Here is a 63,234-nt window from a genome sequence, read left to right on the forward strand (position 1 = left end):
CGCAAAGAATACACTCTTCTCGAGATGCATAAATTTATTGTTGTCCTCGTTTTCAAACAGATTTCATTGCTATGAAATTATACATTTAAACCAATTTAATTTCCTAAAAGGCAAAAATTAACCCCAAAACAAAAGTACTTGAAATTAAAATGTCTCATGAGGTTTAAACAACACAATTATCATTGTGAATATGTAATTTTATAGCAATGAAATCTGTTTGAAAACGAGGACAACAATAAATTTATGCATCTCGAGAAGAGTGTATTGAACTATTTTAAGTTTTGCGGAAAACTTTTCTTAAAAGATGTGTCAAAAGTTACGACTGTTTTTTTAAGCAAAATCCAGATGAAAAATTGATGAAAAACCACTATTTTGAAGATTTCGAGACAAAGAAGCATTTACAAAAAATTTCCGCAAAAATTTTTATTGTTTGGTAAAAGATACACCATCTACTGCGAAAAAATTCTCAAAATGTTTTTTCTTCGCCGAAACTAAGCTCTTCAAAGTTGAAATACTCTTCCTCGCAAAAGTCTTCATTTTCTTCTTCATCAAATTTTTTCATTGCAATTTTTGAATTTTCAGATTCAGAAATAGTTTTTCTAACAGAAAATGTATAACATGCCATAGTTTTGTTGGTTACATCAGTCAGAAAACACATTTTAAACACGGCAATTATGAAAAACTCACTTAAGGTAATATTGGAAGTATAAAATGTTTGAACTGAGCATGGCAGGGAGTTAGGAAGGTAGCCAAAAAATGCAGAGTGGCAGTAGATTTCACGATTTCACAAGAACACAATCTTTCTTTATTTAAAAAATACGGTTTTTTTCAAGTGCAAGCATAAAAATTGACTTTATGTCATAAAGAGCCTTGATAAAAATTCTAAATAAATAAATTGTTACAAGATTTACCTTAGAAGGTTATACTGAGACTTCAAATGTCTTCTAGCTGCTCCATACTTTGTAATCGTTGCGGATTGATGCATATTTTCAAACATTGGCTATTTAGGAAGCTGCCAAGGCATATCGACCACAGTTGGTCACAAAAAGTGAAGAGCTGCAATCTCTGTTGCAAAGTTTACACACGCATAGAAGAAATTAAAAAATCTTACTAATTATTTTATTCCTATACCTTATGATTAAGAGATTGCTTCACTAATTAGGTATTTTTAAAGTAGCAATTTTAAATAAATACTTTTTCGTTTTATTTTTGACTCTCGAGCTAAGATCTATTCACCTACTTGCTAAATACAATCATTACATACTTTTAAAGGTTTTATTCTTACATAAGTGTTCCGGTTTCATATTAGGACAGTGTCTACCTATTGTTATATTTTCTTTTCCTTATTCTGACCAATCTTGCTCCACATCAGTTTCAACTCAATGTGAAAAAGCTTGTAAATTAAAATTGACGAGTAAGCAAACGAAATCACTATTATTTAAAAACTAAACCTTTAAGAAATAAACAAACAAAAAAATTGAAAAATTAAGACAAAAAGAAAAAATCTAAAATACAAAATAATTCAAAATAAAACTAAAATAAATTGACCAATCAGAGCAGCGCATCAAAATCAACAAACCAATCAGAAGGAAGCGATTCCAGTGATTTGTCGTCCGAGAATCAGAGCATGGATGTCGTGTGTTCCTAAAACAGTAAATATTAGCGATCAGCTCAGAGCATCGAAGTCTAAAACTAAGCCTGGAACGTAGCTTTCTAAAACAATTTCTTTTCATCTGTATCTCAGGATTTGCATTGAAGTGTAGCTCAAAATGATAATCAAAGCTTAGAAGCTTTTGTAACGTCCAGCTCCACAAAATGATATACACGTTTTAAGAGAACGTCCATAATCTTTGAAGCCTTTGAATGTTCTTAACTTTTTGAGTTTCAAGCCTAAAAACGTTCTTAACATGCTCTTATTTTCATCATTTTGTGAGTAGTTTTGTGTAATTTCCTAAAAAAACGTTCATAAACTTATCATCAATATTTTTGTCATCGAACCCTTATGCTCTTACATAGTTTGTTCTTATAAAAATGTATAAAATATTTAACACAAAGTAAACAAGTACATGAATGAAAGGTACCTTCGTAAGTGTTAACAGCCTCCAAATTCATACAATGTCTGATGACGTGATACTCGTCAGAAACACCGTTTCCTATTGGACAATGGAAATAAAAAAGGTATGGAAAATTCACGAGTGTCGATATGAAGAAATATGCATACAAGGTCATTGCTAAGTTGCCTCACAGTGGAAAACTGCTAGGTTTGTTCCTAACACAAACTCGCATCCACCCCTTTTTGTCCACTCACTATGATCCGGATTGTGATTCTTTACACCTGAACTTTGAAAGCTGAACATGCTATTTTGACTTATTATTGCTCAAGAAAGTCAAAAAACCCTTTTTGTTGTCAACTCGTGCCAATCGAGCACCCATCTTTGCTTACGTACCCCAAAGATGATTAAAATCAAAAGATAGGGTCGATAGATAGGGATGATTAGCTTGGATAAGATTAGCAATAGGCTCTTCCAGAAAATGCCCGTACATGGGGGGGGGGGGTGGAGGATATAGTGTCCGGGGGTAGTGAAAAATCTGCAAAATTTGCAACGTACCTCCAAGCATATCACGTGACAAACGGGCAGCATCTAAAGCTTTACCGCATGAATTACGTTTGATCATTGATACCATTTCAGGAGCAAGTCTAGAAAACATGATGACATTGTATAACGATCGCGGGAATTAGGGGAAAACATAAGCAAAGAAAGAGAAAAGGAAATGTAAAGTCAAGACATGGAGAACGAGAAATATTGCGTTCAAGTCGAAAAGTGGACAGGTTGCTATCTTTCTCGATTTAAAATCAGTTTATTTCGGTACAGCCAAACCAGTTAGCCCCTCACTTTTCTACAGAGAATATTTTATTTTTGGAAACAGAAACATAGTACTTACTTTCCTTCGTCCTTCAAACGTCCAACTTGGATACATGATTGTAATCCGATAGCAATCTATGGAAATAAGCAAAAAAAGTGTGACCAAAAGGTAAAGAAATGTTCTATGTGTGGATACCTGTAAAAACTTGTTCCTAGTTGGAAAAATACACTTAAATGTCACTCCTATTGGTGAGAGACAGCTTAAGATATTAAAAGTTAGAAACAAATCAACAATTCAAAATCCCTTTTCAGAGTTCTTTCGATATCAAATTGGCATGTTTTACTAGGAGTTAGTAGTTCATCTAATGTTTCCAGCTCATCCAAATAGAGACTTATACGCATGCGTAATTTATCGTTCTTTTAAACCACTCGCAGGGGTGGTACAATCACTTTCGGTCGGGGTTGTGGACGGCGAAATTTAGGGTTTACCGTTCTTTTTGTCGCTTTTTAATAGTTATTTGTCGTTCTTTTTAAATAGTCTGGAAACGTTAGATGAGCAGTCTCCTTGTTAATTTTAATTCTGCTTATTAAAAATTTCTCACATTTCAGGGCCGAGTAAAGAATGTCAATGAGAATGAAAAGATTTCTGATAGAACTTTGCTTATTTTTTAACACAGAGGGTCGGGGGAGCGGTTGAATATTCTAACCTCGGTTGAAATGTCGGCCATTTTCTTTTGAATCAACTGGTTAGCAGCGAGTGGCTTATCAAATTGATGTCTATTGGAGAAAGAAAGGTATGAATATTTAAAGATGATAACTTGACCCAGTTCGTTAAAAAGTACTTGGTTATAAGACAGTCAAGTGTGAATTCAGAAACAAAATCCCTCCCATTCTGGTACAGCCCTTTGAAATAGGCCTAAAACGCCCAAAATGACCAAAACAGCAAAAACTTCACAGTCATGTAATTTTTTATCTAGGAAAGATACGAAAAATCTGAATATAAATTTGAAATCGGCGAGGTTGTTCAAATACTCTAAATAATTTCATGCCATGATTCAATTAAAAAAATCTTTTATCCTTTACATTATTCTCCTTGGAAATATCTTTGCAACGGTGCATAACTTTCTAACATGGCGTGAAAAGAAGCTGAGAAAATTTCAAAAAAATAAAGTGTCCACATACTTTTGATATTACCGTAGTACGCTACGTTATACGTGAGTATCACAAGACTAGCTGCTAGAAAGTTGGAAAACCAATTATACCCCCAAGGTATCAAGGTACTAAAGGTAATGTGTAACATGGATGGATAAAATAAACAAAAATATCATGAAAACATACCTGTTCAGAGTGTAGTCACGGGCAGTATGTAAACAGAATTCAGCAGCACCAAGTGTTCCCCACGCAATTCCGTATCGTGCGCTGGTTAAACAACCAAATGGACCCTGGAATGATTTATTTGAATACAATTTAAATACAATAGAATACAGTACATAAAAGTCAGTCCATCGAGATTACATGAGATTACAAGGTTTGGACCTTATGAGCACCATGCTGTCCCATTTGACGGCAGAGATGGGCAATATTTTTTCTTAGTCGACGTGTATACGTGCATTTAAAGTAAAAAAATCACGGAGTTATGGATTGATGGTATTTAATGGGTTAAATCGTATCGAGCCTGGTTAACTGGGAAACTGAGTTTTCAAGAAAGAATGGAGTCAGAATGGAGTTAGGCTTCTGCTAATCCTCTAGCGAAAAAAATTTCTTATAGATAGGAATTATATCTATAGAGGTATGCGATTCAGACTAGAATGGAGTCCGAATGTCTGTTTCCTGCTGTTTCTAATTGTTTCCGTACCTTCAATCCAGTGACGTGAGGTAAAAGATTTTCTTCCGGTACAATAACGTCGTCCATGAAAATTGAACCGGTAACCGAAGCACGTAATGAGAATTTCCCTTCAATCTTCGGTGCCGTTAATCCAGCCATCCCCTAAAAAGGTGAGATAAAAAAGTCACACTTCATTCACCCTTTCTAGGTCGTTTTTTTTTTAATTCACAGCATTTAAAATGCACGTGTATGACAGAATGCAGCGCAAAATCTTACTTTTTGTGCTTGTTAAACTACTTCGTTTAGCCACTAGTTTTAGTGATTTCAACGTTTAGGAAAACGGTTTAAGTTAGTGTAGATAAAAAGTAGGCAAGAACTGGGCAGAAAGTTGGCAACTTTGCTAAAAAAATCGAATGAAGTCATTGCATTGACGTCATAAGAGGGCACTTCAGATATCCAACTTTCTGCCCACTTCAATTCAAAATAAGAATAGACAGGTTAAAAGGTGGACCGTCTAAACCCTAGACCTTATAGAAAGAAAAACGAAAATAATAGGCGAACCTTTTCGAGGATGAAACCGCGAATTTTTCCATCATCACAGTTGGCCCATATAACGAAGACGTCGGCTACTGGTGAATTGGTGATCCTGAGTAGGTAAAAATGAAATGAAAACACACACAATAGACTCCCGGTGAATCAAACCCCCTTATTCGAAAATTTCAATTATTTGAATCTAGATGGCTGTCGTCTTTGATTTGACTAATTCAACTCCTTTGGGTGATCGCAAATTTGGGTGATCGCAAATTGGCATGATCCCTTACTTAAACCATAACCCATAAAGATAAAGGTTTATTGGGCTTTTCCAAAAAAAACCGTGCACCCCCTGTTGAGGAGGTCCAACCTTATGTAACCTACCCCCTTGGAATTCCAGGCAATTTTAGGATCATACCCCTCTGGAATTCCGAATTTTTACAAATTTTTAATCATTACCCCCTTGGAATTGAAGTGCCTTTCGAACATTGATAAAATATTCCTAGGGTAAACATATTGTTTCTGTCTTAACCCAATATACTTTTAATCTTAGGAGACAAGGTTCCAGTTGGAAGCAAATTGAAGTGCTGAATTTCCTAGACGTGTTTCTTTTATAGCTTTTTAGTTTTTCCTGTTTTCTTAGTTTTTTCTGTTTTCGAGTTGAATCTTGTCTTATGAAGAAGTGATTCAGAAAACAAAAAAATCCGAAATAGTTTCACTCACCATTGTTTGCTACCGTTGACAGTGAATGTTTTTTTATCAGGATTGTATCTAGCACGTGTGGCCATACCAGCCGGGTCACTTCCAAAGTTTGGTTCAGTTAATCCGAAGCAACCAATCAATTCACCACTTGCTGCGTGATGAGAATAGAATGAATTGATAAGAGTTTGAAGAGATTTTTATGATGTTTAGAAAAGAGACATGCCGTCGCATATGCTGACAAAGCATAATTAATTATAGCTCTCAAATATGTGCTCGCACTGCGCGGCAGGGGGAGAAAGTTGTTCATTCTTCTGATGAAAAAATGCTGTGTAAGCAAAGAGTAGCCGATACTCAAAATTTGTATCCTTCAAGGTTTAATTTGATTGCGGGGTTTGTAAGATAAAACATTGAAGTCTCCATAAGTCGAACACGTACGGCGAACACAAATTTGTTTGAGTTACGGAAATTTCGACTTACGGAGATTCATACAAAATCATTCGGTTTTAGTTGTGAAATTTCTGGACAAAAATATTTCGCTACGAGTTAAGGTTTAAGGCATGAGGTCAGAGCTATAGTGGCATTGAAATATGAAATAAGTTTATACCAAGTCTTGGTAGATATTTTTCTTTTTGTTCGTTGGTTCCGTAGGTGTAAATAGGATGCATGACCAGGGAAGATTGGACGGACATGGCCGAACGATAACCACTGTCCACACTAAAAAATAAAGTGAGAAAAGATAGTGTTTAAGATCAAACCAGAGATCAATTAAGTGTCTTCAACAAATGCTGTTTTTAAAGGGAGGCAAGCCACGATGTCCCAGATGAAAATTTAAAGCCCGCAAGAGATTGTGGAAAAACTAAAATTCTAGGAAGGGTAGAAAGTTCAATTTATCAATCATAATATAGTTCCACAGCTACAAAATTAACTGAACTTTTTTCTTCAATTTAACAAGGGCAGACAAAAAAAAGCCGATAAGATAGTAGTTATTAAGTATCTAATGCTAAATACATGTTTTCTACGATAAGATAAAATGCGTACCGTTCGATTTCTCTGGCGATTAAACCGTAAGTGACTGACGAAACACCTGCGCATCCATAACCTGTGATGTAAAGACAGTTTAGTAGAATTTGTGTCGATTGAAAGCTTGATGATAACATTGAGCATTCTCAGAATTAAGAGCTAAGGAGTGTGCAAATTAGCTTGTACCGTCCAAAACACACACGGGCAAAAAGTCTTACCCTATGTCGGTCTGTTACGATTGATGATGAGTTTTGTGTTTCACCAGTACAAGCTTCACGGCACGTAACGAAAAACAGGTGTACAAAGAATCGCAAAGACTTGGGTACAGGCTAAGTGGAATTGAGCTTAAAATATATTTCAGAGGCGTGTCACGAACAACAGGTAGAAGAAACATCTGGGAAGAAGCTTCCTATATTTGTTGGAGGAAATGACCATTGCTTAGCTGTAAAAAGCGAAGACAATTGGCTTAACTTCGCTAATAAGAGACACTTACCGTCAATTGTGGCGCCAAGTAGACCCAGGTCTCCCATCTCACGCATAATGTCACGATCGAATGCTGAAATAATCAAAGGATGAATACTTATTTAGTAATGATTATTTTATTTTACATCTTTAGTACATTTTGTGAGCCCCGTTTTCAGGTGTATACGATCAATTCTCGCTAATTCAAACTAGTGCGGCAAATCCAACTTTCCTTCTTTAGATTTTATCATCAAATTGATCAAATTTTGAAATAACATTGATATCTTGTACATCGAAAAGAGAGTGTCTAGTGACCTCAATTATTCCAAACCTTATTTCTTATCGCGGAAATAATCTGACCCAAGTTATATAGCAGAAAGCATGTTTATCTGTGTAGTCAATAGGCTCGTTTAAGTCATTCTTCATAAGGAAAAAAAGGAGAACAAAAGAAGCCAGTTGTTTCGTCTTCTTTTAATTTTTTGGTTCAACATGGAGAAATTTTCTGATTCTAAGCGGGAAACGTTGAACTACGCTTTTTAGAGAAAAAAAACTGAAGCCCTGGCAGTGTACTTTACCATTTACATACTTTCTTGGGTGGGAGGGTGTGAAATTTAGGGGTTACTTTTTCGATTGAACATTATTAGCGTTGTATAAAAAGAATCGGAAAAATATAATTCACTCACAAACTCAAAACTTCTTGCTGTTTACAATGTTTGCCCACAAGTTGGGAATGAAACGGAAAAAACAAAATCTATTTCCGGTAACAACCACAGGGCCGCGGTTTCTTTAATCTCCCGAAAATCATGCATAATTCATGTCAACGTCCATTTTATTTGTTTAAGCATAAACTATGCATAATTTATGTAAAATGGAATCAAACTTTGGAATAAATTATACATTTTGAATAAATGAATCAAGGACTATCCATGTTGTTAGTTACCCCTGATTTAATAATTCAAAAATACAAAACATAACATTGTTAAGTGGACGAAAAAGGGTACCAGTTAAAGAAATGAGGGATAGTAAAAAACATGGTTTGATCAAATTTCGCGTTTATCTGAAGTGAAATTTGGAATTTGACACTTGAAAGACTAAACTTTGGATAAACGAAGCTCAAAGTTGAGAGCAGAAAGATTTTTCTATAATATTTTCAATTTTTTCACAAAATAAAATAAGTGAATATTGTTAAAAACATCATTTGGATTACTAAAACAGCATACAGCAAGATGAACGCGTTAGACTCTATCGACCAAAAGAACTTGAAACAGTTAAAAAAGATTATAAAAGAAGACCACCATTTCAATATTAACGATACAGTGAAAAAAGAGAAGAAATACATCACAACACCTTTAGTTCGAGCATGTCAAAATGGTGACCTAGAAGTTGTTGAATTCTTACTAGAACAAAAGGCGGACGTGAACAGACAAGCACAAGACGCGGTCGGTAATACGCCTTTGTACGTGGCGTGTGATAATGGAAATTTGAATCTTGCTAGATTATTATTGAAAAAAGGGGCGTATGTGGATACGCAGATTCGCTTGAATCGTATGTCACCCTTACATGCCGCCATCAAGGGCGGGTTTCTAGAGATCGTGAAATTACTGCTGAAACACGACGCAGAGGTATATATTATGAATTATTTTAATATAATATATCTTTCCCAAGCCTTATGTTGTTATCCAATCAAATAGTGTAATTAAGTTCGTGATAAATGAGATTTATCATTCTCTGAAATCATGTTCCACTTTTTCCGGAGATAGTGCCTTTATCGCCAATCAAAAGGATACAGTCGACGCTCTCTGATTCGATTTTTAAAGGAAATTTGAATTTTTATTTCACAAGGGAGCGTATGGAATAGCAGAGCGTTGTTTAGGAGAGTTTCTTGTTGACGGTGACTTTCAATTTTCAATGTAAACAGATAATGGAGCATATCGAATACTAGAATGTCAAATTAGAGAGCGTCCATTGTACAACAAATTCTTTTCCAGGTCAACGTTATGAGCAGTACTGGTACACCACTCCACGAAGCAGTCGTACAAAGAAGCACACAAGTCGCTAAACTCTTACTCCAACATGGTGCAGATGTCAACCGCGCATGCTCAAAAACAAACGAAACTCCACTGCACAAGAGTATTGAACTGGATTATATAAGCATGACGGAGATTTTGATCGATTCTGAAGCAGATATAAACGTCAGGTAAGCGCCATAGTGCAGTGTACAGTCGAATCTCGCTAATTCGAACTCGAACAGGAATTCTTATTTGTTCGAATTACAGAAACAAGATTCTATAAAAACTATAACTATAAAAAGCATTTTACGAGGTTTTCCCTGTGATGGGAGCGGAGAATTATAGATAGATTTGAATAATAGAAGAGTAAGCGAAAATTAAATGTGCGGTTATCTTTCTACTGAGAAATGAGCAGTTAAAAATCTATCTCTCTCATTCAAAGTCATGGCCTTCCATTCCGATTACAAGAAAACTTGTTTCGGTTAACATTCCTACTTTCTCTGTCCAAGCCAATCTTCTCCTTAAAGATAATGCTAAAGGAAAAGTCAATTATGCCTTTTCGCTTTAAAATTTTATACTCTTAGGTTGGATCAGAATGGTTATACACCACTTTGTGTAGCTGTCCAACACAAGAAAAGCAACAGCTTACGATACCTCTTACGGCGTCAAGACATCCAAGTTGACGTTGTTGTCAGCGGCCCCAAAACGCCACTAGGACTGGCTACAGAAATGGGGTACGTTGAAGCCATGAAAATGTTGATACAAGCTGGTGCAGATGTGAACTTTGTAACTTCAAGCGACGAAAACTTTGAAGGCGGCCGCTTGGATGAATCACCCCGTCCTAATTCTGAAGAGGATGTCACGCCCATAACGCCTTGCTTGACACCCTTAATGATAGCAGCGAAGTATGGTCACAGACGTGCGGTGGAATTGCTATTAGCCAAAGGTGCTGAAGTGAACAAGCAAAATTTAGCTGGAAACACAGCTCTGCACTACGCCGTTTACGATCAAAACGGAAAAGACGGTATCAAAATCCAAAAAGTTTGCACGCTTTTGATGCGTCATAAAGCCATGTGCAAGATGCCGAATAATAATTTAGTATCACCGTTCTATTATTGCGTTCGACGTAAAATGTTCACCATTTTGGAAATGTTCTTGGCAAGTGGAGCTGACCCGAATGAAGGAGATGTGAATGACTCAACAGCCTTTCATTATCTAGCTGAGTGTCCACAGGTGAGCATTTACGACTTTATTTTCTATACGGGTCAAGGGGTCAGGAAGAATTGACCACGAGATAACTTTACTTTGCTAAGGCTTTTTTCTTAACTAACTAATAAACTAATGATAAGGTTAACTATTTCTCAGGTTTACAAGCTACTGGCCAAGTATCGTGTTGATCCAAACCTAAAGAATACCAGCGGCCGTACGCCAATCCATTATGCTGCAACGTCTTACGACACAAAACCGGATGATATTGAAAAACTTTTGACAGAATTTTCTGTGGAAATAGTACCGGATCGCGACGGGGAGTTACCGTGTCACGTTGCAAAGAAAGTAGATGTAATCGATGTGTTCCGTAAACGGGGATACGGTATAGACGCAATGACGTGGGACGGAGAGACAATTTTACATAGCGCCATACGTAACAGACATAACGTTGCTGACATCAAAAGAATGCTGAAATGGGAAGGTTTGGATACAGGTGCAGAAAACAATGACGGACTGACCGCTATGGATTTGGCGAAACAAATGTTGAATGTAGCCGTTTGCAGAGCGTTGGAAGAGGACAAAAGAGAGAAAGAAATGGTGAAAAAGTAAGTATCTACGTATCTGCATAACTCATTTTCCCGAAAGTTATTTCGGATTATTGGACTAAATTGTCAATAATACTGCTAATAATAATACCACGTGCTTTTCAAAATTTAACCACATTTTGCCTCTTTTCAGCTTTTTCTCCTATTATTGGTCGATTATTATTCAACAAAATCATAAGACAGTTTTGTCGTTTATCAATTCAGTTAATCTCAAAATCAAGCTGTGATTTCTTTCTTTTTCCTAAAATTTAGGAATAACAATGTTTTGCTTAATTTCCAGCCCACCAGCAAAGATAACAAAGAAAATAACCGTAAAAAAAACACAACCGATCACAAACAAGAAAGTGAAAGCTCGTCAAAAGGGTGAACCACCAAACTATTTAAAAGTCACTCAAAACCAACAAAACCGACTCAACGACGAAGCAAATGAGCGAGACTGGGATAGAAATTTACGGGATGGTAAGATAACGGAACTCAAAGCAACCGGTGGGGTCAGCCATGAAAATAAACCTGAGCCGAGATACGCGAGAGACACGGAAAACATGGTCAACCGACAAAAGGACTTGGGAGAGTACGAACAAAAAAACTGGGATAAGCAGTTGCGAGGTGGCAAGAAAGCAGAAATTGTTAATACTGAAGAAAAAGAGAAACACAAGGAAGAAACCAATACAGATAACAAAGATAGGCCGGATTCAAATGAAAATGAAAATCTGGATCCAGAAAACGCGGTTAAAAGTGACAGTCATGCGAACAGCGATGAAGAGGGTAGCCAAGACAACGATCAAACAGATTCAGGTCATTCTGAACTTAAAGGAATCCTAAAGACAGCCGACAGCCCCCATAAAGAAGTGCATTGTTCGTTCGATGAAAAACCCTCATCAAGTGAAGACTATTTATACAAAGTGTCGCCACGTCTATCGGATTTTGACGAAGACGAATACGGAGATTATAACGACGACGAATTGTTGGAGATTTTCGGCGAAAAACGAAAACGAGTCTGTTCGTTTTATGATAGCCCTACGTCAGGCGAAGATGAGGTCTTGTACGATGGTTATGGTGATTTTTTGAACGACAGCACTGATGGAGAAGGCTCTCGTAATGGTGGGAAAAGCACTCGTAGTGAGGATGGTTCCCCTCGTAAGACCAACGGTTCACCTCGTAAAAGCCATGGATCCCCTAGTAAAATTCATGAATCTCCTCGTAAGATGAACAAAGAAGCTGCCAAAAACCGGAAAGCCAAAGCATCAAACGAAACTGATGAAAAAGCAGAACCAAAGAAAAAACTTGTTAAAAAAGTGACGAAGCCTAATACAAAAGGCAATAATTTTGACACTTCTAACGGAGGAAAACCGGCTAAGACCAAAAATGTAAATAAAAATGAGAAGATACAGGATGGAGGTAAAAAAAAGAAACTTCTTGAAAACACGAATATCAAAGTGACCAATAACAAAACACCACGAAAAGAAGGAGATAAAACAAAAGCCACTCCGAGAAAAGTTGACCAAGAGAGAGCTGACGAAAAAATTGAAACTAAAAACCTTTTCTGTGATGTTGCCGTCATACACGATCAAGAGAACATACAAAAAGCAGACCAGATTTGTGAGTACATCAAACGGCGCGGTCGAGTCTTTGTAGTCGCACAACCTCAGTTAACCAAACAAGATTTCAATGATGACGGAAATGAAAGTAAGGAGAAAAGCGAGGCAAAACAGCATTTCATGAGAATGTTGAAACAAGCTAAAATTGTATGCGTTATAACAAGTGAGAAATTGAAATCGCATACAGATTCTTTAGAATTCTGTGCCTACACTGATCAACTGTACAAAGTAGTGTATCCGATACAGCTTGAAAGCACAACATTGGAATACGAACCTAGTTGTCTATTAGACTTGATGCTCGGTAATAAACATCATTACCAAGTTGGCAATCAATATGAGCAGGAAATGGGAAAATTATTGACACAGATCAAAGAGAAAATACACCTGTGACAAGATTTTAATATGGTTACTTTTTTTTGTAAAATATCAAGATTTTGTTAATTTTTCTATTATCAAAATTTTATCCAGTAAATTTACTAATTCTAATGACAACTTACAGCAAATAAAATAAAGAATTTGAACTGCTTTTTTGGTTCCTTCTGATACGATAGGGAAAAGACATCATCAATGCCACATATAGCCAGGATTCTTATAATAAGGTCACTTTTTTTGAGGAGCTCAAGCAAATCCATGTCATTTTTTCAGGTTTCTAATTTAGGAATCTAGATCTGATACTAATGCAAGTAGAAGAGAAAGTGCCGAAGTGCAACAGGCTACTCAAGTATATTTTCAAACTAGGCTAGGCTTGAGAAATCAAAAGAAGAAAAACTCACTTTCATGACGGTTGGCCATCAAAACACGTGGCATCAAGTGTTCTTGTGCATATTGGTAAACTTGGTCACTGGAATATTAAGAGAAAAAGAAAGGAAAATTATTGACATTTGTTTGAGCTGTGTGTACCCATAGTAGAGACCCAGTTGCACTGCAACCAATGCACCATCATTTCATAGCACCTGTAGGTTCAGTTGATCATAAATCAGCCCAAGAATTTCTTGTTTTGGTCATAAAATATAGCGATTTCACCAAATATATTTGGCTCGAGATGTATCAAAGTTATTTCAGGTCTCGCTTTGAAATATTAAAAGTTTAAATCAACATTTAAACATTGTTATTAATATAATTTACTCTGAAAGGACCATTATCAATATAACAAGCACAAATAATTCAGATCATATCTAATCACTTCAAGTATCTTAGCACAACAACATTACGAAAAGAAGGCCTACAATAATTTTATGCATTTCGAGTAAAGTGTATCTTGATGACCAAAAATAACTAAATATGGCTAAAAAGCTAAAACGAGAATTTTTTAAAATAAGACCTGACTTCAGATCCGTTTCTTAACCCTTTATGTGCCGATATCAGGTTTGCCTGACATGCGTAATCCATTCTAATTATTAAAAAAAGTAAAATCTCATTTGCCAGCTTTTGATCATTTTTTGATCAGTTTTTCGACCATTTTCCCCAATATACTATATGTATTGACCTTTAACCAAAATAACCAACAAATACACAATCATTAGGCGAATTACTTTTTGCAAAATATTTTTTTTCAAATATGGTAAAGAAGTTTAGAAAAAGAATTTAAAATTCCACCCGAGAGAAGGTTTTCTAAAATAAGATATAATGACATAGAAAGGGCTAAACTGAATTGACTTGGTCTTGGCACTTACCGGACCAGAATCTCTTCTTCATTCAACTGACTTTCCAAATTCAATGGGTCTCTCCAGTTGAACTTTGCTGAAAAATAAAACAAATAATATGTATAAAACAAGACTTGTCCTTAATTTGCTGAGGGTAAGTAAATTTAACAGTCCCACCCTGCAAAGATTCTGCTCTGTATATGGTTTTAAAAAAGCAAGTGTAACTTTTTTTAAAAAGGTTCCTTTTCATGATTTTAGAGCCTGACTATCAAACTTATACCCTTCCAAAATCTATACAAAATTCAACCCTTTTTCTCCCTCAGGACTGTGCTGCACTTCATAATTTGTTTACACAGTCTGTGATTTTAACACACAAAACCGGGAATAATCTTGAAATAGTTTTTAAAAATTGGAATTAACGGAATAAGCTTCGTTAGGCTTCAACAGCACTAAGTTTTATATTTGCATAAAACTCATCATGTTCATTTAATCTAATGTCATTAAAAAGCATTTTGTTCACTAAATTAAAACTCACCAAATTTTGCTTGTGTTGTGGGCTCTACATCTTCTTGCGATACTAAAAACATACAAGAAAAACAAAACATTTAATATTTAGTTAGAATGAATGCCATTGCTGTTGTCTATGGGATATCAATTTAACAAGATGGAGCTTCTTTTAGGCATGTTTATCAATTGATTTTAACTGCCACCATGTCAGGCACGTAGAACAAATAATTCCTCCAGCATCAAAACCAGTGGCACTAGCCACTAGCAACACATTTGTTTGGCATTTTTCTTTTTTGCTGCTTTTTCCAGAATTTCTTTAATTTTCTATAGGCCTTTTGCTAAACACAATCTTATGTCAGATAATTAAAATATAGTGTGAACCAGACCCTCAAGACGACGACCGACAATGTAACTGAAGAAGAAAACTGACTGTTCACTAAACGGCAAATGTCTTAAAAAAGAAGTTAAATCTACCAATGTAAAAGTCCAAGAGGTCAAAACAAATGCAGAAAAATTTTATGCCGGTTTAGCAGAAAACGCTTTCAAACAAAGATGGTACAGGCATCACCACACCTTCGAGTATTATTAAAGCAAAAGGATTTCAACAGAGTTATCTAGCCACGTTTGGGACCTGCAAGTCAAAAACATACATTTACAACCAAAATTATCTCTTTGACATAGTGGCACTTACCCCCAAATTGTTTTAGTAGGCACTTCTGTCATGTGACTAAAAACACGCATATATGATGAACCTGACTGACTGAAACTTGTAATTACATAAATTATTGTGGAAGTGAATGCTCAATCAAAAAAATTTGAAATGGTGCAATCAAGGTCATAATATTTGAGAAAAAAGGGAAATACACCGGGAAGTTTTTGAACCACACGCGATTTGTAAGTGCTCTAAAGTAGGTTGGAAGGGTAGAGTTTTAACTCTGAGTTTTAACATGAGACTTAAGACTTAGGATCTGAGGATCCAAAAAGGATCTGAGGATCCAAAAGTTCAAAAATAGTCCAATAAGGCTCAGAGTATAGCCTGTAAGTCTACCAACCCCTTCCGAATTGAAATATTCGATTAAATTAAAGAGATAGCCCAAAATCGACTTTCTCGCCGGAACTTTAAATTATGAAAAATGTTAAAATAACCAAAATTATCAAAATATTATGACCTTTATTGTGGGAAATCAAAAAAACAACTCTTGTAAGGATTTTCAGTTTTTTGAAGATCAAGGATTGTTATGCACTGGTCATGTTTAATGTTAAGTTGGTTAGGGGCCACTCACATATCGATTTTTCCCACGCTTAGTTTCATTCCGACGTTATAGGGTGGGTGGGTTAGATCGAGTGACGCTAAGAAAATCTAGTAGAGATATCGATTTTCGAGGCCCAACAGATGTTCAAATTTTCAGAAAACTATAACTTTCTTACTTATTATTTTTCTCATAGCAGTTCTTCATTTGTCAAGATTCAACAAAACATCCTCATGTCAAATTTGTCTCTTTTTCACGGCATCGAGAATAAACCGGTATAGTAAATGCCGGAGATGCTCACTCATTATGTTAAAAAAGTTTGGGGCTTTTTTTTCCAGCATCATAACTTATGCAGGTCTGGCTCTGGGAACCAATCTGTGTAAAAGTCATAAACCAAAACCACTACTCGGAAAACAAGCGAAATGTGCAAGCAGAAGGGGGAAGTAACTTCTCTCTGGCAGTGGAAAATCAATACCCGAAGAGAGAAAGGAAAAAAAGGTTTTCATTGATTCTTGGTATATTTTTTAATGACGCTAAGGATATGTAAGTGGGCCCTTATGTGCATATGGCCAGGCCTCCTTTTCATATGATAACTACTTCTACTATCTCTGTGGTTCTTTTTAACTGACTGCTTTGATTCTTCTATAAACAACATCTACTTCACATACAGAAAATGTCCCGTGTAACCCGTACTTAAAAACAAATATTTTAATTCACCTAAAAGCAGAGAGTCACAGCTGTATTCCTTTAAGCACACGCTGCAAACGCCTTAATCTCCAACTAGAATTTATCTTGCGATCGCGGCGCGTGCCTTTGTGGATCCAGGCTTTAGGCTATATATTTCTTTACATTCGCAGTGAAATTCAAGGATTGCGCGATTGCTTGAGGAATTTCAAAAATTGAGGTTTTTGGTGGGAAAATGAAAAAAAGGTTCCAATTTTAGCTACCGACCGACCAATTTTTCAAAGCTGCTAGGACACGAACCAAACAATCAATTGGGCCTGGCCTATTTTGCTTGTCTGTCTGCAGCTGGCCTGGGCTTCCAAAGTTTTGAACTTCTGTCATCATCACCATCAACAAGTCTAAAAGTAAGTACCATCAACTGCTCTAACTTGGGACGATTGGTCGAAACATGGGACTGGTTGATATCTGGTCTGTGTTTTCACTTACTGTTAAATCTCTTTGACAACAAATTTGTTTTGATAACTCCACCAAGTTTATCAATCATACTTCTTCTTTCCTCTTAGAGTGCACAGACACTCGCATGTGTTACGACCCACAGCATGCCCCGAACATGTTCGGGAAAGTTCAGGCCATGTTCGGACCGCAAAAAAAATAAAACCACATCGGCCAGAACCTTCAGTGTATAGAAAGTAGCCTTTTTGCTACTTTTTCCCATTGAAAATAAAAATATAACATGGCTCCCTTGCTCATATCAGGGGGGGGGCCCGAGACGGGGGTAAGAGAATTAAAGTTTCTAATAAAGATCTTAATTATCACTCAAAAAAGTGCCTTTTTTGTCCATTTCTTTTAAATAGATAGCCCCAGCCTTATCCCTCCTTCAGTAAAGCTTCCTATACCTTTTGTCCTTCAGAAAAACCAAAAATATTGGCCTTAATAATTGCTTGCCAATAGTGTGACACCTGTATTTCTATTTTATTCCGCGGGTTATTCAATAGAGATGTCACATGACTCAAATCCTGCAGTCTTATTGGACTAGAGAAAGGAAAAGTGAAATTGCGCGATCTGATTGGATGAAAAAAAGACCGTGGGAACTGGAACCGAAAATAATTCTCATTCTAAAACAAGATAGCTGCAAGAAAAGCACGTCTTTTGCTTTTGCTTTTTTTGATTTTAAGGTTTTATCTTATGTTATCTCATCTACTTTAATTAGTAGAGGCTTCTTCAATGTTTGGGGAAGGTAAGTCCATAAAAGTTATTTGTTTTTCGTTGTTTAAAAAAGCATTTTTTGTGCTCAAAGTTTATTTTTCTTTGCAAATTTTTGTCTTCAATCTTAAATAGATGAACAAGTATTTGACTGATGGTTATGATTTTTTCAGAGAACATAGTAACAGGGTGTCTACAGATTTTTTTCCACATTTTCAAGGTTTTTAATTTTTCTTTGTTCATTTTTAAGTAGTTTTTCAAGGTGTTTTGGTTTTTTACTCAGTTGAAATGGCTCTCAATAAGGGTTTTGGTTTTTTTTCAGAGTGGTAGGCAAAAGAAAAATAGAGGACGGCAAATAAAATTTATTGGCTTTTGGCAGCCTGCGAATTATTTCCACAATCAAGTTCTCCCACTCAAGAACAACACCACAAAAATTTTTTTTTACTACAGCTCCCTAGTCTTCCAACTGTAAAAATAAAGAATTAGAAGTAAAAACCAAATAAATGTTTACAGTTAACAAGGAGGCGCTGACAAGAGAAAATTTTGATTTTAAGTCTTTCAAATGGCTAAAAAATGCCATGGTTTCGATTGTTTTTGCCAAAATTGTTGTTTTAAGGAATTTTTTTTCGACTCTCGAAATTTTAAGGATGAACGGTCATTATTCCAAGATGTCAACCAAAATACTCTGTGTATCCAGTTCATAAATAACTTGACGTGACGTAATATGAATGAAATAATGGCCCTGAAGAAAATTGGGGAACAGTCGATTTCTTAGGGCTCATGCAAACGGAAAATTAGTGAGAAAAACTCAGCTAATGGTAAAAAATATGTTGCCTTCCTTGAGACAGAATCGCAACAGAAACAGGGAATATTGAATTCTCTAAATGTTATAAAGCTTTTAGCGCTGCAGGCAATTTTCGGAAATTTCCTCATGACAAACAGTTTTAGAACATACTTTTTGAATGACTGGATAGAAATAAGTTAGCAACAAAATTTCATCGACCGGTGAATAGATTTTCAAGGCCTGGAAATTTAATTTTTTTAGAGTCTTCAGGTTGGCGAAATTTGCCATTCACCCAGATTCACCAGGCCAAAATAAGACCCCTGCTCTCAGATAAGTTTTGTAAGATACTATCTAGCAGACAATGATAGAAAAGATGAAAAAACCTAGTTCATTGAAAGGCTAGTAGAGGGATGGAGATACCTCAATTCGTAATGCTAGAGAAAAACCTAGACTCAGCCACTACCCTATTAAAAAGCTTGTATGATGAAAAGGATGAATAGGAAGAAGTGCTTTCCAAGGTTTTTAACGATTTTTCAAGGTTTTCAAGGTTTTTCCCAGATAATTTATAGATTTCAAGGTTTTCATTTTCAAGGTTTTCAAGGTTTTCAAGGTCCCGTAGAGACCCTGAGTAAAACCATTCAGAAACTTGGACCTTTTTACAGAATTTCAAAAAATCTGTTGTTCTGAAGATATATTGAAAAGTTTAGAAATGGGTAGTTTGCATTCGTGTTTCGCGTTCCCAAACCAAACGCACGTGGCATGGCCTGAACATGTTGTCGTGTGTTGTCATGTTGTGCTTGTGGGTCGTCGTGTGTTCCACTACGAATTTTTCATATTTTGATTTAAAAGCCTACTTGGTGCGAAAGAGAACTTGTGTATTTTTTACAACGCTGTTCATTAACTCAAATCAAATGACTTTGGAGGTTCGGTGAAATGGTGGCCGAAATTGCCGTCCCATGTTTTGTCAGAGACAGTCCCAAGTTAGAGCAGTTGACGGCAGTGTAGCTCTAAAGCTCTAAAACAGCATCTAATAACATGAAAGCTAGAATATGATTCTTCATCGGGAATCAAAACTATAAAGTGCACTTACAAACATCAATTTGTCAGTTCTAACAAAATTTATAACGGCACTGTCATCATTGACAATAAAACAAGTGATACTTTTATGGACCTACCTGGTTATGCATTTAACAAATATAAACCGTTAAACAATCATTCAGAACAAAAATAGTGACGATTAGTCGTTTGTTTCTTATTAAAAAAACCTTTAGAAACCAAAATTTCATGCTCTTGAAATAATCTTTCATAATCGCACGATGAGTTATTTTTTCTTATTTGGCGCTCCTTCAAAGAGAGCAATTAATCGTTAATTGCATCCTGTAGAGAGCAATTAATCGTTAATCACACTCTTCGATGCGGCGCCGATGTTTACAAAATTGATTCTAATGTTTTTTCTTACAATTTTTTTTCATCAAACGTTTTAATTGCATTCGAAATTCATTTTGTGAGAAAGAAAATCTATAAACAACAATAAAAGAAAAACAAAAGAGAAATAATATGAATTGTAATTTGCTTTCCTAACGGGGAAAAAGTAGTGAAACTCGTTGTGCGATTAGCTTGTAATCACATAATAACTCGTACAATTCGAAAATTGCACTCGTGATTTTTTTGTTTCGAATTTTCCTCGTCCTTCCAGACTCGGAAAATTAATAACAAAAAAAATCACTCGTGCAATTATTCTCAAATTGCACTCGTTATCATGTGATTACATATACTAATCAAGACTTTGTGAGCAAAAAAACATCTATCTCATCAAAAAATTGAGTAATTTGGCTAAGAACATTGATGTATGCTTATTAATATTGATTCTTATAAATAAAGATGCGTTTTTCAGCTGAAAAATTCCGTTTTTACAAAAATCTGCTTGAGCCATCTTTTACTTACTTTCATGCAGAAAATCAGAAAAAAACAATGATCCAATATTTCACAAAGTCCAAAAAACGTTTTTTGGTCCAAATTTGCACCAAAAATTTTTTTTTCGAAAATCGGGCTCCGTCACATTCGAGGCTTTATAGTTATGCATCTTTGTGCAAAAAATCATAAAGAATGAAAGAGCCAATCTCGAGAAAAGCTAATACCTAAGTAATTGATAATGTGCTTATAAAAAAATATCGAATTTGGCCAGTTTTTCTATAAAAACACGCTAAGCAACCAAAATTTCATGTCTAAACACACATACTCTCTAAAAGTAAGCCCTCATGAGCAAAAAAAACATCTATCTCATAAAAAAATTGAGTAATTTGACTAAGAATGTATGCTTATTAATAGTGATTCTTATAGATAAACATGCGTTTTTTGAGCCAACAAAATTTTTTTGCAAAAATCTGCTTGAGCCATCTTTTACCTATGATGGTACCCTACTTTCATTCAAAAAATCAGAAAAAACAAATGATCCAATGTTTCACTAAGTCCAAAAAACTGTTTTTAGCCATTTTTTGGCCCAAATTTGCCCAAAATTTTTTTTTCAAAAATCGGGCTCCGTCACATTTTGGCCACCACGATTTTGCACCTTTATACCAAAAATCAAAAGATTCCTATGATTCAATCCTGAGAAAAGTTGGTAACAGACAAACGAACGAAGGAACGAAGGAACGAAGGAACGAAGGAACGAAGGAACGAAGGAACGAAGGAACGAAGGAACGAAGGAACGAAGGAACGAACGAACGAACAACGAACGAAACAACGAACGAACGAACGAACAACGAACGACGAACAACGAACGAACAACAACGAACGAACGAACGAAGAACGAACGAACGAACGAACGAACGAACGAACGAACGAACGAACGAACGAACGAACGAACGAACGAACGAACGAACGATATTCTGTCAAGAGCCTTGTAAACATTCCAACAACTTCCATCGAAATGATCTATTACAGCTCCAGTCAGGGTCTCCTTTCATTTTATCGATATTAAGCGAACGGCAGTGTGCGCTAAATTATTTTGGTTTCACTTTCAATTTCAAGCAAAGGTCTAAGCAACAGGGCGCACGTACATAGTAGAGATATATCACCTTTATTGTATATATTCTTTATATATAGTCAAACATTCACTAATGTTATATACTAAGTAGAAAAACCTCCTGGTTATTATTTATGTTTTATTTATCAACTGACTTGGAGGAATATCTCAACACAGCCTTATCCGAGAGGCAAGCTCAGCTCGACGATCGGGTCACCAATATACCCAACCAGCTGGCTTCCAACGACACACTGGCTATACACAAGTCTTGCATCTCTGCACTCACTTTTCAATAACTGGCAACTCTGCTACACACTCCAACTAGCAACTCTGCTACGTCACATCAACTGGCAACTCTGCTACATCACATCAACTGGCAACTCTGCTATATCACATCAACTGGCAACTTTGCTGTTACAACTTTGTGGTTGCATCTGCTTGGTCCAGCACAACCGGCTATAACTGCCACCCAAAGCTTCTCCACATCGGGTTAGCCCCGAGCTACACAGGTATAACGTTTATTACCTTATTTGTTTGTGCAACACCAAGACGTTTCGTTTTCACTCTGGTGTCTGGACTAACATTAGACGCTCACCTATCAAGAAAAACACGTTCACAAATCGGGTTAGCCCCGATACTACATAGGTCAGAGAGTTTTTATCTTACACAATCTGACACCTTGAGTCATGGTTGTGGTCCAATGCCCTTTTCCTGAATGTGACTATGCAACAATAGACACTGAGTCTGATCTTGCAAGCACACTTCTCAAGATTCACGCATCTGGTGTCCACACGCCCCAACAAGGACTCGCTGTTCGAGAAACTGCACGTGTTGAGAAAGTGAAACGTCCTACGATAACAACTGGCGGTTCCAGTGAAGATTGGTCTTACTTCACAGTTCGATGGCAAGACTACGTCACAGCCACCAAGATCACTGGCCCAGAATTGGTCATACAATTACTCGAATGCTGCGATGACGAACCCCGAAAGGATCTCACTCGCCTTTCTGGGGGAACACTCACAACAAAGACACAAGTGGAAGTACTTGCAGCAATCAAAAGCTTAGCTGTCCGCGAAGAAAACACCATGGTTGCAAGAGTGACACTCAATGAGATGAAGCAGCCGTGACAACCGTGACAAACCAATAAGGTCCTTTGCTGCACGTATCAAAGGACAAGCTGGCATATGCAAATACATCCTCACTTGCCAATGCGAGCGTGAAATCAACTACAGTGACCATATACTGTGTGATGTAGTTGTTCAAGGACTATATGACAATGATATCCAACTTGATCTTCTCAGTGACCAAAATCAAGACATGTCACTTGAGGAAGTCCTTCAATTTGTTGAAAAGAAAGAAGCTGGTCGACGCTCTGCCAACAAACTGCATGACTCCCAAGCAGCTGGAATCAGCCAATACAAAAGAAACCAGCGAGAGCAGGTCAAAGAAGGGTCCTGTAACTACTGCGGCAAGAAGGGTCACGGAAAGAACTCATCATCAGCCATCAGAAAGAAGAAGTATCCAGCCTTCAACAAAACATGTGATTACTGCCAGAAGAGCCATCACTTGGCAGTGGTTTGTAGACAGAAGAACATGGCAACCACTGAAGTATCAGCATTGGAATCTTTCCTTTGTTCTACAACCTCCAACACAAACAACGCTCTTTCATCATCCACTGCTCTCGACCACCACTTATACACAGACAGATGGATCAAGAGAGATTCCCAGCCACAGCCATACATCAAGCTCTCTGTCTCGGTGGCAGCTGAAGATTACTCAAGACTTGGGTACCATCTTGATGAGAAAAAGCACACAACATCAACATTTGAAGCAATGGCTGATACAGGATGCCAGAGTTGTGTCATTAGCATCAAACACCTGCAAAGACTTGGCCTTGGAGAAGAAGACCTGATACCAGCAACAGTGAAAATCAAGGCGGCCAACAACAATTCTATGCCAATCCTTGGAGCTGCCATCCTCCTCATCAAGGGACGTTCAGCCAACGGTGACACCAAAGAGACAAGACAAGTGGTTTACGCAACTGAAGTAACCAACAGATTCTTCCTCAGCAAGCAAGTGTGTGTCGAACTTGGGATCATATCAAACGATTTCCCCACAATTGGTGAAGTTGGTGCAATCCAAGAGGTAGAAGATGAAGGACAGACAAGCTCACCTGATCCTACTTCAGAAGTATCCATCACATCATCCCGACCACCAAAGAGTGCACTAACATCAAACTGCGACTGCCCAAAGAGGGAGCTGCAACCAGCAAAACCTACGAAACTTCCCTTCCCAGCAACTGAAGAAAACAGGTCCAAGCTACAAGACTGGCTCATCAGCTACTATCGCTCCAGCACCTTTAACACATGCAGCCATCAACCCCTTCCAATGGTAGACACCAAGCCACTTCACCTGATGATCGATCCGTCTGCAACACCAAAAGTATACCACACTCCTGTGCCTGTCTCTTTGCATTTGCAAGAAGACGTCAAAGCTGGATTGGACCAAGATACAAGGGTGAGGGTAATAGAGCCTGTCCCAGTCGGGGAACCCGTTACCTGGTGCCATCAAATGGTGGTCTGTGCAAAGAAGGATGGCACACCTCGGAGAACCGCTGACTTCCAGGCGCTTAATGCAAATGCCACCAGGGAAACCCATCACACAATGTCACTATTTCACCAGGCCTGCCTAGTTCCCTCCGGAAAGAAGAAGACTGTCTTTGATTGCTGGAATGCCTACCACAGCATCCCACTTGAACCAGACGATCGTCATCTGACCACCTTCATCACCCCCTGGGGAAGATACAGGTACAAGGTTGCACCCCAAGGCTACATCGCTTCTGGTGACGGATATACCAGAAGACTGGATGAATTAGTCTCGAATGTCCCAGACAAGACCAAATGCATCGATGACTCACTACTCTGGGCAAATGACATTGAAGCTAGTTTTTTTCAAGCTGTTGACTACCTAGATTTATTGGGGAGAAATGGTGTCACACTCAATCCTGAAAAAGTCCAATTCACCCAAGATTGTGTCACGTTTGCTGGCTTTGAAATAACTCTGGACAACGTCAAACCGTGTAGAAGATTCTTCGAAGCAATTGAGGACTTCCCGACCCCTCGCAACATCCACGATATCCAATCATGGTTTGGCTTGATCAATCAAGTGTCTTATGCCTTCCCATCTGCTGAAATACTCCAACCATTCAAACACCTCCTTCGTCCAAACACACCTTTCATATGGAACAAGCAATTGGACGAGACGTTCCAACTATCCAAACAGCTCATCGTCAACCAAATTGCAGAGGGTATCACCATTTTTGACAAGGACAAGCCAACATGTTTAGCTACTGATTGGTCGAAGAAAGGCGTCGGTTACTTGCTCCTGCAGAAGCAATGCCAATGTGAAGGCTCGAAACCTGGTTGCTGTCATGATGGATGGAAGATCACACTGACTGGCAGTAGATTCACAAACAAATCTGAATCCAATTACTACCCCATAGTCGGCGAAGCATTAGCGGTCGCTGACGCACTGGAAAAGACAAGATATTTCACCCTTGGCTGCTCAAATCTGATTGTGAACACCGACCATAAACCCCTTCTCAAAATCTTCAGCGACAGATCTCTGAATGACATCCCAAAAACTCGTCTGAGGGACCTCAAAGAAAAGACCCTTCCATTCAAATTCACTATCACTCACATCCCTGGCCTGAAGAACATCATCCCAAACGCATTCACCAGATACCCAGTTGGTGAAGCACCTAAAGACACTGGGGATGATGATTTTGACGAAATCTCGTCCATTGGATCCGCCTTTCAAGCAATTACATGGAACATGGTGAATGTTGCTACACAAAGCAGTGTATCCATGATGTATCTCATCAAAGCACTGGAAGATGGATTCCCAAACAAGAAAGAGGACCTTCCACCAGACATCCAACAATACCATCACTACAGAAGTGATCTCCATTACGTTGATGGTGTCATGTTATACAACCACAGGATTATCATCCCACCGTCACTTAGGGCCCAGACCCTGGATTCTCTTCATGCAGCCCACCAAAGCACTGGTATGATGCTATCCCGTCCTAAGTCATCAGTATTTTCCTAACCTTTTTTTGACATTTTTGGTCAAATTTTTGACACTAAAATTTGAATATCTTTATAACCACTAAACCTCTGGAGGCCTATGACCCCTCATTTTCTTTCTTTTTCAAAGCTCTACAAGATACAAAATTAAAACTTGAAAAATCTTCTGGAGTTGCTATGTATGAAGAGTTAGGTCTACACTGGACAGTACAATGGCAATGCAATGAACAAAAGGCTAGGAATGGCTCCAAATAGAAGTTATAAAACATAGGTGGTTAAAATAAGACAGTTAGGGAAACTATCCAGGATCCTGCCATTCTATCAGCCAGCAAAAACTGAATGACACTTGTTAACTTAAGTTTCTTACCATTTTCCATCGAAAACAATCGAAAACATTACTGCTTCCCAAAGCCGGAGACCAAAGCAAATGATCTTTCTTGATGAGGGCGCCCTTTTGGATCTATTGTTAACTCATTTAAAATGGTGGACCAGGGGGGGGGTGAAGCAGTTAGTACAAGACATCATGCCTACTAACTGCTTTCTCGGAAGAAGTTAGTAACACCACCACCTTGGTACACTTAGTACAGTTAGTACTAACTGAATTTAGCCTTGAAAAAGGCTTTTGACCTTCATAAATTCAATAAAATCAAATAAAATCAAATTTAATATCTTAAAAATGATTCAATATCCATAGCTTTCAATAGGAAAAAATTTTAGAAAATCAAATTTCTATTGCAACCAGCAAATTGTTTTAAGATTTAAAAAAAAAATTTCGAAAATTTGAAAAAAAAATCTACTTCCCAAAAAAATTTTTTGGTAAAATATGGTCTTTTTTTTTAATTTTCTCACAAAATCCTATTTTTTACACAATTAGTACCAAAATTTGGCAAATTTTTAGCAGGGGACCACCCTTTTTTGCAGTTAGTACATCTGAGTACTAAGTGATTTTATCCAATTCATATGGCACACCACCACGGTACTAACCGGCATGATGTCTTGTACTAACTGCTTCACCCCCCCCTGGGTGGACAGAGCTGCTTCGAAGGTGATAACGCCAAAACGCTCAATATGACCAGCCAACAGAAGGCGAGTTTGTTGCTGCGCAAGTTACGTCATGCACTCCACCGTAGCGAAAGCGCAAACGATATTTCACAATTATAAGAATATCTTATGTGCATGAACATGAAGAAGTAGAAAGATGAAAAATGCGCTGGTTAATTTTTTTTAAATATGTGTGTTCTATCATTGTTGAAAGTTGAAGAAATTTCTACCCCGCATAATTTTTTTACAGCCAATTAAAGGCACAGTCTGCTTATTGCGAAGCGAATTTATGAGCGAAGCAGTTTTGCTATATTGTGCACGTACCTTTAACTTCTATTCCAAGCGAAAATTTGCTATAAAATTTGCTATATAAATCACATCTTCAAACCGATGATTTTATCAAAATGAGCTTGAATGGTTTGGCTTAAAGCCACGAAAACTTTCTCGGTTTGGTAGCCAGGACTGCGAAAAATGCCGTTTTAAAATGGTGTATCCTAGCAGTGAACAGTAAAAAAATTACCGGAAGCCGAAACACGGACTTAGAATCTAAAGTTGATCAGCAGATTGCCGCGCGGGCGGCACGCATCTAAGCAATCTAAGCAGTGGTTCTTCGGTTTTAAATGTTTATTTTGCTGTTAAATGAAAAAAAATTAGTTTGAACAACGGTGACAAAAAGGATCTTCATCATCCCTCGACTTTTAACAGCAAGTATCGTATATCAAATAAGGTCAATCAATGAGAGGTTTTTGCAAGTCGCGCGGGTGGAAGGAGTGCTCTTTTAGTGAACGAAACTTATCTGGCACCCAGATGGTGAAATTTTCTTCCAACACGCTAAAGCTCTGAAAGTCGGGAAAATTTTCAACATCTGGAAGGTTTACATTACGGAATTTTTTGAGACTGTGTCAAAGAATTTTGCAGCGGGAGGTCTGGTAACCCATGCCCAGCCCTCGTTTTCGGGGAATGGTGGGTCCAACTGAAATATTTCTATGTTAACGGGCAAGGACTGTTGAACCCGACTGAGGATGCGGCACATCAAAGGCTGACTATCATTCCTCTCCGATGGGAAATTGGCCCGCTCCCCTTAAGAGCTTTAGCGTGGGTGGCCGCTAATCCGCCATCAGAATATCAGATAAGAACGAAACTTACCTTGCAAAATCAAGTGGATATTCTATGATAGAGAAGTACGGAGGTAATCAAATTTGTCGAATTTGTCAAGAATTGAATCAAAACTACCCGAGAACCAACAAACCATCTTTGTACATTTTTGTTTTTATTTTATTTTTATGTTTTGATGATTTCGACAGACGATTCGTAATTTGATTAAAAATGTTTGATCATTCGACGAATATCGTTCGATTTTATTAAGGCACCATTTACACTAGAATAACTAGAAGGAAAAAAGGAGTGATGCGCGGGCGGTGGTGGGTGTTGTGCCGCCGTGGATTATGTGGTGTGTTTGGCATTAAGGCTCTTACGACCCTGTCTCTATAGCGACTTTATTAGAGGGATTTTTAGAGTGTCTCTTATTTTGCTAGCAACTTGCGAATTGAGGTGGAGTCTCGATCGCTTCGCAACCCTTATACAATACGGCTAGTACTTACTATGTTTGCTATATCATCTAAGCAAAAAACGGTAAAAAAAGACACAAACACAATTTTTTTATGAGTGTGGTTATGATTTTTTTGATTGCGGCCGCGTACAGGAACTCGCCAAATGGAAGATGATAAAAATTGACCGTCAGTCGAACATGGTTTTTTTTCCTATTTACGATTTTGTGTTTCCGGGGGTTTTGTTGTTTCGAATTGATTAACTAACAGTTAGGTAGGGTCAGGGTTGCTAGTAACGGCTTGTCACTGTGCCGGGTGCATACTCGGCGCCTTGGGCCCCGCAGGGTTGCTAGTAACGGCTCGAATTTCAGTCAGGTTAAAAAAGGGGCAATTTTACCCATATTATAATAACATTACCCCCGTCTTTTTAGTCATTCTATAAGTATCTACAAATTGTGTGTATTGCTGTGCGAGTGTGGCTCAACGGATAGCGCGCTGGGTTTCTGATCAGAGACTCTTTCATTTGGTGGGTTCGAATCCCGGTCGGGTCGATATTTGGAGAAAGTTTGAAGTATCAAATTCATAGAAAAGTTAGTAGAAATCAGAAAACAAGTCTCAGAAAGTCAGAAAACAGAAAAGGAGATAGAGAGATAGGAAGTAGAAAAACAGAAAAGTGATGTTCGATTGACGGTCAATTTCTATCACCTTCCTCGCCAAATGTTCCTAACTGTAAGAAAAATAAAGAACACTTACTTTTCTGGACTGTTGCTGCTAAAGCAGAAAGCTGTCTCTTCTCTGCTTTACTCAGTGATGCAAGAAGGCGTCTTGAAGAGTTAACTAACATTCTTGAATAGGGTAAAGTGACTCGAATTTCTTTAAAAGTAAACTTATCGCTTGCCTTTTGACTGTTTGTTTGAAAGAAAATTGTTTACAGGTTTGCGACTGTTATGCAACATTCACTACTAGGGTACCATTTTTAATCTTGATTAAGGTCTATTTACATCAGTCACGGAGGCGTGCAGTCGGGTGTGTTTATGGTGAAAAAAGGGGCTTAAGTTGAACTAAAGCTCCCTCTGCGCTCGCCTCTGCGTAGACCATTGGCATTGACTTCCCATGCGAGGAGGGGCTAGACACCAAACTCTTCTTCCTCTTGGGTCTTGGCAGGGAAATGAAGCCACTTATTCCAATCCTAGACGCGTGACCCGCGTGGTTTTCACATTGAAAGTAAAACAAATCGCCAGAATTTCAAAAAATATGCCGTGTGAAAACAAAAGAAGGTGCTTATAGATTATGGCGTCAGATCAGTGTCGAAAGGCAAAACGTCAAGTCTTGAAGGCTTCACTTTTTCTTGCTTCATCTCTAGAGGCTTTCCTGAGGGGTGCTAGTAGGGCAAAATGGGTTACGGGGATGCGCTGCTGGTCAGGGTACCTTTTAACCTCCACGAGTCCCAGTAGGGTCGCAAAAACACCAAAATAGAAAAATCAGCGCTCGTAGGGTGCCTTTTTGGAAAATTTGGGGGAAAAGTAGAAAATTTTGGAATATCATTCCTTATTCAGGGTCACTTTTTTCACAAATTTCGGCAAAATTTTTGAAAAAATGAGTCCCACGTAGGGTCCATTTTTCGAACCTCAGTGCGGAGCACCCCTTTTCCCAGTGTCGGGGTTACGTCAGCAGAATATCATTAGATATGTCTGTTTGGCAATATTATTTCTCTTCTTTTAGATCAATGATGATCGATAAACTATAAGACAAGTTCACACGAAATGATAGCTAAAAATAATATCTACAAATATCATTGACATTACATTTGATAAAGGTTAGTAAAGAGAAAATGTAGTAAGTATACGAGCTGGTCATATTGCAAGGATCTGCTTATAATCGGAGGTAGATTGATCCGGACAGTGGAAAAGATCATGTAGAAGATACTACATTGAAAATGTTTTTGACCAATGAAATTGACAAAAATAGAACACGTGACACGATGAAAGTTTTCATTCAGTCACACTGTCAATCTTATTTCACAATACAAACTGACCCTTGAAGGGACTTCCATGAAAACTTCCGAGTGGCCTAAAGATTAAATGATTTCCAAAAATATTGCAAGGTTTATCTTAGAACCTACGCTATCCTTACAAAATTCTAATCTCAGAGTACTGTATAGGTATAGCCGATATTGAAAATTTTGGAGTATTGAAAATTTAGAGAATATAAAAATAGACTCAAAATAAAGACACCACTACTGTAGCGAAAACATAAAGTTCTAGGTATTTCTAAAACGAAAAGCTGAATTCTAGGGGATATAAGTTGATAAGTCATCCATTAAAATCTCTGGTGTTTTAAAATTTTATGTACAAGATAAAAAATGTTAATTGGTCTTTTGCAGTTACTCTTATTGCGAAAGGTAGATTCTCCATTAGAGATATTTGAGACACAGACTCAAGTACAACAAGGAATGTTTGAAAACCGACCTCCCTTCCGCAATAAGAGTGCACCATTATACTAATTCCTCTCAAGAAGAAGGAATAGGCTCTTGGACAATAGTTTTCCGTTCAAAATATACACATATAATACACACAAAAATTAAATTAAAAAAGAAAAAAAGAAAGCAAGAGAAATATTTTCATAAATTAAGATTAAATAAAAAAAACACAATAAAATTATGTTGATAATGTAGAGGTTAGGTGTCGATGTTTTGGTTTTTTTAAGAACGAGAACAAAATAATAATGACCATTGATCTTCATCATAGAACAACACAAAATTTAGATTGCTGATGTTTACCGCCGTTCGAAGCTGACGGTTTTCCGCTTTTGTTATTTTTCGATTTCCGTAGTTCTTCTTGTTGTTGTTTCAACTGTAACTCTTTCTCTCGTTGCCGTTCCAATTTCCGTTTCTGAGCTTGGTATACGGAAAGACGGAAAATACCGTTAATATTGTTCCGGGAAGTATCCGGGCATTCAGTAATCATTTCATCGGTAATTCCATATGATTTGACTTGTTTCATAGCTTCTGTTTCTTCGTCAGTTAAACATGCGTTTTGATCCAAGCTAGGTTTCATAAGTGATGATGTTAACTGTTTAGGATAAGACGCACCTTCCAACCATACATTTCTCATGATTTCTGGAATCGTAAATCTATCACCAGGGACAGGTCTTAGAATCTGGCAAATCAAAAATTTACAAGGTTCACTAACGTAATCTGGAACGTGAAAAACTCCTTCTAGAATCTTACGCTTTAGTTTGCCAACGGTATCCGCCCTAAATGGCATCGTACCGGTAACCATGAAGAATAGTAACACGCCCAACGCCCATACATCGACACTATTACCATAGTAATAATCATCTTTGAAGAGTTCGGGCGCTGCATAGGGCGGACTGCCACAAAATGTATTAAGTTGTTGTTCTACTGATGAAACGATTGTACTGAAACCAAGATCTCCTAGTTTTAAAGTTCCGTTAATGTGTAAGAAAACGTTCTCAGCTTTGATGTCTCGGTGAACTATGTTACGTTGGTGCTATGGAGAAAAGAATTGAGCAATGATTTACTAAATTATAAAAAAGAAAGTAAAAACTCTTCCAAAGAGCAAACACTGTTTTAATAAAGAAATTTGGTAACGCTTAGGGTGTCAAACTAGAGCTAAAGGTGGTTTTATTATAGATAATGATAATTCTTAACATTTATGATAACTTTATCGCAAATTTAATACTAGTAGGTTCCAATTTTTTTAGATAAACGACTAAAATAAAGCATCAATGAGCCTCCTTGGTTATATGGATAAATTGAACGAAAGAATAATTGATTGATTTAAACCATGTTCAGACGTTACAGTTTCGTATCCCTCCGGTATGGTTTTCGTTACGGATCGAGAGTGTTCATATTATTGGTTTCAGAACAATTTTTAGGGTAGATAGCTATCGAAGGAGGACCCTTCGGGCGCTTACAACTGCGGTTGCAAGAATTTTATGAACATGTCAAATGGCAACAGAAGTAAAAAGGGTCCAGATGAGATGGAGTTTTTATAAGATAATAATTGGTCATTTGGAGTAATAAAAATGATGCGTTCTTTAGAAAAAGTAATAGAATTGTTTTATTACTGGTTACCAACCAAATCAAATAAGAGCTTGTAAAAACTCCATCTCGTCCCGAAGGGCTCAGCGAGATCGAGCAGAGATTGCCTTGCATTGCAACAGAGGAATATTTCATTAAATTAGATACCTAAGAAAAGAGACCTCATCAGTAGAAAAGTAGTCAGTAAAAGATTTCGTCACTTGCTAATAATTTCGTTGCTCTTTACTACCGACGAATCTTTTACCAGAGTTACGGCGGTTTTTTAGAGAAAATAGCGTGTTTATGTATGTTGTGTGTTTTTCTGTGACGGACACGGTTTCTAATTGGACTAGATCCTGACCAGCTGAGAACGACGGCAAATCAGCTCTTTTACCGTCCTCGATGTTGCGGGTCAAAACTGCAGGTTATTCCGAATCGCTTCAGTCACTCTACAGTCCTTAAAAGTGCAAATACATAAATTCGCTAATAAGGCTGGAAAACATCAATAAACTGAGTAATTATTCTTTGTTGTAAGGCGAGACCAAACTAATCTATTGTTCTACGGGCCCGACCGACGCTGTTTTTTCAGAAATCGAAAAAATAATAATATCGAATTTGAAAAGTTGGACAATGATTGGTGGACAACAAGTTGAAGAATTTAAATTCATCCAGAGCTTAGATGAATTTAAAATATCACAACGGAAACAGCACGAAAGTCACTCATTGATGATAGGGAAAAAGTGTACCGTTTCAAGAAACATTTTTTAGATCTTGACTTTCCAACCCTAGATTTTAAGAAATTTATTTAGATTATACCGACCGATCGACTCACATTTTGGTCTCGCCTAAGTGGCACATAAACCCGAAATAAAGTGCTAATGTATTCAATTCTAAATTTAAAGTATTCAAAAAAAATGTGGATGAAAAAATTGGTCGGAAAAAATTAATTGTCGGTAGAAAATGACCACTTGGTAAAAAAACATTCGTCGGCAAAAAAATATTCGTTGACGATTGATTTTTCGTCACTTTTTGGCGACGAATTTTCTACCCATTATTATTGAGAGATGATAAGCATGTGTAGATAAGAAATGAACAATCGACGAAATGGACTCTATCTGACAAGGATCAATAATTAAAAGAATCTCGACAATCAAAAATCAATAGAATTAGAAAAATAAATGTCAAGCAAAAATAATTAGAGTTGAAGTTTGTAAAAAGAACAAATCCGATTGGATAAGCAAAACAGTAATATCTTGTAAATAGCCAATGAAATGATTGTCTTAAAAAAAAACATCTGGGTTGTTTTTTCATCAAAAATTTATGAGAAATGGAAATGTTTATAGCAATGATTCACTATTTGTGGATTGTCGGTTTCAAAGGGTTGCTAAGATATTCAATCTTCACCGGTTTGGTTAATATGGGAGAAAAGAAAATCTTGAAAAATAAATAAATAAACAACAAAATTTTCTTCCTTTTACCCCCACGTCTCATTATGACCTTTCGTTAATCTTTAGGGCATTAATTATGCCATATTTATAATGAGTCACAGCTCAGTGGTAGTCTAAGAGAAAAACATCTACCGATCCATCAAAAATTCTGCTTTGAGAAAAAACCTATTAACGGTAATATTCAAGAGCTCTTTTGGAAGATTTTAGCCTGGCTGTGTGAACTAAGGTGGCGCCTTGGTACCTTATATTTTGTTTCATGACTTTAATCGGAAAGAAAATAGATAAGTTACAATTTCGTTGATTTTTTATCTAATTTTTCTATAAATCGTGTCAACGCCAGGGATGGCAGGAAAAACGCAAGATTGAAAAGGCTAAAGAGTAAAACGAGTAAAAAATGTTAAAAATGTTAAAAATTAAAAACCCCAGCCTTTTACCTTGGCTGAATGAGAGGATTTGGATATTATATTTCCTTCACTTTCTCAGTAAGTAGAATTACATGAAATCTTCGCAAAGAAAATCCAAAAAAGACTTATTCATTAATTTCTCGTTATCACACGAATGCAAAATCACATAGAATCTAAAATTTTTATCAAAAAACAAAAGTGAATTCTAAACGCCTCCAGGATATTAAATTTCAACAAGATATTTCCCAACATTAAGGTAGGATTTTCTTACAACATTTCCTAATTTCTAATCTTTTTTGTTTTGTTATGACACAAAAAGCATAATTAAGATGGCAATTTTCCTGAAAATATTCACGTGGTATTGAATTCATCGGCATAATTCTAAGATAATCACTACCGTATCTTGTACGAGCTTTTTTAACAATTACTTTACGGGCAATGCTTGTCTCCAAAAGATTTATAGATAGGGTGATTATCCATCGCTTTGAGCTTTTGAGGAGCTTCAATTCTTCTTTTGTGAAAAAGACTTAACCGCGAAGACATTCAATTAGGAATAAGCCGGGGGGGGGGTACTAGTGTTGCGAACTGACGGGGAAGGGGTGCCGCCCGACTTTCGACCCTTACCGATACTAAAAAGGAGAAAACAAAGGAAAATTTTGTGAATTTTACAACCCTTATTGGAAAAAATTTGACCAAACTTCGATCTTCCAGGGGTAAAAAGTTGAAATTTTCCTATTTCTCCAACCCTTACTGGGACTGAAATTTGATTTTCTGAGGGCGGCACATACTGTACCCTCCATTTGCCTAAGCACCCCCCAGGGGAATAAGTTGCACTAAAATTTATTTAAATACGAGCAACAAAGTTGTTTAAGTGATTACTCAGGTATCGTGAAAACCACGTACCCATCTTTTTTAGAAAAATTTATAATATACCATAATAGGTCGTGATCCTATTGATATTGTTAAATCTGAATTAGTGGGATGGGCATAAAAAGGTCCTTCTACAGATTTTAAATCAGATAGAGGCTTCTGGCCTAAAGAAGGGAATATGTCACCGAAAATATATTTGACAACGCGTGTACATGAAAACATGATGAAAAATTTTCTAAAGAAAGAAGATTATTGAAAACAGTCAGGTTTAGAAAAGAAAAAAATAAATGTAAAGAGGAATTGAGAAAAGGGTGGTTTTTTCTATGTTTCTATATAGTAGAAAATTTGTAACAATATTTCACAATTCATGTCTGGGTGAGAAATAATTTTTTTTTTAAAAAGGTCTAACTGTGACAAAGCAAAGGGGCCCAAAACCAAAGTAAATCCAAATTGAATTAAATATACTGATTCAAACATAATTTTAAGATTAAGAAATCATAATATTTAAATCAAAAATAAATCCACCACAATTTGTGTTCGTCGAAACAAGTGCTAGTCCTTGGAAATTTGAAGACAGGTGGAAAATTTAGGTAAAGATGAATTATATACCATCGGTCAGCAAGTGCATAATGATTAAGAAAATACACGCACCTTCGGCAGATATTTATTTTACAAGTAACATACAAAATCCAAAGGACCCTAAAAATTCGAAATCTCAATCTTTCAATACCGCTAGAAAGCTCTTGAAAATCGATATATACTGTAAAAATTATTAAACAGATATGGCCAATTTCTCAATCAAACTAGAGTTATTCTTGGTTATTCCACTTGGAAAAATAGCTGTTGGACCCTTTTCTTGCATAATTCCACTCGAGTTGTGAATATCTTCTTTATTGATTTTCGATATAGAAAACATGTTAGAAACAATGCAAAGTCAAAGATTGAGCTTCGCACGATGAGTTCCTTGGAAATGATAAAAAAAGTCCGAATATAAAGAAACGAAACAATAAAAATGACAGTATATATAATCTTACCATGTGTTGTACAGCTGAGAGGAGTTGTGAAAAATAACTTCTAGATATTGATTCCGAAAATTTGCCTTGGTTAACAATCTTGTGGAAAAGTTCACCACATGATGCATATTCTAAAACCATATATAAATTGTCTACTGTCTCTAAAACTTCAAACATTCGTATCAGATTTGGGTGTTGTAATTTCTCCATACACGATATTTCACGGCTTAACATTTTCTGCGTTTTGTCATCTAGTTTGTTCTTGTCCAGGATCTTGATGGCAACTTTCTCTGAAAGATCAAAACAAAAAAACTTGAATTATGAGGCTAAATTTTAGGTTAGCATTTTTACAGATTTTCTATTATGTCAAGAATTTTTTACAAACATAAACTTTTGCAAAAGGCTCCTTCAAGAACTTTCAAAGACATTTATTTTCGTGAAAGGTCCTGACATTTGAGAAAATCGCTAAAGTTTCTGTTCACAAAAGTTTGTACGTCTAAAATATATTTTCCTGCTAAATTTTATGCAAAACTGCTTTGAATTCCATCAGATAGCTGGACAAAAAATCTTTCTTTTTTGAAAATATTCAAAAATTGAAAATACCAGTCAGTATAGTCAAAATTAAATAATAGAATAATTTTTAGTTTCAAAACAACAACAACAGTGCAATGTGGTCTTGCTCATACAATACTACACCTCCACTTGCTCTAATTTCAATTTTACTGTCTACTGTATATTTTTGTGAAAAGTATGGTTTTTAATCACAAGTTCTGCTTTCTTGTGATCATCAGTTAACCAAGCCTTAGTTAAAACTAACCTACGTAATGAATTTCTGGTTTTTAATTTTCTAAATCAATAAAAGATAGGATAAAAGAGAAAGATAAAGGAAAAAAAAGAAAATGGCAGCAACTTGATACAGCAGATTTTTCCAGACACACAGGTCGTTATGGTAAACACAAATTCCAATTCTATTCCATATCAGCAAATATCATCTGTATCTAGAGTACCTTTAAGCTATAAGTTGGTCTAATATCAAACAAGTATAACAGAAAGTTTGAAAATCTGATTGAATCTATATTTCTATATTTTTTTTTGTGTGCCAGTAGAGAGGAAAGAATCTTTTTCAATCTGATTATTCTACAGCATGTTGGTCTAATAATATAATAGACATTCCTCATCTGATTCCAACACACTTCTTCAGGGATAGGCATGAAATAATATACATTTCCTTTTTTAGCAATTGACATTTCTATTTATTTATTTACTCTTAGGTTCCAGGGGGGGGGGAGATTTTGATAAACAGGGAGACCTTATTGCCGGGGGGGGGGGTTGGAATTTGTACTTCTGGCTATTGAGAGGAAAAGGGACCTTCCCCTTGACAGCTTAAAATATTCTTAAACATCAATAAACATGGGGGGTCTTAATAAGGTCCGGGGGGGGGTTAGAAAATTGAAAAGGGGGGCCTGTTTATTTGGAACCCAAGAGTATTTGCATAAGCCTAAAAAAGCTAACATCACAAATAGTTAGTCACATAGGAAATCAAGCTTTCAGAAAAAACAACAAGGATGAGAGTTACCTGAATCAAGTTCAAGATCCCAAGACTATTAATTAAGATTTGAAATGAAACAAAATGAGTGATTGCTAAACGAGCAGCAGCCAATCAACCAACAAAATTTTGTCATTCAATTCCCGAGAAAGCGCTTCAATTTGTTAGGTCTTGATTATACGCTAAGGTAAAAATAATTCCCCACATGCAAATGGGCCATTGTTTGAGGTCCGGCAAAATCCCCAGGAAATAGCCTATCTGGCAGTCTGTGGATCTAGGTGGGTGTCTCTCCCGTACATTTTTTTCTTGGGAAGTGGTTCTTTAAATTAGTTTTCAAGGTTGGCCCGGTTCAAATTTTTTTATCAATGGCTCAAAATTTAGGTAATTTCTAAAGGTTACCCATCTTTTTCAATCTGGGATTCTGATTATTCTACAGCGCGATGGTCTAATCATATAATAGACATTCCTCATCTGATTCCAACACCCTTTTTCAGGCAGGGATAGGAATAAAATAATATACATTTCTTTTTTAAGCTATTGACATTTCTATTTCTATTAATTTACTCTTAGGTTCCAAATAAATGGGGGGAGGTGTTAAAATTTTTTTAGAGATTTTGATAAACAGGGGGGACCTTATTGCCGGGGGTGGGGGGGCTGGAAATTGTACTTCTGAAAACCCCAAAAAAGGTAAATATAGGCTAAAATCTGGCTATTGAGAGCAAAGGGGACCTTCCCTTTGACAGCTTAAAATATTCTCAAACATCAATAAACATGGGGGGTCTTAATAAGGTCCGAGGGGGGGGGGGGTTGGAAAATTTTCGAAAAATTAACACGCGGAGGGGGACCTGTTTATTTGGAACCCATGAAGAGTATTTGCATAAGCCTAAAAAAGCTAACATCACAAAATAGAAATAGTTAGTCACATAGGAAATCAAGCTAAGTTAAGTTAAGAATAAGAACCGGGAAGATCTCCTAAAATACAACAACACCAAGAATAAACAACAAATCACCTTCATCACTACCTTTAACAAAAACTTACCACCTATCCGTACCTTACTGGAAAAGCACTGGGATATCTTAAACATCAACGAACGGTTTCAAGATACCTTCCAACAAATACCAGTCATTGCGTATAGACGCAACAAAAACTTGAAAGATCTACTTGGACAAACATCAATATCCAATAACAAAGTCTCAAGAAAACAATTAAAACTGAAAGGAAAGTGCCAGCCTTGCTTAACAAGGACAGGAAACCTTTGCTGTAAACAAACAATGTCAACCTCAACCTTCACCAGCCAACAAACCAAAAGGACATACCAGATCTTCCACAACATTAACTGCAAAAGCACTCGCATCATCTACCTCCTGGAATTCAACAAATGTCACATCCAATATATTGGAAAAAGCGAGACCCAATTCAGTCAAAGACTCAATAACCATAGAAGTAATGCATACAGACCACGACAAGAGACAATCCCAGCGTGTAAACATTTCCACCAAACCAACCACAATTTCAATAGAGACGCAAAGTTCACCCATCATCGAACAGATGAACGAGACAGATATAGAAAGAATGAAAAGGATAATACTACAGAGAGAAAACTTCTGGATCAAAGAACTGAGAACCCTCACACCTCATGGATTGAACCAAGAACTCAATCTTCTCCAACCGAGCGCCTAAGCCTGATTTACACGTTCATTTTAGACTACAGGTATATGTACCGCAAAACCCACACTAAATTTCTGACCTAAATAATCATTTTTTGGGCTGCTTTTATCAAGAAAATTGTTTGATGGTGCAAGGAGTCCCATGAAAAGAGTTCTTCCTGATATTTTTCAATGTTATACGTTAGATTGTTTTTATATCATTGCTTTTTAAAATGTTCACTTTTTTTGAATACGTACCTCAAAGCCCACATTTATATTATTGACAATATCTTTAAGTCCACTGGGTCAATCAAGGTAAAAATTTGCACCTGTACATCTAGGTAAGTTTGTTGTAGAACTATTCATATGTTGATAAGTTAGTCTCAATAGAATTACCTATTACACCACAGAACCCACAATAGATGTACCTCAAAACCCACAAGGGAGTTTTGCAAATTATTTCTCCCCTCGTTATATTTCTACCTGAAACTTTTTGACAATTGATTTTGTATTTCATATAGGTATTTTATTGTATGTAAAAATTAAGGCTTACATGTTTTCCTAATTGTGTTGAAATGATTTTGGAGACTGCATTGACTATTGTTAGCACTCATGAAAGTTACAAAACATCCGAACATAGTTATTTATTGCAAATGATAGAAACTTTTTTGCATCGTCTGGATAGTGAATGAAACTATTATTTACTATGAAAAGAAGACTTTGCAAAGCATTTGAGGTTGTTGAAATTACAGTGCAATTACAGTTAAATCTCCACCATGAATATCGAAAAGCTTAAGAACCCCTTTTTAATCCCATGCAAAACATAAATCGTGAGGCTTTTATAACTATTTTGGGAGAGATATGGCCTAAATGGGCAGATAAAGATACATTAGTTTCATGTGCCAAGCGGGTTGGGATAACATCAAGTGGATTGAGCGTAAACTTCGTGCAGCAAGATAAGTTTGACAGAGCAGTAGCATGTATACAAGAAGAAATCCCTCCATCAACATCTACATCGACTCCAGACTCATCACTCATCATGTCTCCTTCTGACAAAAGAAAAGGTTCTCGTGATTATTGGAAGGCTAAATTTGACCAGGCTCAGTCCCTGATAAGGGAGATGGCAGAAAGAAGCATCCAACTGGAGGAAATTCCTGGCCTTCTGACAATAAAAAAGGTTAAGCCAAATGAAGAAAAGAAAGCAACCACAACTACAAGGGTGACTCAGGTACACGACTCAATGAGGGCTAAAGATGTAGCAACCAAGGTCAAAGAAATCAGGGATGAGAAACTGAAGAAGGAATGGAAACTGAAAAAGAAGAAGCAAAGAAGAAGAGAGAGGATAGATCAGAGAAACATTCATCAAATGCAAAAACTTAAATGTATCTGTTTACAACAAAAATGCTTGGCTTTGGGATTAAAGCAGAAATTCCAAGTATGTCTATGTTCTTTGTTCAGTTTGCAGCAAAGCAAGCTATAAAGTTAATGGAATCAAACCACTGATGATATTACCAACCAAACAACATTCAATCTGATGAGGTTTTGTCATCAGATGAGGATTCGTCATCAGATGAGGAAGGTGAGGAATTTGAATCTGAAGAAAGCGAAATGTCCGAAGATGAAACTGATGATGAAAGCGACATCCAAAAACTCAAGAATTGCTCGAAAGGCCTGGCACCGCCAACAAAAGAGACTGGTATGCTGTCATCTACACCACCAAAACAAAAAGGTTGTATATTGGTCGTTTGTTGAAGGGATTCTTAAAAGATGAAGATGGCGCTGTTGACTCAATTCAGTTACACTGTCTAAAGCCTAAAGTTAGGAGTGGCACTGTTCTTGAAAACACCCCAGACAATCTTCCAGATATAAGCATTTTCCCAGTTCATGACATCATAGCTGGGCCATTAAAGGTCATTCCCATTCGAGGAAAAAAATGAGCATTCCAGATTATGATTTAATTGAAAATATGTTTAACAAAGTATCAGGACTAAACCATCTAGCTTTAGTAAATATGATGTAATATCCATACTTTTTTAAGAGCCATTTTTTTTAAGAGTCTTCAGGGTGTGATACCTCATCCTCTTGGATTTTGATGAAATTTTGACCAAATGATCCATCACACAAGAAAATAAGACCCTGAAAATTTCACCTTGATATCTCAAGTAGTTTTGAAGATACAGCGTCTCAAAGATAGGCTACTAAGCGGAAATTGACCCCTAAAAATCATGAACTCTGGTGGGGAGCAGATTTTGAAAGCCAATGAATTTTTATTCAAGTACATTAGAAAGCTGATTTACAGTGGATTTCAAGAACTTTTTGTAGGGAATCAGAAAAAATCAAATTGAGTCTCCAAAATTTTCCCCAAAAATCTCTAGCACCTCCTGTAGAGGGCTTCAAACTTTGTGTAATCTGGGTTTGGAAGCACTTTTAGCTGTCTGCTGATGGTCCTTGAGACTTTTTTGAAGCAAACTTTTGACCTGGAGTGGTTTACTGGTGGGTTTTGGCCACAAAAATAACATTTTCAGGATTTCTATTTTTGCGTAACCGTCAAAAATGGCCGAAAAAATTGCTATTTTGGCTGATCTGGAGCAAAATTCAAGATGGCGTATCTTTTTGAACCCCCTACAAATTTTTTTGAAACTTTCAGTAATGCTTCCTTAGTAGGTCTAGTTTATAACCTCAAAAAATCTCAGTGGGGCCTTGAAGTCTCTTAAAGATATGATCAATTGAAAATTTGCTTAACTTCGTTGTTTTTTCCCTCCTAAAATGCTAAATCAGGCCCACTTAAGGGCTCTAAAGGTAAATTTTTGTCAAAATATTGGTTGATCTTCTCTAGCCAACTAATCATTGGCATTAAGGGAACAACTGTAAAAAAATTCAGGTCATTTCCATTAACAGATGACATTTTATGACTGTTTCTTTATTTTTAAGTATAGAATATGTAAAAAAATGGGACTGACATCTGGCCTTTCCTACCATTCCAGGGCCTATATTTTCAGGAAAAGCCTCAACCTTTCACAGTTTGGTAAATATTATTCCTAAATATAAGCAGGTTACTTCAACTAAATGGGTTTAACAGTACTTAATTCCTATTCAAAAACTTTTTAGACTCATTCAGAAATCCTACTTTGACAATAATTTGCGCTTTACCGCAAAATTTCTAAGTCCAAGTGTCGTGATTAACTTTAGACTGTCCAATATCTCTATTTGTGTACACTGACAGCCTTACTTGTTGATTCTTAAATAACTAAGCAACATTACTAGGGTGATATTTTATGAGATACTGCAAACAATGATGTTTAAATCTTCTGGACAAGAAATATTGGACAGTCTAAAGTTAATCACGACACTTGGACTTAGAAATTTTGCGGTAAAGCGCAAATTATTGTCAAAGTAGGATTTCTGAATGAGTCTAAAAAGTTTTTGAATAGGAATTAAGTACTGTTAAACCCATTTAGTTGAAGTAACCTGCTTATATTTAGGAATAATATTTACCAAACTGTGAAAGGTTGAGGCTTTTCCTGAAAATATAGGCCCTGGAATGGTAGGAAAGGCCAGATGTCAGTCCCATTTTTTTACATATTCTATACTTAAAAATAAAGAAACAGTCATAAAATGTCATCTGTTAATGGAAATGACCTGAATTTTTTTACAGTTGTTCCCTTAATGCCAATGATTAGTTGGCTAGAGAAGATCAACCAATATTTTGACAAAAATTTACCTTTAGAGCCCTTAAGTGGGCCTGATTTAGCATTTTAGGAGGGAAAAAACAACGAAGTTAAGCAAATTTTCAATTGATCATATCTTTAAGAGACTTCAAGGCCCCACTGAGATTTTTTGAGGTTATAAACTAGACCTACTAAGGAAGCATTACTGAAAGTTTCAAAAAAATTTGTAGGGGGTTCAAAAAGATACGCCATCTTGAATTTTGCTCCAGATCTGCCAAAATAGCAATTTTTTCGGCCATTTTTGACGGTTACGCAAAAATAGAAATCCTGAAAATGTTATTTTTGTGGCCAAAACCCACCAGTAAACCACTCCAGGTCAAAAGTTTGCTTCAAAAAAGTCTCCAAGGACCATCAGCAGACAGCTAAAAGTGCTTCTAAACCCAGATTACACAAAGTTTGAAGCCCTCTACAGGAGATGCTAAAGATTTTCGGGGAAAATTTTGGAGACTCAATTTGATTTTTTCTGATTCCCTACAAAAAGTTCTTGAAATCCACTGTAAATCAGCTTTCTAATGTACTTGAATAAAAATTCATTGGCTTTCAAAATCTGCTCCCCACCAGAGTTCATGATTTTTAGGGGTCAATTTTCGCTTAGTAGCCTATCTTTGAGACGCTGTATCTTCAAAACTACTTGAGATATCAAGGTGAAATTTTCATGGTCTTATTTTCTTGTGTGATGGATCATTTGGTCAAAATTTCATCAAAATCTAAGAGGGTGAGGTATCACACTTTCTTTATTCTGAAGATTTTTAAAAAAAATGGCTCTTAAGGCTTTGTGGACTCAAAAACGACCAATTTCTTAGGAAATTGCACAAAAATATTCACAAAATGGTGAAAATAAGAACATTTTAAGAACATTTTTAGGCTTAAAACTCAAAAAGTTTTGAACATAGGAAGGCTTCAAAAATTTTCGACGTTCTTATAAAAAATAAACGTGTATGAGAGTTTGTATTTTTGACGAGTATTCAAACACTAAACCTTACAAGGGAATTAATTTTCGCGGCAGCTAATTTTCAAAGTCGGACTTATTTTCGCGACTAACTTTGACTGCAACTTTTCACGAGGATTCAATTTCACAAATTTGCAAATTTTTTCAGATTTTTTTGTTAATTTGATTACAAGATTTTGTGTGTACAGTAGAATCTCCATAACTTGAACGGCTACCAGGAATGAAAAGCTATTCGAATTACCGAGATTCAAGTATTGGAGACTCATTTAATATTTTCTTAGCTGAAAGGACATAAAATAGTGCTCAAAATTTCTCGTATACCACAGGAAAAAGTATGGAAATCACATGCTTGGTAAAACTGATTTCTGTGCATGTGATTCTGAAAAAAATCACAAGCGTGTGAAAATACAATTCACAAGCCATCTTTTCTCGACTTATTAAATGGGGTGTGACTAGATTTAAAATCACAAATAGGATCATTTGTCTTTTTTAGAGAGAGAGGTTTATTACCCTAAAAGTAACTCACTTCTATTCTATTTAACAAGTGATAAAGATGGATTGTGAATTACATTTTTTCACACGCATGTGATTTTTTTTCAGGATCACATGCTCGGAAATTGGTTTTCAAACGCATGTGATTCACGGATTTTTTCCTGTGACATTCATTAAATAACTTCTCAATAAATGAAATTCTGGAATTAAAGGGACATTAAAGTAGTAAAATGTAAACATTGCGCAAACCACGTGTCATTAAAGAGAACAATTAAAATCACATGTCCAAAACAAACTTGTATAACAATTGAACAATCAAAATTAGCCATATTTGGTTTGATTTTTTATTTTGACATGTGACATTTGTTTTGATTTTGTATCCGCTGCATACAGTTTGTTTACAAATTTCGTAAGTACTGTTATGTCCCTTTAATGAATCAGTGTCAAATCAAATTGTTTCTAAATTCGATCAGAAAACGGTAAGTGTTAACCGCAGGTTATAGGTTGCAGGTTACAGGTCAGTCAGTGTTGACAATTACTGTAAAACACAAAGAAAATGTTTGAAAAACAGTGTTGCTAATGTCAAAAATATAATTCCAAAGGTATTTTATTGATCTAGAACTATTTTAAAGCTAAAAAATCTGGGGGGGGGGGGTACTTAGGCAAATGGAGGGTACAGTATGTGCCGCCCTTAAGGATACCTTTTTTGGACTTCCAAAGTCCCGATAAGGGTCAGAAAAATCAGAAAATCAAATTTCAGTCCCAGTAAGGGTCTGAAAAATATGATAATTTCAACTTTTTACCCCCTGAAAGATCAAAATTTGGTTGTAAAATTCCCAAAATTTTCCTTTGTTTTCTCCTTTTTAGTCCCGGTAAGGGTCCAAAGTTCGGAAGTTGGGTGGCACCCTCCCGTCAGCCTGCAACCCTAGTACTCCCCCCCCCGGGCTAAAAATCTACCCACGTGCTTCCCATGTGATTTCGCATTTTATGCCGTGTATAACACCGACCTGTAATACCTATATTATATATTAAATCTATATCACACATGTAAAAATATTATCTTTTCAATGTTATATGCACAAATTAAGAAATATTCTATTATCGATCTCACCTTTGCTTTAAACAGCCCCCTAACAGGGAAATAGCTATTTCACAATCACTATGTCATATCTCATTTTATCTCCTGCATCACCTTGGGTATGATAACAAGAATTGATGAAAATAGCGTCAATGGGATTATATTTTATTCTGTTTCAATATTTTTATCCCCTGCTTTGTATTTTTGATAAAATGACGTCACTTTTTTCATCTCTCTAAAACAGCTCTCTTGGAGTATCTATTGTTTACAAAACCCAAAGGGTCCTCCAGGGTTCAGGTACCCACAAATAATTTAGGTACCCCCATGGAGGTAATAAGAAATAGATGGAGAATAAATGACTCGGTAATGGCCTAAGTTATCGTTAAATTCTTTTATATTTTCATTCAAATCAGTTTTCTTTGATTTACTATCATTGGAAGCAAAAAAATCCGAAATGTAAATTTATAAGAACAGAAGTGAGAATGTTATCCTGATTGAAATAAACATTGTATGCAAAAAGTTCTTGTTCAATGCATACAAAAATAATTTTCTCGTAGTAAGGTTACAATAGTTCTATGATTTCATATCCATGTATTTTTGGGCAAACATATTGCTAATTTTGAGAGTTTCAGCACATCTTCCTTGAAAATTTCTTCATTAGAAATCTTTACGTCTAAAAGGAGGGGGCTTTCAAATTCTGATGGATGATTAATTTAAAGGTTACCTAATCGTAATATAGATTTTTTTAAAATCTATCGATGATTTTATGAGAGGGAGCCCTTAAAAATATAGGATTTTGTGCTTGTTCCGGCAAGCTTTTTCTCATTTTGATCAACAAAGCTATTATCTCACAATAGAGCTGTTAAAAATCCAACACCTTTTTATTCAGTTTTTTATGAACTTAAATATTCCCATGAGTGCACACAAAATTAATCACTTTTTCCCATTGCAACTAAGGAGCCGTTTGCTTCCGATGATTAGGTACAATGAAATAAAAGTCATTTATTCTCCATCTATTTCTTATTACCTCCATGGTACCCCCAATCATTTTAGTACTCCCAAAGTTTTTAGAATTCTAAAGTAACCCCCCAACTTTGAGTTACCCCCTTTTTCATTGTTAAAAATGAACGCCATTGATATGGATTTATAGGAAAATTTTGAAAACTCAAAATAGATTTTTCCTGGAGCTATCTCTGAGTTGTTTCATTGCTGAAAATTTCAAGTGTGTACCTTGAAAAGTTTAAAGTTGTGGGTCATCAAAAATGCTGCTTTCGTGCATTTTGCTACCCAGAATCGGAGAAAATCAGCATTTTTTGCCTGAAATTGAAACATTGATCGATCTCGCTGGGGTTATTTTGTCTTTTTATGTTGAATATTAGTACAAGACACCATTTGGAAACCATTCATAGTCTTATAATGGGCAAAAAATGCTATTTTTACTCATTTTTCTCTTTAGTGCAGATCAAAGACCCCCTGGGGAATGCTGGATTTTTTACCTAGGAGGTTAAAAATTGCGCAAAATGTCTTAAAATAGATTAAATTTTCACAAAATACTTCGAATTTTTTGACATCATGCTAAAAATAGTAGTTGACAATCTACCCTACCTTCTCTGTGATTTAAAGTACACCAGTGTACAAGAAGCAAACTGGGTGAAAAGGGAAAAGACAGTCAAAATTATAAAGTCTTCTGAATGAAAAGGATTAGTCAAGGAAAATACTTCTCACAAAAACAACAGCCCCCCCCCCCCAACTAATGAAAATGCAGGTACTCCCAAACCTATCAGGTACCCCCTAAATTTAAGAATACTTCCAGGTACCTGGCTTTTTTAAAAACTTTTTTTTAGGTACCCCCAAATCTCTGGGGGGTCCATGAAATCCTATGAAACCTGTCAATCTATATCCACTTGCAGCGTCAGCATCCTATTAGACATGGCAGGGCTCGAAATAACGGTCGGACATTGTCCGACCCAATTGCTGAAATGTCCAACCCAATTACTTTCGGTGCCTTCAAAAAGTTTGTCAGATGCGTTGTGAACTTTCCAAAAGAAATTATAATTTACATATAATTAGTAACTTCTTTATTTACATACAAAAACTCTCAAAGTTGCGATCATTAGACCATTAATTGGCATTTGTTTAGCTTCTTCGAGATCAATGTAAAATTCTATCAGAAGCTTGTATTATACTTGAAATATACCCCACATAAAAATCAATAAGACATGTCCAACCCATTTTACTTTAAAAGCCTTGGGACATGTCCGACCCAAATCAATTTTTGATCGGACAATGTGTCCGACCACCTAAATATCGTTATTTCGAGCCCTGCATGGAGAATATTTTATTGTGAATTGGCGTACTTATTGAGATAACATCTTTATTAACATAATTTAAGTGTCATTTGTTGTCAATATTTGGGGTTCATGATTTGTCGTTTAAGTCTTCTAAATAACATCATTAATGTATTTTGATTTAACATTTCCATTACATATAATATTTTCAGGAACTTATGTTACGACCATAGTTTCTAGAGGGGTCAAGCCCCCCCCCTTAGGTAAGAGGACCCCCCTTAGGAAATTCATTGAAAATTTCACACCCCCCTTAGAAAATCAGTATAAATGAAACGATTGTACAAGAGTCACAATTCAAGTAAGATCCCCCTTGTTTAAGAGACACCCCCTTAACTGGCAACCCCTCCTTAGGAAAGTCATACTTTTAACACCCCCTTGCTTTTGGTTCATCAAAACCTAAGACCCCCCTAAATGTAGGGGGTAGAAACTATGTACGAGTTGTATGTTGTCTGTGTTTCCTTAATCTTGTTGACCTTTCCTGTAACCTGCGGTTTACACTTACCGATCAAAAAACTTCAAATTTTTAGCGTAAAAAACTGAATTTTTGCAATGATTAAATTTTGTAAATTAATGAGAGTTGAGAGTTTAAAAATCTTCGCGAGAGATAATATTTCGCGAAAAAAAACGAAATTTGCAAAAAAGTTTGGTGTAATTACTGTAAGTCTCTTTGCCTTTGATGATAGTTTTGTGTTTAATTTCATCAAAATTGAACTTAGATAGGACATTAGCTGGAAGATGTCTTTGTTTGTAGTATTTTTAAATGAATAAGATGCTCATGACCTGGGGGAGGGGTCACATAGGCAAAGATGGGTACAGGGACATGTGTCTAGAAATCTGTGACAGACAGGGGTTCAAAATCACAAAATTTCCAGAATTGGCTCTGAGAGGGTCAACTGCCATTTTAGCACTCTTTTTCAAAAAGGTTGGGAAATTTTTAGCATTTCGACTCTGACAAGTCTATTTTTCAATCTTCAGCAGCACCTCCCTGCCCTGTTGTTGGTTGTCAAGGTCAGTGCCCATCCCCTCAGGTTCATGACCTTCACCTGATCAAAGGTATTCTGTGTAGAAAGTCATGAGTCTTAGTGCAGTGTCTTGAAGTGTAACATCCCCCAGCTGACAAGCATACAAGCAAACATGAGAGGCAAAAATTGCATGATAGATGTTTAAAAGAATGTGAATTGGAACATAATGACAAAGTTTAGATATTGTCCCATTTGCCTTTCTAAATTTAATTGCAACAAAAAAGTACAAACCTCAGAAACCTTCCAGTTTGGATGTTCGTCAAGGTGCATATATTACCCTTACTTGGCATTAAAAAGATTTTACCAAAAACGTTTGATTCATGGAATACAGTCCATCAGTCTCCAAGGAGAGCAGAAAATGACAAACTCGGTTTTGCTAGCATTCAAAGGAATTTTGTTGGCATTGAAGCAACTGAATAAAAGTCTGAGATCATAATTGACCCTCCCACAGCAGAGACTACATACAGTTTTACGAACACTTTCAACATTCAAAGCACTGTCAATTCAACCTATGAAGCTTTCTATAATACTGAGGGATTTATCAAACTTACAATAGTCAAAAGTAAGTAAAGTATGTTTATTTAAGATACCTAGTCGAAAGGACTTCTGTCTTTGGTCTTCTTCTTCTTCTGTCTAATGGTCTATTAGACCTTTTCGCCTTTGCGTCCGCCATATTGAATTGTATGCAAAAATTATGGTTGCCGAATTGCCGTGGTGAAATTCCCTTAGAAAGTATGCAAAACATATGCAAAAAGAAAGTATTAAATAAAAACTTACATGCATAATTGGCATTGTATTAAAGTGTAATCTTGTAGAAGAAAGATTAAATTTGCTTCTCTTCAAAACTAAAAACAATTATATTCACTCATCTCTTAGAACAAGCACTTCAAAAGACCATAACATTAGACAGAATCTCAAACTGAAAAATCACCCGCGAAGGTAAAAAACAATCCTTATTCGGCTGACGGCAAATTATTCTCCTGGGAATAGAGCCGCCAAATGATCAAATCAAAACATTGATAAAGTGTGACGTCATAATTACTGCTTTCAGTTTGCGTGTTTTGAAAGTTTGATGTGTGTACTCCGTCTTCGTGGAATTTCTTAATGGCATGAAAACAGAATATGCAATGTCTTTAAGAACAAATTCCTAAAAGGCTTTTGTTGTTCTGCAAATATTTCCTTTTGGATTAAGAAATTCCATCTTTTATTGTTCTAATGATTATAATATTTATTTATAAGATGCTTTGTTGTCTTTTTAATCTTTGTGTAAACTTGCATATGTTTTGCATACATTCCAACTAAATCCAACCACGGCATTTTCGTTCCTGTATTTTTGCATACAATTCAATATGGCGGACGCAAAGGCGAAAAGGTCTATGGCTCATGCCGTCCAACACACGTGCCATGGAAGTTTACTACTAGATCCTGATCGGCTGAGGCCTAGGGTAAATCAATGCTCGATTTTGCGGGTCAAAACTGCGGTTTGTTCCAAACCGTTTCAGGACCTGACGGTAAGTTTCTAAAAGCGTGTAACGCAAGATGGTAGCAAAGCTGCAATTTCAAATGGTTTGTCACAGGGGGTTGCAGGGGGTTGATTCGAGTATGAAAGAGGAATTTCGTCAGTTTTGAGACAAATAACATCTTATTGTCTTTCGAATAAGGAGTTGATAATAATATAGTTTGTATTTTATTTATGCTTAAAATTTCATTTTTACCTATGATTAAGCGCGAAAATTAGCACTTCTTTCCCGATAAAATCCCCGTCCAAAAAAGGATTTAACGTTCGAATCGACAATGACTTTTTAACGAAAATAATTCTGACGTCAATTATTCGAAAAATCATGTGACACAAATTTTCGAATTTTAGAAGGCGTGGCACTTTCTACGAAAAAGTTGGTAAAATTTGAGTTTTTAAATAGACAATGCGTGCGCAGATATAAAATGTTGTCCCGTAAGTTCGGATAAGCCCACGATTGTTTGAAATCAAAGTTTCTATTATTTGGTCTTTTAAGCTTTTTTCACATGTATGTACGTAAAATTTTACTTAAGACCTTGATGGGTGGGGAATTTCCCTAAGCTTACGTAGTGTTTTAAGGCCTTATGTAGAGTATGCTTACGTTCAGTTCAACAAGTTTTGAACGGAAGGAAAAGTCACGTAAGGCCTTCTTAATCAACAAAAACTCTACATAATGTCGGGGAAATTCCCATAAGACAGCCTTACGAACGATTTTCCATAAGGTGTAAAGTAAAATTTTACGTACATGTGAAAAAAGCTTTAAAGTGCGTTATTTCGACCTCAAATTCATAAATACAGCGACATTTTTTTAATATCTTTTCCATTCGCATATACACTGATGATATATTTCGCTCTCAATTTGACGTTTTACTGCTCAATATTATTTTATTAACTGAAACCGCCTTCAAAAGTCCTTAAAGAAACTCACATACTTTACTTGACAGTTTCTTGCTTACTAAGCTAATTTTATGGTGCGAAAATTTCAAGTCACATTCTCTCATTCAATCCCCCCTAAATAAAATTAGAACATCAACAATAATAAAGATGGTATTGGGCTCTTCCAGAAAAAATCCGTACATGGGGGGTGGAGGATATATTGTTTTTTTTGCTCACCCCATGGACAAAGTGCAAATTTACCCCATGGACATTTGCATTTTTACCCATGGACATGTTATATCTAGCCCCCTGGACAATGCTGTTTACCCTATGGAAAATACTAAATTTTTGCCCCCTGGACAACGGTATCTCCCCCCATGGACAAGACATCCTCAACCCCTCTTGGCCTTTAAAGAGACATAAATTATTTTTTCCTTCAAATAATTGAGTCCTTCAAACTATCACTTGATTAACACTACCCACACAAATAAATACCCTGGATACTCTTTAGTTTCAACCCCTGGACAGTCACCCCTTGGGCATTCAATCTTTACCCCATGGACACTCAATATTTACCCCATGGACATTCAATCTTTACCCCGTGGACACTCAATATTTACCCCATGGACACTCAATATTTACCCCATGGACATTCAATCTTTACCCCGTGGACACTCAATATTTACCCCATGGACACTCAATATTTACCCCATGGACATTCAATCTTTACCCCATGGACACTCAATATTTACCCCATGGACACGTAATCTTTACCCCATGGACACTCAATATTTACCCCATGGACATTCAATCTTTACCCCATGGACACTCAATATTTACCCCATGGACACGTAATCTTTACCCCGTGGACACTCAATATTTACCCCATGGACACGTAATCTTTACCCCGTGGACACTCAATATTTACCCCATGGACACGTAATCTTTACCCCATGGACATTGTGATTTATAATGTTTGAAAGTATTTTAGGAAATTTTGCCAAGAGCTTAAATCCAGACGGTTTCAATCGAACAACTTCGGACGAAAATCGCAAACGAAACAATCGAACGTGTAATAGAACACGATCAAATAATTGCGAATCGATTGTCGAACGTAATTGAAGCTCAATCAAACGGCCGATTCCACCGATTCCAGCGTAATATTCGATGCGTTTGAATAAGGTTAGATTGGATCGATTGATAGGCCATTTCACGGTCGAAATGAATCATGGGTTATCAGAACCAATTACATTCGATTGATCTTCGGTTTTGTTCGATTACGATATGTTCGATGAGTTTCATTGCGATTAAATTAAATTGGATCACTCTATTAAAGCTTTTTGTGTGCGGCCGAGCGCTTACGTACCGTGCGAGAGCGAATAAAATCTAATACAATTTAATCAAACGAACGTAATCGATTAATTGAACGGTAAATCAAGGGTAATATTGGATTGCGTTCGATAATCGAATTGCAATCATTCGATTGTGTTCAATTGCGTTCAATTGATTCGGCGTTCGATTCGTTTGATTGACATCTGGCTAAATTTTTAAAAACACATTGCTACCTTCATTTTCTAAAAAGTGGCACACTGTTTCAAGACTCCACGCAGCAGAAGGTGCTGTTTTCACTGTCAAAGTCGAAGTTACATATTTAGACACTGATATGACTTCTCGGACTTCAGACTTCAGTTCCTGTTGTCCAGGGGGTCAAAGACTATTGTCCGGGGGGTTAGAAACTCATGTCCAGGGGGGGTCAGAAACTCATGTCGGGGGGGAGGGGGTCGGAAAGCAAATGTCTGGGGGGTTAAAGAAGCAGGTGGTCGGAGGGGGGCTGAAGCTGAAGCTAATGTACCCAAAAAAGTGTTCAAAATAGGGGTGGAGGATATTATGTCCGGGGTATCTGATATTGCTTGCTTTTGTCCGGGGGGGGGGGTAGTGTCAAAATATCATGTCCGGGGGGTAAGAAGATTTTTTATCTATGGTTCGGTTGTATGAGAGATATATTTTCAAATTCAGTAAGATGAACGATTTTGAGGATTTTTATTTATACTAGCCATAACTTTCATTAAATTACCACCGCATGCAGCAGAACGAACACATAGAGTTAAATTTGCTTTCAAAAGGAATGTTATTAGCCCTACAGTAATTTTTGTTAAAAGTGACCTCTCATCTGAAGACAAAATTCAGTCTTCAAATGCTAACAAATCATTTACAGTTATAGTTTCAAAAGTAAAGCCCATTTTGTTTTGGCGCCTACTTAGAGTGACATTCGTGTCTTGTCTTACACGCTTTTTTATAAGAATACGAGACTGAAGTTTGGCTAAAACCTAAGAACAAAATTATGAACAATCTGAGCCTCAGATTTCAGAAATTACTAAGAAAGTACAGATTTCCATTTTCATTAATCTCCTAAGAACATTTAAGCCTGAAAAACTCTTAAAACTAAGAACATCTCAGCCTGAGCCATGATTTACTGGTTCGTCTATAAAAATCGTATATCTGAAGATACCGCTCTCGTATGTTTTTTTGCTAATGTACACGTTTAGTAACATAACTGTTAGAATACTTTGTGTAGAGTAATTTTTCACCTACCAAGAGCGCTTAAGAATTACTTTGGTATGAAAAGGGAATTTCCCAAAAAAGAGAATTTCCTTAGGTTCATTAATTCTCTTCTAGGAATGAGAAAAAGACAAACTGAGCTTTCAAAATGGGTAATCACTAATCAGATCAATATAAACTTCAGAAAAGTCTTTTTGACGATGATAAATGATTGCAAAAACAAAAAAAGGCTGCAGGAAAGGCTTCAGACACGTACAGCTATTATTATAAAGATGATATGTTTGTTTCAAGTGGATTTATCATCTTTATGAAGAAACTTTTAAAATTCTTATAGAAAAAATAATAACACGAGTTCTTTCTTTCTTTTTTCTCTTTTCTTAAATTTTTTGAAGCCTTCGGATGTTCTTAACTTTCTGCGTTTTAAGCCTAAAAATGTTCTAAAGATGTTCTTATTTTCACCATTTTGTGAGTATTTTTGTGCAATTTCCTAGACATTGGACATTGGGTATTTTAGAGTCCGCAAAGCCTTAAAATGTTCTTAGCATGTTCTTAATGTTTTTGCCATCGAAGCCTTATGTGCTTAAATAGTTTGTTCTTATAAAAAACGTAAAGAATTATGCATAAATTGAGATGAGCCTCATGATTCTTAATTTTTTCTCTGATTTGAGCCTAAGAATATTCTTAAATGATTAATAAATTTTCAAGATCAATTTTTTGAATTTTTTCCAACATTTTCATCGGTTTAATTACAACATAATATTTTTATCGTTATTAAGGATTATGTAAAAATTGTGAAGTTCATGTTAGTTGATTGACACTCAGTAAGTACCTTTGAAAAATAGATCCTCTTATAAAATTATTTGAGGCTGAGAGTGATTCTTGACTAATTCTTAAGATTTTGAGCCTCATGATTCCTATAAAAAGAATTTTTATAAAAAATGAACTGTAAAACATGTCTTAGTTTTCTCCCAATGAACTTCCACTGAAATATTTTCTGCTGTTTCATATCTAAAATTCTTCTAAAATTTAAAAGAATTCTTTTCACAGTATAGGTTATGCTTCTTCTGTTCTTGGTTCTCCACCACGATCAAGCTTTTCAACTTTCACTGGCGCTGGACCTTCACGCCGCTAGGCTTCTTGTTTCATTTCATTGCTGTCTTTCACTCCTTTTCGTTTTGCAGGGATTTCCCCCTTTGTTATAAAAAAGTTTGGCGTTTTGTCTCTTTCTGTAGAGAAACAAAACAATTACATAACTTTATAAGCGTGGGAAAATCTTAGTCTGCTTTTTCTCAATTTCTTTTGTTTCTAAAAGTGTGGCTGTCTTAACATCAAAGAAATGCCGCTAATCTGAATTTTGATTAGATTAAAAAGATTCTTATGTTTTACACCTGGACCTCTCGAAACCTAGAGAAAGAAAAAGATTGTCTTTCTCCTTTTTCTCTCGTAGATTCGGAAGGAATTCCCCCAGATGATTACTTACGTCTACTGTTTCTTTTCTATTTTAGAACGCGCAGCGTTTTTCGATTTTAGGAGAGGCGTTTAAAAGAAGGGGGCATTTATTAAATTTTTGAGTCTAACATCGAATATTTGGAGCGAATCTAATATCAGGATTTTAGTGTGGATTTCTTTGGTTGCAGGCTAAAATTGTATCAAAACTGCTCTGGTTGCAAAAAATGACTGACATCTTCAACCCAACTGATACTTGTATTAAAGTCAAAAGTTTCTAATAAACACCACTCCCTCTGAGGCGGGGTCATAGTGTGAACCTCCCTTTCTAAAGGGGGGGGGGGTAGAGCCTTCAAAAATCACCAAAGGGGAGGGGTAGGGAAAAAATGTCTTTTAAAGGGAGGGGTAAGGAATAAGGGAGGGGTAAGGAATAAGGGAGGGGTAAGGAATAAGGGAGGGGTAGATCCTCTTCCTAATAAAAGAAACTTTAGGCTCAAGTAAGGCTTTGTTGGGTTCAAAGGGAGGGGTAAAGATTCTTAGGGGGAAATTTGTAATGATGTGCTACGGAACTTCGCACGGTTACTTCCCTATGCACTAAAAAAGTCTTTTTAAGATTTAAGAACTGTTTTGTTCGCATCCGAGTTTACCGGTTGGAAGATCAAGAGATGTTACACGTTTTTTTTTTATTAGAACCCAGTTTATAAGAACATTTAGGCTGAAATTCGTCGAAAAATTAAGAACATCGTAAGAACATGCCCAGCCTCAGTTTGGAAAAAAATGACAAGAAACTACAATTTTTCTTCTTTTCAAGCAGTTTTAACCCAACTTAGGCATGGATTTTCTAAAATCGATAGTCAAATATTGTCCAAATTGTACCAATTTTATATGCTCTTTATTTTGCATGATATTGTCGATTTAGAGTAGTTTAATTTGATTTTTGTCACAAAAATCTTCGGGCTGAGAAGTTTAAACCAAGAAAGTTTAAAAAGAGAGAGAAGAGGGATATTGAACTTTCTTGTTTAAACAGCTTTTTTCGCCTTTTTGCTACAGGGCTACAGCGACACCTTCTGAGACTATGGTTCACACTATACCAGATAGCTTTTCGAAACAGTACAAAAACCTATCCGCTATGATGTGAACACCTTTCGGCATGGAACGCTACGAGCTCCCTCTGTTTACTGTGTTCACATTATATGACGATATAACGAAAAAGAACTAATAGCAATGTTTTCACCTAAAAAAATAATTATCGTCTCGAAAATCATAGCGGATAGGGTGTTCACACTAACAGCTGGAACGTGACGTCTCAACACCTCAATCAACATCTGCTACAAAAATTCGTTCGATAGGTTTTCTATCGTCTCGAAAATCATTACGGATAAGGTGTTCACACTAACCATTTTCTATCGTCACAAAAAGCTATCATTGACTGAAAAATGTTCTGACTTTTTTTAAACAAGCTTTAGCTTCTTTTTGTTTACAAAAAACTTCACGCTGTTTAATTCCATTATTAAGTAATACTATTTATACGATTGTGTTGCAAAACTCCTCTATTTCTTTGTGTGTGTTTACAAGGTTTTAATCTCTTTGGAATTTTTCAATACACCAATTTCTTTGAAAATTTCCCCGGCGGTATCTTTCATGTTTTTGAAACCGTTTTTACATTTCTTTTTAGAAATAAGTTTTTAGGAGATGGAGGGGAGAAGATAGAGAAAATAAGCTTTTTCTGTTGACTATGCAAACGACGAAATGTACACGTTTTTTTTTTTTATAAGAACGTCAAAGATTTTCGAAGCCTTCGGATGTTCTTAGTTTTTTGGATTTGAAGCCTAAAAATGTTCTTAAAATGTTCTTATTTTCAGCATTTTTTGAGCATTGTGATGTAATTTCTTAAGAAAATGCATGTTTTTAAGTCTCCAAAGCCTTAGAATGTTCTTAGAATGTTCTTAAATTTTTGGGCCTCGAAGCCTTATGTTTTTATATAGTTTGTTCTTATAAAAAAAAAACGTGTATTCAAGTTCGCCAATTTCTCTAACCTTTCTTCCGTTTTTATTTTGGGAGAATTTTCACGATGTCCTAAAAATCACACCCTTGTGTACTAAAACTTGATATCTCTTGATCGAAAAAAACTGTCCGAAGTAAATTTTTAACCACATAAAGCTGAGTTGCTTTCAGAAATGAATGCATTCTTTTTTCCTATCGATCTTATTTTATTACGCGCTTTTTTTTTATAAGAATACACTTTACAAGAATGTCCATGATGAAAATGGCCAAAAAATCAAGAATATGCTAAGAATATCACAATCATGGAATTTAACAACTGAACTTAAGAATGCCAATTTTCATGCATTTTAACCTGTAGATTGCCAATTTCGATCTTAACCTAAGAATACCGTAAGAATACTTTTGGATGATTTTCGCCAAAAAGTTGAGCATATCCATGATGAAATGAAAAAAAACACCATTCTTATAAAAAAAAAAGCGTGTATGTATGTAGAGCTCATTTTGGCGAGTGGCATCAGCATAATCAGCGAAGGTGAAAATTTGTGATAAGTACGGCCGTAGAATTATGCTCAGCCTCAAATTTTGACCGAAATATGGTTCTGTTCAGAAAGTTTCAAATTGTCGTTCCTGTGCGGAAGTACTATATACTGCAGGAAAAATCTTAGTTTTGAGAGGAATTCGATAAATTCTATGGCAAACCTCCAGGCAAACCTAGTTAAATACACTTTTTTATTTTCCAGTCTTCGAAACTTAAGAATTTTTTAGGGATCAAATTCGTGAAAAATTAAGAATCACGAGGCTCATCTTGATTTATGTAATGCTTATAAAAAAATGTGTAGTGATTTACTCCTCGCTTACTGTGAGTTTTTCAAAAAGTTTCCAAAAAGGGGGGGCAAAAGAAAAAATGGAAATCCATGGGGGATTTTAAAAAGGGGTAACAACATTTTTCTGGGGGAAAGAACTTTTCAACCTTTTAGCAGAAAAGTGAAATGGCTAAAGTCGTTTCACTTTTGCATTATGGCTGATATTCCTCTCGTTATTTTATCATTTGACATCCTTTCGATCTTTTATAACATTTAAACTAGGATTTTTATTTAGATTAACAATTTATTTTCTAAAGAAGTACATTTTGGTGTGCAAAATTGCTCGCGGAATCGTGAAGAGGGGGAGAGAAAAAATTTCAACTTATCTGGGGAGGGAAAGTGCAAAAGGGGTGGGAAAAGGATTTTTTCATTTTCAGAGGGGGGGTTTGACAACCAGGCAGTCTAAAATTTCTGGGGAACTGACCTAGGAGCCCCTCATTAGGTAATGGTTAAGTCATGCATGTTTTGAGAAAGTTCATTTATTTGAAGTCCATCTCAAATTTCAACTTTTCTGTCTTTCACTCTTTGCCATCTTTCACTCTTTTATATGCAGAGAATTCCCCCTCTTGCTATAAAATAATTTATAAAACTATTTTAAAAAAAGTGTCAAAATTATTTTCTAAAACAATGGATACGTAACTTTACAACCGTGGGAAAATTTTAATCTGCTTTTTCTCTATTTCTTTTGCTTCTATTGAAAGCGTACATCACACTGAAAACGCAGCTGTTCTTATTAACACCAAAGAAATGTCAGTAATCTCTTTATTACATAATAAACTGAATATATTCTTTTGTTTTAAAACGTCTTCTTGAATAAGAGGAGGGAGGAGACATGTAAATCACATCTGGGCCTCTACAATATTGTGAAGGAAATCACTACAGATAGGGGTAATAAGAATATCATTTTATTTTACTTCTCATAATCTGATTCGATTCGATCTGTCAAAATTTCCCAGAAATGACCCCCGATTTAGGACGTATATTGTCTGTCTACACGCTTTTTTTTTTTACAAGAATATATGTTATAAAAGTATTCATGATGAAATTGGCTCAAAGATTGAAAATATCCTAAGAATAGCGCCATCATGAATTTCTTTGTGGTAGCCCAAAATTTCTATTTTAAACTTTCTTCGAGTCTAACTCTGCTCCTAATTTACACTAACATTTCAAGAGTTTTTGGGTTTTGTAACACACTGAAATAGTATTATTTACGGAAATTGCCATAAACCCTCTTTCGTATTTTATTATTTGAGGTTGGATTTTATTATTTGACTTGAAGATAATTTTTCAAAAAAGTTAAGAATATTCATAATAAAATGTAAAAACACCATTCTTATAAAAATAGCGTGTAATCTCGCCCTCGCTTTTCCCTATGCTCTGGCTCGCTATATTGAGCCCTGAACCCAAAATCGGGGTTACTTTACTCCAACCGAACTCAAGTAAACAGGGTGGTAAAGAGGTCAAGAGAATTCTTCTTGGTGAATTTTAATCCTTGAAAATGAAACATTTGTTCTAAACATTAATTTTCAAACAAAATATTCTGAACATTATTATAGAATTTAGGAAATTAAGGTGCGGGTCCTACTAACCTTAGACAGGAGACCCGTCGTATGTTTTTTAATCTACTGTACATACGACGCGTGACTCACATTTTTACAGTTGAAAAAGCACAGGACGAGGGATAAATCGATCGAAAAATTATCGTACACATCTACAAAAAGTCAAAAAAGTCAAAAAAAGTCAAAAAAGTCAAAAAAAAGTCAAAAAAGTCAAAAAAAAGTCAAAAAGTCAAAGAACACAACGTTGTATCAACGTCCATCTAACGTTCATAACGTCCATAGAACATTAGATGAACGTTAAAACAACGCTAGGGCCGAATCACTGAGACAGGGATGTTAAAATATAATAACGAGTTCATGTAAAAATACTCTAGTCTCCAACCACTCTTTAACTAATTTATTATGCAATGCTTGTGTAAACACAAAGTAAAATATTTTTCTTTCTTGTATACACAAAGAAAGATCAGACATAATCTGTATAAAAGACTATGACGTCAAAAGTAAAAGAAAAACCATCAAATAAAAGAGAAAAGAGAAGCCTTTCTTTCGAATCTGTATGATAAAAACCTATGACGTCAAAAGTGAAAGAAAAACTATCAAATGAAAGAGAAGAGAGATTTGTGGAAAGTCTGGGGCACGAAAAAGGGAATCACAAGAGAGAAGCCAATATAAGCTATTTATAGTTTACCTACTTTGTTGTTATCTCTTCCTTCCTACGCGCGTGCTATTATTTTCAAAGAGTGTTTTAGGCGTGTTATTTTCGCACTCGTAAATCATTTTAAGCGTGTGCCAGCGCGTGCGCGTGCTTTCTCACGCCATTCATGGCCAGGCCTGGGTCATTTTTTGCCCCAAAAGCCCTAAATTGGGCCTAAAACGCCCTTTTTGAGGGATTTTCAGGGCTTTTGAAGAATTTTGAGTTTGATTTTTGTATTCTACATGAAAATTGAATAAAAATGCAAGTTTCAATAAAATTGGAGAAACTTGATTTTTGAGTCATTTTTTTGCCCCATTTTTGGGCAAAAACCCTTTTTGAGGGTTTTCAGGGCTTTTGAGATTTTGAGTTGATTTCGTATTCCTACATGAAAAATTGAATAAGAATGGAAAGTTTCATCAAAATTTGAGAAACTTGATTTTTGGGTCATTTTTTGCCCAAAAGGCCCAGAATTGGGTCCGAAACCCCTAATTTTAGCTCTCATTGGTCCCAAATACACAAAAATCAGTATTGCCATTCAATTCTATGCCAAGTAATGGTGTTATATGTTAGCAATTTCATCAAAATTGGGGGACATCGATATTTTTAGCATTTTTGCCCTGGGGACACTCATCGGGGACACAAAGTCTTAAAGGGTTCACTCCTTTTACATATACCAGACATATTTGAAAATTATAGACGATTTATTCGTTTATTTCATTGAAATAAAATATACGGTCATTTTTACTTCAAAATGTCTGTATATGTACTTGAAAATTCACCATTAGAGGAAAATAGTCCCCCTCGCGAAAAAATGACAGGAATCATGTAAAATTCAAAACTAAAATTTTTCTGATACGGCACCTGTACTTGGAGTCTCTACTGTGTAATGTTGCCATGTTGCCCTTAAGAAATGGACAGACAGCTTGAGCATGGTGGACAGAAAGCAATCACGATCTGATCTCATAATAGGTTACCCTTGGATTTGTCCGATTCTCACCCTGATATTCTTTAGCTTTGCGGGCTAATTGAAATGTGCTGCCCGACTATTGGTAGTCGGGTCCTTAAAGGGACCAAAACGGATCATTAAAGGGATTGAAATCGAGGAAAGACCCAAATTTTCGTGAACTTCGTGACCCTTTTTGGAACTGTTATACTAGAATGGTTTTGAGGGTGACGATATGGAATTTCAGCTGTTCACAATCCTTAGGGGACTGGAATTAGACTTTGTGTTTTATTTTAGCGGGGTTTAAAGATCCAAAAAGGCACCCGTTAAAGGCGTCACTCCGTACCCTTCTTTTGAGGTAAGGTAACCCCCGGCCCAGTGGCATTGCATATTCATCATCATTTTTGGCCAATACTTATGAAGACTTTACCTTCAATTAATCGTTTTACTTGTTTCCTAGTCGTCTCCCCTTTTCCTATACTGAGCATGTTAATAATATCCAGAGGTTAAGAGCAAAGATGTGAAGAGTAGAATATCCAGGAGGTAAAAAGTAACATGTCCGAAGGGGGGGAGTAACATGTCCGGAGGGTAAGGAGTAACATGTCCGGGGGGTAAAAAGTAACATGTCCGGGGGTAAAGAGTAACATGTCCGAGGGGTAAATTTTGCATTTGTACGGGGTTTCGGGTCCCCCTTTTTTCATTCTTGGCAGTGAAGTAAAAAGCCCGGAGGGTTAGAAGGGTTAGAATTCTTTGTATTTTCCAAGGAAAATGAGTAGTTATTCTTTGTATTTTCCAAGATAAATAAAGTAAACATTCTTTGTATTTCCGAAGGAAAATGATGTAGTTATTCTTTGTATCTTCCAAGGTAAATAAAGTAAATATTCTTTGTATTTTTAAAGGAAAAGAGGTAGTTATTCTTTGTTTTTTTCCAAGGTAAATAAAATAAACATTCTTTGTATTTTCAAAGGAAAAGGTAAATAAAGTAAACATTCTTTGTATTTCCAAAGGAAATGAGGTAGTTATTCTTTGTATTTTCCAAGATAAATAAAGTAAACATTCTTTGTATTTCCAAAGGAAAAGAGGTAGTTATATTTGTATTTTCCAAGGTAAATAAGTGAATATTCTTTTGTATTTCCAAAGGAAAAGAGGTAGTTATTCTTTGTATTTTCCAAGGTAAATAGAGTGAACATTCTTTGTATTTCCAAAGGAAAAGAGGTAGTTATTATTCTTTGTATTTTCCAAGATAAATAGAGTAAACATTCTTTGTAGTTCCAAAGGAAAAGAGGTAGTTATTCTTTGTATTTTCCAACGTAAATAGAGTAAACATTCTTTGTATTTCCGAAGGAAAAGAGGTAGTTATTCTTTGTATTTTCCAAGGTAAATAAAGTAAAACATTCTTTGTATTTCCAAAGGAAAAAGGTAGTTATTCCTTTGTATTTCCCAAGGTAAATAGAGTAAATATTCTTTGTATTTCCAAAGGAAAAGAGGTAGTTATTCTTTGTATTTTCCAAGGTAAATAGAGTAAACATTCTTTGTATTTCCAAAGGAAAAAAAGGTAGTTATTCTTTGTATTTTCCAAGGTAAATA

General features: G+C 36.1%; 3 protein-coding genes across 3 annotated transcripts; 1 reads left to right on the plus strand and 2 right to left on the minus strand.

Moving 5' to 3' along the window:
* Positions 1–774: 774 nt before the first annotated feature.
* On the minus strand, positions 775–29,566 carry LOC136804713 (glutaryl-CoA dehydrogenase, mitochondrial-like). The gene is made up of 16 exons (XM_067061325.1): positions 29,351–29,566; positions 15,004–15,045; positions 14,499–14,565; positions 13,599–13,666; positions 7,436–7,498; positions 6,961–7,021; positions 6,527–6,636; positions 5,944–6,073; positions 5,251–5,335; positions 4,720–4,851; positions 4,203–4,306; positions 3,572–3,641; positions 2,944–2,999; positions 2,610–2,698; positions 2,082–2,153; positions 775–1,644 (listed from the first exon to the last, which is right to left on the minus strand). Exons 1-16 carry the CDS (start codon positions 29,439–29,441, stop codon positions 1,583–1,585), a joined length of 1,302 nt encoding a protein of 433 aa, XP_066917426.1. The 5' UTR covers positions 29,442–29,566; the 3' UTR covers positions 775–1,582.
* Positions 8,308–13,346, plus strand: LOC136804698 (uncharacterized). Its single transcript, XM_067061311.1, has 5 exons — positions 8,308–9,026; positions 9,393–9,601; positions 9,998–10,646; positions 10,779–11,227; positions 11,508–13,346. Exons 1-5 carry the CDS (start codon positions 8,631–8,633, stop codon positions 13,213–13,215), a joined length of 3,411 nt encoding a protein of 1,136 aa, XP_066917412.1. The 5' UTR covers positions 8,308–8,630; the 3' UTR covers positions 13,216–13,346.
* A 725-nt stretch (positions 29,567–30,291) lies between the features above and the next one.
* Positions 30,292–39,462, minus strand: LOC136804743 (serine/threonine-protein kinase NIM1-like). The gene is made up of 3 exons (XM_067061348.1): positions 39,241–39,462; positions 36,399–36,689; positions 30,292–32,109 (listed from the first exon to the last, which is right to left on the minus strand). Exons 1-3 carry the CDS (start codon positions 39,460–39,462, stop codon positions 31,339–31,341), a joined length of 1,284 nt encoding a protein of 427 aa, XP_066917449.1. The 3' UTR covers positions 30,292–31,338.
* Between the last annotated feature and the right edge of the window lie 23,772 nt (positions 39,463–63,234).

The sequence above is a fragment of the Clytia hemisphaerica genome, unplaced genomic scaffold (assembly GCF_902728285.1).
Source record: "Clytia hemisphaerica strain Z4C2 unplaced genomic scaffold, Clytia hemisphaerica genome assembly, whole genome shotgun sequence".
NCBI lineage: Eukaryota > Metazoa > Cnidaria > Hydrozoa > Leptothecata > Clytiidae > Clytia > Clytia hemisphaerica.

Bases quoted from the DNA above. Each gene is read 5' to 3' on its own strand.
- LOC136804743 (XM_067061348.1), bottom strand. From the start codon at position 39,462: ATGGGTGAACTTTGCGTCTCTATTGAAATTGTGGTTGGTTTGGTGGAA. The intron at 36,690-39,240 runs GTATGTCCTTTT...TCATAATTCAAG, and splicing joins TTAATGTTGTGGAAGATCTG to TTTTTTTGTTTTGATCTTTC. The intron at 32,110-36,398 runs GTAAGATTATAT...TTTTCTCCATAG, and splicing joins TCTCAGCTGTACAACACATG to CACCAACGTAACATAGTTCA.
- LOC136804698 (XM_067061311.1), top strand. From the start codon at position 8,631: ATGAACGCGTTAGACTCTATCGACCAAAAGAACTTGAAACAGTTAAAA. The intron at 9,027-9,392 runs GTATATATTATG...ATTCTTTTCCAG, and splicing joins TGCTGAAACACGACGCAGAG to GTCAACGTTATGAGCAGTAC. The intron at 11,228-11,507 runs GTAAGTATCTAC...CTTAATTTCCAG, and splicing joins GAGAAAGAAATGGTGAAAAA to CCCACCAGCAAAGATAACAA.
- LOC136804713 (XM_067061325.1), bottom strand. From the start codon at position 29,441: ATGTTAGTTAACTCTTCAAGACGCCTTCTTGCATCACTGAGTAAAGCA. The intron at 15,046-29,350 runs GTAAGTGTTCTT...GTATGTTTTTAG, and splicing joins AGCAGCAACAGTCCAGAAAA to TATCGCAAGAAGATGTAGAG. The intron at 4,852-5,250 runs GTTCGCCTATTA...TCACCTTTTTAG, and splicing joins GCGGTTTCATCCTCGAAAAG to GGGATGGCTGGATTAACGGC.